Source organism: Odontesthes bonariensis, chromosome 14 (genome assembly GCF_027942865.1).
Source record: "Odontesthes bonariensis isolate fOdoBon6 chromosome 14, fOdoBon6.hap1, whole genome shotgun sequence".
In the NCBI taxonomy this organism is placed as follows: domain Eukaryota; kingdom Metazoa; phylum Chordata; class Actinopteri; order Atheriniformes; family Atherinopsidae; genus Odontesthes; species Odontesthes bonariensis.
In genome coordinates this window covers 18,377,439-18,445,747 of record NC_134519.1, presented here as the reverse complement: position 1 = coordinate 18,445,747, position 68,309 = coordinate 18,377,439, and the positions used below count along the sequence as shown (strand labels likewise).

Genomic DNA, 68,309 nt, shown 5'->3' with positions numbered 1-68,309 from the left:
CACAGCTGTCAAGAGGTGTGGAAAGAACTCTTTGCTGGTCTCAGCTGCGAAAACAGTTAACAAGAAGCCCCTCACACGAACACACCCACTCAAACAATCACAGACATAGAAAGATTTGTTGTTACACCATGTGACTTTTTCCTGCTGAAAAATCAGTCCTGATCATGTCAAATATTACTATATCAGTGTTCTTCGTAACTGTTATTGACACTGAGAGAAATTATTGCTGATTATGAGTCTGTTGCTGAACAAAGGTTTATAATTGTTGGCCATAACACCATAATGTAAGAGCTGAAACAGCATCACAGTACCTGATGTAACACAATGTAAAGTATAATAAAAGCTGCAGTTTATTATACTGACAGACACATAAAGTATTGATTTTAAAACCTCTAAGCCTTTGTTTAAAAAGACAATACTGTATGACTTATTTTTCCTTTGCATACATACACAATGCCAAAAATCAAACTTGTCTTGAGATACTCAAGTGTCTCTGAATCACAAAACCGGCACAACAAACCTGGTCGCTAACAGCTGTTTCACGCATTCAGCAGCAGATAAAAGCAACACTACCATTCATTTGGTGTCATGTTTCTGGCCCCATGACAAATGTATTTTCAATATTTACTTCTTTATATGTTGCATGCTTTGAGGAAATATCTATTTTTCATTGGTAAAATCTCTATTATCTTTACCAGCTAATCAGTAGGGCATGTACGACCATTTTACCCCTAAAACTATTGAATATAAGATTTTTTTTTTTTAAAGTTGTGTACAGCGGCTAAAATAAAGAAACTGAATATTGGTCCCTTGCTAGTAGCTGCATACAAAAAAAACAAGTGGGATGTGATGGTCCAAAATGCTATAATGCTATAATGAGTTTCTGGAAGAAGAAAAAAACAACAGCATAGTTTTATTGTTTTTGACTGTGTCAGAAGAGTCAGCCTACAGCAACCAGCCACTGTGCACACAGTTAAAATGGACCAGTCTTTGTATCTGCCCCCCTGTCATTTTCACTGCTCTCATGTGAAATACTGTAGTGAACATGCGTCTTCCATCAACTGACCCTGCAGCAGTCATGGGTATTACCTGCTCCAACTTAGCTTGGCATTGATGTGAACACAATATCTAGGTGCACATGCTAATTTTCAGTGAGGGTGCAGCGGTTTGGGTTGCACGAGTGGGCACAGCTCACTTTTTATTTGCTAAAACACATGTTTATTGAGCATAACTTTTCACAGGGAGGCTGTGAAACTGACAGCAACAACTTGCAGACAAAAATGGAAGAGATGGATAAATTTCACCTGTCATCAAGACAGCTGGGAGTTTATGCTTTGTGGGAAGACTTTCATAGTCCAGATTAAGTTAAATAATTAGACTAAATACCTCAGAAAGTCATGATTATCTACGAGTAAACATGCTATTGACACTGAGGAAGGATTTAAGCAGCCTGTTTTTAGTGGGCATACCTGTATTTAAAAACCTACTGCTTTTGGTGTCAGAATGGTAAAGAAGAAAGCCCTTTAAAAATGCAAGTAAGAATGCATGTATCTATTATTTATATAAAATGTGTTTTTACATAAGGTGCGAATAGAAACAAAACCCATAGTGCACAGAGGGTTTGATTTGAGATTAGAAACATAGATTCCTTGTAGACAGCATTGAATTACCAGAGACAATCAAATTTAGCCAAATTGGAGTTAAAAGCTTTACATATCCCTCAATGATTCAGTGTCTATCTGAAAGTGGCGGGACATTCCTGTATGAGGAAGTTAGGGCATGTGAGCCTTGGGCGGAGTCAGACACAGGTTTGTTTATGTCCTTAATCCCACATCGCGTGTCAGACAGCAGTCACCCATGTCAACACCAATCCCAAGGAATAGAATTCCCTTACAGAGAGACATTAGTCTTTACTGTTTACTATGTGCACAGTTTGTGTCATTACTTTGTGTCTTACTCATCAGTTAGCTTATTAAGTAAGCTTTGAAATCCCCAGAAGAATAACACTGAGGAATTTTAGGGCTGTCTATAAGGGTGCCTCATCGCTTCTCATCAGATTGTTTAGATTTCCACCTCACCCCAACTGACAGCCTTCATTCAAGCAATGCTGCTTTTGTTGAGGAACTGTTTCTCTGTCACCACAGAAAACACGTTTGTTTTCAGATGCTAGATGTGTTTAATTTTCCTAAATAGCGTGCAAAGTTCATTCGTCTAAAATGTCCATCGAATCTTTTTAGACTTGATATCACTTTACCTCTCTTTGTCCATAAAAATAGAACAAGTTACCACGACACACCAAATATAGTCTGTAAAAAAACTGGTGTTTAGTACAGTCACCCTTTGACAAAAACATAATGAGAAGGTGTTTGCAGGTACAGCTGACTTAATGACTTTTTAGTGCTACAGAGAGAAGCTGCTTAGCAGCATGTGTTTAACTGTGTCTGAGCTTAAAAACAGTGATACAACATCATCCAGTGCTCATGCACAGCAGTTATTAAAGTTTCCAAAGAGCTGTGATGACACTTACACTGACACTGTATGATTACAAGCATCATGTTTATGGTTGGCAAAAAAACAATCTGAATTGCTGTGTCCTGTGAATGTTTAGAATATCATTAAACATAAAAGGCATCACCTTGGATTAATGTCTCTGGAGGGAAAAAATGAAAAGTTTATCACATAGTTGTTTATAATGTGGCACTGAGCCATCAGGATATTCCAGTGTATTTCAACTTAGGTGTTGTTTGACTTTTTTTGGACATCATATCAATATGTCTTCCAGTAAATATTGAATTCTTCTGATTAGAAAACCCTGCCCCTTCCCAAAGTGCCAGAGCAGCCATATACAGCAAAAAGATTAAAAAGAAAGAAGAAAAATCACAGATAGCTACATTGTGATTTCAGTCATTGGTATGTGAACTACTGTTTATGAGTTTGTATGTTTTTGGCAGGCTGGTATTTTTTAAGCCAGAGGCGAACATATGTGGATATCAAGAATGAGCTGGAGACTGGTACTTGAAAGCTAGTTGAGCAAAAGTACATACCTTCGAGGATGAATATCTTTTGAATGTTGGAATTTTTTCAGAAGGACCATGAGCACATTTATCAGAAGAAATAAATCAAACAAATGGCACCATGAAATCTTCTGGAAAAATTCTGAATGATAAATTCATGATGCCTGATCGCAGCTGGGATAGGCTCCAACCCCAAGCTTGCCTGGGTAGGATTAAGTGGGCATGGAGAAAACATGCATGAAGTCATTGCCTACTGGCCATCAGTGGCAATGATGACTGCAATTTTGAAAGCAGATGAGTACAGACTCTTTTACTGACCATGCAGTAGCCCCACAGAAATTGACAATTAAAACAAGAGAGCTCAGAGAGAACAGCCTCCAATAAACCAATGCTATATTTTGCAGTTTTTGATTAAACCTATCTCAGTTTGAACCAGTATCTAAATGGGTTGCCCCTTGGCTCATTCTGTAGCATTCTACCAAGTTAAACTGAATTTTACTTCAAAGTTTTTTCATAATCTTGCAAACAAACTGCAGTGATTACATACCTCCACCTCGATTCACACCTTGAAGTAGGGATAGAGAATATTAACTGATTGTGTACTTCAAACAAATTGGGCTTTTCCATTACACAATTAAGCAAAGCTTGATTCAGCTCAACATGTTTTTCAAATGTTTTTGAAACGCTACATAACAGATTGTTTTCTTCAGCACTTTCTAAGCCACTATTCCGAGCAGGTGAGCTGAAACTGTCTGTGGGCCAGTGACACAGTAACAGCGCCAAAGTCCTGCACAAATCGGCACACTTCCTTGTTCTCTGAAGTATTATGAAAATCCATGGACGCAATGTACAATGCTATGGGCTCTGAATGCAACACAGAAATCTTACATTTGTACATAGATTGCATATCATCTACATATGTTATGGAGCCATAAACATATTATTTTGGATTAGTATGGATTTTAAGATGACTTTTTTCTCTCCACTGATCAGAACTGTGTTATGCGGCAAACAGCTGTTATAATCACTGCAAATGATGACTAAATACGGGCCTGCTTTATAGACATAAATTCCTGGATGACCTGTAACCATCTACTATTAATTTGAGACAAAACAGAAATCATTTGGGGCTTAAATACCTCGATAATGTACCATCTGATCTCACAGTTACTCTGCCGAGAGTTGATTTGCATTGTCTATATGTTAAGCTGGCCAGTCATGTTTGCATCCTCTCAGCCTTGACTATTCTCAGAATTCACCCTAATTGTTTCTCCTTAGATTTTGCCCTAGCCGAAACATCCTCACCTTCTACAGTTGTGTGAACAGTGCAGATCACATGTTGGCATATGATATAAATAACTGTGCAGCCTATAATATAAACTCTGCCTTTCAGAAAGATTTAAAGAAAGGAAAAAAGAAATTAGAGAAAATGTTCTACCTCTTATAAAAGAAAAACAGCTGAACACTTTTGGAAATAACATATAAAAATGCATGCAGCTTCAATAAAATGATGGCATTGACGTTCAACAAAGATAATTGGAATGTATATATTTAAGCTGCGGTTGGTCGAAAAAAAGTGGCCCCGCCCAACTTTTTTGTGTGTGCGTTTGTTTGTAGGAAAATATACTCAGTTAAGATGTTTAATACATATATTCCTTCGAATGCTGTCATTATGTTAAAATGCCACAACAAAAAGATAACAACGTGCAGGCAGTCAATACTACTTGTGGTCATGTGACGGCCACAATTAACTGCTTCTGTTCAACAACATACATTTTCACTGCTATCATTGTTCGGTTCTTCTTCTATGTCTCAAAACAACACCCTTCTCTGCTCTATCTGACTGGTATGTTTACGAAAGAAAGCCAATGAAAAATGTTTTTGTAAGGTTGACCTAATGTGGCATTATGACTCAGCCTGTGTTTATGGGTTTCTAAAAGGACATCGTCAACTCCTACAATCAGGCAGTGAGCGCTGGTTTTCCAACTGTAATCATTCACCAGGATAAAAATCCTTGTGTCTCTATTCTAGCCCTGTAGCTAATGCTACGTTAAGTTTATGAAACATGTTCATAGTAAATAGGCAAGGTTCATTAGAGATCATTCAAGTAACATATTTGGCTTGAAACGTATTTCTTCAGTAGACTTATTTTTTCTCTATTTAGTATATTAATGTAAAGAAAAATAATAATGATAATGTAAAATAGGGATTTTTAGCACTCACTACAGCTTTTGCTAAGATAGTTTATGTCTGTATTGAGAGGAATTCCAGCCATTCCAAATCCATCTTTTATCTCTCTTGTGACTTTTGTGACTGTGTTGATTGTGCAAGAATTCAACCTTTCTATGTCGTTGAGGACATCTGATCATTTGGTTTCTTGCCAAAATCAAAGCCTCTCTTCACTGATAAAAGCTCTGCGCTGAAAAATGGAATAAAAACAGAGAAAGGTGTGACCAAATTCAAAAGAAAACGAAATGCCAGTCTCCAGTTTCTCCTTCTACACTCACAATGGCATTGTGTTGTGGCCATTTCCCCCCAACTATATTTTTGCCTTTTTACTCCAGCGTTTGTTGTTTTGTTGGTTGTGGCTGTTTGATGCTGAATAAGAATCAGATTACAAAGGCTTTGTTTTGATCTCCCTCAACACTACAGGCTGGGATTGACAAGCGGTCAATGGTTGGGAAACGCTTTCATTGTGCCCGACTCTTTGACTCTGGCCCTGCATTGTGTTTAAACATTTTGCTCTTTCAGAGTTCCCAGATTGTCAAATGAAGTACCGAATATTGTGTTATACTGACAGACGTATTTACTTGTTGCAATTTTAGTTGACATGATTCTAGGCTAGAAGCAAGGACAAAAAATGTTGGCATCACAATTGCTTGTTTTTCTTTCGGCATGTTTGGATCCTGCTCTTCCATAATGTCAAAGTCTGGGCCAAAATGTAAGAGAGAGACCACAAACCTAGAGGTTAGATATCAGTGTTGCTCTGTGACTAAAATAGAAATTTCGATTCACCCAAGTTGTCTTTTGACCTCATCATAATCCGCCCTCAGACCAGACAAACACTGGATGTGGTAAAGAAAACATCCTTTCGAGTTGCTCTCCTATGAATTTCCTGAGAAAGGTATACTTATTCCCTTGCAGAATGTCTCAAAACATGAACCCTGTTTTAGAAAAAAAGAATGCAAACAACTCGATGAACTATAAGTTTGTTTCACAAAATCTCTAAGTATTTGTTTTCATCTCATTATGTGCTAATCAGAAACCTGTGGTGTCAGAATAACCCACTGGGTACCCATTTAATCGTGTTTCCAGTTTGTTTAGTAATCTCTTAGTCTTTAAAATAATTTCTTCAACTTTTGATAAAGACAACGTGTGACTGTAGCCATATATTCTTTGCTGGAAGGCCACGCATACAGTACTTGTTAGCATGGTAACTTCTAAACTGCTGAGGAGAGAAGGGTCAGTCACTGCATTGGACCAGCTCTGCCGTCTTATGCAATTTAAAATAGTCTCTACAAGCAATCCCCAAACAAACCCTAATCATGTACACCATTGTCAAAAGGTGTATCTTAATCCATATTTTCCTTAACCTAACCAAACAGAAAATGTAACTTGTAAAAGTACAACAAAAGTACAACAAAAACCCACAGAGGTGAAGTGTAAAGCAAGCTACAGGGTGTAATGGGGGTGAATTAGTATTTGTGTGTCATGACAAATGATAAAGGCTCTCCATATAGTACCTCAATGTCCCAATATAATTAGGGACCGAGCAGTGAAACTGCAACGTCCCTATTGTAACTGAAGGAGTTATTATTATTATTTGCAAAAGGAGCTCGAAAACTCTCTTGCCGCCATGATCATACATCCACAGGAAGGTGGCCATTTTGGATGCCATTTTTGCCCGATTCCACGCCTTGCATTTGATCGAACTCGTCCTACAGATTTAATGCTATAGGCTTCAAGCTTGGCCAGGTTACTCTTAAGACTCTGAACGGTGTGGGCGTGGCCAGGCGGTGTGATGGCGTTTGTAGTTTGAAAGCCTTATCATCATCGCAAGGTCATGAAACTTGGCACACACGTCCACCCTGACGACCTCGTACGTATGTAAAGGGTATCGTGTGTGGGCGGAGCAAAAAGGCTCAGTGCCGCCCTCTAGAAATTTTCAAAAATCCCTCCGCATTGGGGTTATTTTGTCGTAGCCAAACGAAATTTGATACACATTGTCGTCATGTCAAGCTGTCCCGGCAGCCTTGTCGTCATTCCAAGCTCATGAAACCTGGCACACATGTCCACCCTGACGACCTCGTACGTATGTAAAGGGTACTGTGTGTGTGGGCAGAGCTGCACGACTACGGCACCCAGCCCCTGCCCCGACGTGCACACAGGCTCAGTCCCGCCCAAGGCTGCTTGCAGCTTTAATGTGTTTTGAAAATTAATTACTACTTTGAAATTGATGTGGCCTCAAATTTGGAGCATTCAAGAGGCTGGATTCCTAAATACCTTGATATTTACAAAAACAACAATGATTCTTACAAGGTCAAATGAGATATGTTATTTCTATTTTGGTTGGATTCCAGCTCTCCTATTCCCACTTGCAGACCTGCTCATTCAGTCTTCTGGTCTGAGGCTTGCCCACATGAATCATGAGCAGACTTGGCTCGTTTAAACCACTCATATCCACCCACTACTTATAATCAGGAATGTTTATATAAAAGACTGATTTATGTTGCTTTATCTGATGTAACTGATCAGTTAGACAAGGAATGAATCATGAAAAGGGGTGGAACAGACTGTCACGCAATTCAACAGACTGGCATTGGCAGATTAGATGATTGTGCCATGATGGCCAGATGGACTGGCAGGTTCACCTAAGTTAGCCTTTGAATGCCTTGTTAATATACTATAGGACCCCCCAAATAATGAAAAGAAAAAACACAAGCACTCTCTATGTCCTCAGGTGTTACCGAATCAATAATAATTGTGATAATACTTCACGTGAAATTTGTTTTCACATGATGACTTCAAACATGAGGAGTGTTTGAAGTCATCTTCAACCTTTTAAAACTTTAGGAGAGTGAGAATCCTGTCTAAGCAAGGTTTACATTCTCCTCATTGTAGACATACCACTCACAGAGTGACATACCTGCACTGCTCACGAATGTCTTCTGCTATAAAAGGATTGTTCTTTAAGTAAGACAGGAATGTAGTTTAAAATTTCTTTCAGAGACTTATTTGAAAAAGTTCTTCCAAAATATGTGAATATTCATTTTCTGCAAATATGGCATCATTGGATCAACAAATATGGGTAACCTATCATAGATTGGATCATTTTCACAACAACAACTGGAACCACTACTACTCATTACTATTCTTGACTTTTTGTCAGATCCTGCCACACAAATCCATGCATGAAATGGGTAGGAAATCTGGACCTGTGGCATTCTTTTAGGCAACATCTACAATGGCATCAGTCACCTGACATTCAACCATGATTTTCCACAGATTATGAGGACAATAAAAAAGGTGTGGAAATGTTCTTTCCCTGATTGATAACTGACAGTTGTTTTAGAAGGAGGTTTATAATGTAATAAACCTTGGAGCAAAAATACTTTTCAGGTGGGTTGAAAGGTAAACTATTGTAAACTGGTCACTCCTTTCCTTTCCCCACCTTTTCTCCTAAAAGCTCACACTAATTTGTGAACAATAAACTCTTCACAAACATTTTCTGCATGACCAAACTTGTGCTGATTCTTCTGCAAACAAGTCAAGGTGACATGTTTGTAACAAACTAATCCATGTCGAGTTACGTGCATTATATAGTATATTAATGGCAGTTTTTATTTAGCATATTTTAAGTTATCGCTTGACATGTCAGTGTTTTGCTCATATTGTGAAGAGAAAACCCGAAATTACCAACACAATTTAACAAGCAAACAGGTCAGTGATTCTGATCATAGTCCAGTCTAGTTGGCTCTTAAATCAATGAGTAAATGAATATGTAAAACAAGCTTTTATGACTAGACACATCTAGACACCAACAAAAATAACACTCATATCACACAACTATTTTAATTGTTTGCTGTACGACTTGGCTCTAGTTGATATCTTTTCATTATCTTAGGAATCACAACTCCACCTTTATTGCAGTTCCATCCAGTAAAACAATATAAGGTGAGTCCAAAATTTCCATTCATCAAACGTAATTGAGTCATATAGAGCACAATGCGCAATGACTTTAGGAAATTTAAAGCCTCGACAGTGATATGATAGTTTTATTTATTTAAAACTAGCATATCGCATCATTTGTTATCAATGTGACAAGTGATTGCAGAGTTCACTATCAAATGTTAGACAATACTAACCCTAAAATGAGATTTAAACAAACACCACACTGGTTTAAGACATCAACACACCCATAGATTTTATATTATATTATTTCATGCCTGACGCAAACTGTGATTGCCTTGGTTTTAAAGTTTGTTAGAGTACTGCTTTTGAACCAAGATCATAAAATGATGTTGAACCATGAGATAATAAACTTTGGACCAAGCCAACAGATGTGGGTCATCTTTGAAATTGTTTTTGGTGATCCTTTGTCTTTTTCAAATCTCAGTAAAAGTGCAAAGTTAAGGTGGCGAACATGTTTCCTCTTTTTGGTGTTCTGGTCTAATTACTACATTAGGTATAATGCAGTTCTGTTTCAGTCATGAATTCTGGTGAATATCATTGAAGTTACTTAAAATACAGTTTATCTCAAACATTAATTAACTTTGAATACATATTTATGTTACGACCAGTGTTGTTCCTTCAAGGCTCTAAGGCTGAATTTGATCATGAGCTAATTTTGAACTGAGTGCTGACCTGCTGCAGCTCTGCGGTGGGGCCAAAAGAACAGCAATGTGTGAACTGCAGCCGAGGTGTTTAATCTTCATGGGATGGCAGGTAGGAGCAGGGTAATTCACCTTCAGGATAGTTTGTATATCCAAACTGTCATAAAAGATCCATTACTGCTATCAGCGTGTGTGCAATAACACAAGGAGTCAGTACACATACTGACTGCAATGCGTGCCCGCACACATGCCATTTCTACACACACTCATCAAACAAGTTGTAAACATCCCACATTCACAGACATTCCGAGTAAACTCTCACCAGGTTTTAAGCATTGTGCTGAACTGAGTCCAGTCGAAAGAATGAATCCAGAACAGGTCTGGAAGTGTATTGCTTGGAAATAAATATCATTAAACTTAGCTGTCAGATCGTATTTGGTTCTGCTAAGCGTGCCGCCATCCATAAGATCTTGGCTGTCCTCCACAAAAGTGCTAGTTTTCTCTCTTTCCTCCCTCTTAAATACATACATGCTCTCTAACATGCTTTAACCACAATTCACAGAAACAGACACGGCCACGCACGTAGACAAATTCACACATACAAACACACACACACACACGCACACACACACACACACACACACACACACACACACACACACACACACACACACACACACACACACACACACATCTGTACACCCTCAGACCACCTGGGAGATCTGTTTATGGAACTTGACAGAAACCATGCGAGAAGCAGATGTCACTCTTATTTCACTTTATCCACAAAAGTTCCACTTAACCTTCGTCAACTCTACCCAAAACGTAGACTTGTTCTTTAGGAAAACGGATTACAAAACACTGCTGTCACCAATAAAGATGCTGCTATGGATATGGAACAACTTAATAAGTAAAGGCAACCCTGGCAACAAGAGCAACAAATACAGAATATAGAAAACAAACACTAAAAATAAATGTGATGATTAAGATTATGATCGCCTTTGGATCCATGACATTAAATCAAGTTGACATTTGTCCTCTGATTGACTCCAGTCTGAGTAGGTGTAAATAAGGCGTGTGTTCGTGGATCCGTGCTGGTTTCGTGCAAAGCCAACAATTTACAGGTACTCACCTTGAGGGAGTTCCTCCTCCCATTTGCACGCAGGGCCCTTTGTTGTCTGCAATGAACTTGTTTTTTTTCCGCCTGTCATCTTTTCTCTTTTTGAAAGTAACCCAAATAAGTCCTGTTGACGTAGTAACTTTGATATTATCTGAGCACACTTCATTTGAAGGGGATCCCAAAACACTTTTTTTCTTTCTTCCTTCCTTCAAAAGTAAGACTTGAATACCTGAAGGCATCCAAAGCAGGTTGAGCACAGCTGGGGCACAATAAGTCTTTTCTGTTTTTAAATTGTATTTTTCTTTTTTTCTTTTTAACATGTTGTTGTGATTTCACCTGTTAGAGACATGCAAGTTGTCAGTAGCTTATATTCAGTGCACATTAAGCTAGTGGCATTTAAGGTCAATGAACACACATAAACTTCAACAATTCTATCCTGTAATCATCATTTCAAAAGATCAAAATCCAAGTTTTGTGTCAATCTAGGCTACAAATGATGTTGTTCTGCTTGTCATTGTTGTGTTCAACTTGAAAAGCAAAGAATTAAAAAACGGTATGACTGAAATGTTGATAGTATCAGCACTCCTATCATGATCCCACATGTTGAATTACGACAAGCAGTCTTAAATGTTTAGGTACAGGGCAGCAGAGCATGGCCTCACGCAACTGTTGTCCCTGCAGATAAAGGCAGTCAGTGGTTATACTGGTATACTGATTTGTTTTCTAACAAAAAAAAAAATTGTTAAAAAGATTGATTATGATTGCACAAATATTTACAGTGAAGTTTTATGGAAGTTGATGGGCAAGAGCATAGCGAGCAAGAACATGTTAATTTGGTGTCTCTGCTTTGTGTACGGGAGCTCGGTCAGTGGGTTGAAGACGGAGCTGCCGTTACACATTTAACTTTGCGATGCATTTCCAAAATTGAAAAACAAAATAAACCAAAAAATAGATAAATAATGTTCATGTCACAAATGTTTTTTCAATCTTCCCCAAAATGACAATTAGTCCAGGACAAATGTTACAGTGTATTTCAGCTTTCCAAAAGATTCTAAATCATCTTGCTTAATGAAAATGGTTACAAGTGATGAAACAGTCAGAATCTGGGACGCATGTCAACTTGTCACAAGTAGACTATAGGCCTCAGAGAGGTCTATGCTCTCTGGGTGCTGACCTGGTTCAAATCTGACATCCCCTTCATGGATAGATAATTGAAACATGAAAAACAGATGGTTGTAACAGCTTAGAATAGGTCTGGTAATGATCTACATGGTTGAGTAAGTTTATCTTCGACCTTTCATTTGCAAATTTATTTTGGGCAATCAATACAATTTGCCACAATTTCACCTTTTTGCTTCCCATCCAGGTCATTCTTTGTGTTGAAGTTTGCTAGAGAACCATGCAGAACTTGCATGAAAAAATAGTGCCATTATGCGTCATAAAGTCCAGGCTTAATCCTAAAGAAATACATGAATAAATGTGTGAACATTTGTTCTCCGAGTGTGGCAAAATTGTCTAAGCTAATTGAGGAGAAATGTTTGACCAATGTCCCAGAGAAATTATATGAAACTTTGTAGACCTTAAAATTGAGTCATTTTAAGTTTTGGGTGGTTTTGGGTAGTTGGGGTGTGAGCTTGAATGTAATATGCTTCATATTTTGTTGTAAGTTACATAGTCATAAGTTGTTATGATCAGAAAGGGAAATAAAAGTGAAAGGTATCTCTGTTTTGCATCAACCTTTGAACATGGACATACGAAGAATAAAAGATCAAGAACGTCAGTTCATTTATTCTATAATAAAGAGCAAACTCATATCGAAACAATTCAGTTGTTGTGGTTTCAAAAGGGTTTGGCTTCCTTTCTTAACCTTTGCATGTTGTGTAATTGAATTTGACTGAATTTACTGGTTGCGAAGGCAACATAAGTGCTTGCATAAGAAGAAAATGGAAGAACATGCCAGTGCATGTTTACAGCAGCAAATTGTTTCTATTTCAATGGAGCCATGTTCTCAAGATTAATGACAAAAAAACAGATGGAAACATTAGGCCTGTCTGTCACAGTGAAGACATGCGGTGGATAGCTGCAAGTGATGATATCCCATACAGAAATCATGAAAGACTTTTAAAATAAAACACAATGTATAATTCATCAGTCTGATTACAAATAGTAATTTCAGTATATGCGTCTAACTCGTTTCTTTCTTTCCTTTATGTACGTTTATGCTGTGATTTTGATACAATAACAAATACCATAGCAGAATTCCAATGATTTGGTAGGATAGAATATAGGCAGATAAATGTATGTGTATATAAAGAGAGAACATTTATTAGATTGTTAACCATGTGAATGAGAAGGCTGCATGAATTAGAGTTATATTCTCGCTTGAAATCATATGGAAAGCACCATATCCTTAGTCCAAAAAAAAAGCTGTGAAATTAATTCAGCTGGGAACTTTATGAGTATGTAATCATTAAAACCTGAACTGTGATCATAACATTGTGCATATTTCATTTTATGTTTCACTGTAGGACACTGTGTGTACAAACTGTGAGATCAGGAATGATGATAAGTGTTCAACAGCTGCTCGATTAATCTGCGGTTAAAGGCGGGGTAGGGGATCTTTTTCTGGAACATTTTTTTACATATTGCTTGAAATACTCTTCACACCCCCATTGCAACCAATTAATTAAAAGTTTTGACACAAATATGAAAAGTTTTAGTGGCCTCTAGAACGTACAATCTAGGAAAAACAGTATCCAATCATTGTGAACGGACCGTTCACAATGATTGGATTCTGATGCAGTCTATCAAACTGCAATCTGCTCCTCCCTCCCCCTCCTTCCCCCTGTGCGCGTACCCTGCTCCGTGAACGTCCAGAAGCTTGGCAGGAAGCTAAACTAGAGCCAGCTTGGCTAGCACCTAGCATTATTAAACGCATAGTTAGCATAAACTAAATACTAAATACTAAATACGGCAACGATCGATGCTTGCTGTCAGAACAGCGCTCGTGCACCTTCGTGCTCGTGCGCGTTCATGTACTCTAGAGGCGTGCCTTCGGGGGGGAAAATGAAGAAAAGGGTTGGGACTTTTTACCTGTGTATTTTCAAAATGCAGCTTCGCTGGACTCAAAATCCAGGATCTCTTACCCTACCTTTAACATTTGCAGAGCAATTTGTTGTGCAAGGTGAAAATGGCTAAATTCATCACATAGACTGATCGAAAATTGCACGTTTCAAATATATATATTTGGTCAGTGAATAAAGACATTAAGACAATACTGAAGATGCACAAACAGAAGTGACCAAAGATTTTTGTAGACTTGTTTGTTAGCAACTTTTTGAACTTTCCTAAGTTATATGTTTCTTCAATATTTTTGTTCTTCCCATTTGCACGACTGCTCACTCGCTTTATCTCCAGAGCAATGGGACCAAATTAAAAACCTCTAACAACAGAAACAGGCAAGGGCTTGCCTTCATTCCTTCTTTGATGGCTACTTCTCGTGTCAAGAAACACGAGATAACTTGAATCTTGTTTACCCCAATTAAAATGGTCTTGCAGGTCACTTACTCTTCATTTTTTTTTTTTTATTATATATTTTTGGGCTTTTTTTATGCCTTAAATGATAGGACAGTTGGAGAGAGACAGGAAGCAGATAGAGGGGGTAGACATGCAGCAAAGGACCGCCCCGTACTCTTCATTTTAAAGAGCAAAGACAATAACTAAACTTGTCAAGATAAGTATTAACAATATCTTTTACAGAGACAGAATGTGTGATTCCATTCATGGGATGTAAGAAACATGTAGAGCCAAGTGTACATGAAGAGGGCGTCATTAAAAGCTGTGTAATGATGAGCAACATGCACGTGTTGTTGCAAAACCATAATGTGTCTGTTAAATGCTGAGAAACTGAAACATAGTTTCAAAACATAGCTGTCAAAATACTATCATTAGTGAGTGACAAAGCATTTTGAGGTTGGGCATATTGTACAATAGGCTTCATAAATAGCAAGGGGGAATACCAAGAATCACCATGAAATTCTACTTTATAACTCTGAAATTACTGAACATCTGACATAATTCACAGTTTTACTCGCAAAAGCTTTCTGTTGCATGAACAGCCTTCAGCAGGAGAGACTCACATCTTCAGTGTTATGTTCAGATGTCGTGTGGAATTTGCTGTAACAGTTTACATTGCTGAGATGCAGTTTTCATATAAATAAACCACTTATCTATCCTTAATGTATGATATAATGATACATTTACACTACTGCATTAAGTGAAGGGTATGTTTTACCAAAAGTGAAAAGCACATAAATGTATGAGGATCATATGTAAAAGTTCCCACCTATAAATATTTCTTGTCCAACTTGACATACATGCTCACTGTTCAAAAGTATGAAAAGTATGTTTTAATCTCCACTCGTGTCGAGAGGTGTTACGTGTCATCTTACCATCTTGACAGCAGAACTTTACACAGATTGTTAGCTCAGTTTCACATAAACCTCATAAAGTAAAGGCATTCTAACCCAAGAGATTTCATTGTTTTATTACTTTACCAAAGGTCTATCATAAGGTTATTATATAACACAAGTTCCAAAGCTAACAAGTAGTATTGGTGAAATCTATGCAGCCAAGGCACCATTGAGCTGTTAAATTTACTGTCGTGCACCATTTCTGGTCACCCTGTCAGAGAGCTGTTTTTTGCTACAGCTTTGTTCTTCGCAATTGCAATGAACTGCAACTATTTACTCTCTTCCTCGTACCCTCAAACAGATGACTGGAAAACTACTTTCCTCCACATTTGTAGACAGAAGGAACTTTCTGAAAGTTCTGTGTTTCTTTAAAAAGCTCCAACTGGGTGACTGGGAACAGCTGCAGAGCTACTATATATTATGTGCTAAATACTGTGATCACACACAGGCCTCAGATTCAGGAGTAACAACACAGGTTTCATTCAAACCATGGCACAGTGGACCAAGTTTTTTCTCACTGAGATTATGAATGGAAACAGGGAGTTTTCTTATTCCAGTTTACATGTGTTTTGTAGACTTAACAGGAAGGCCTGTGGATTCCATAAGAGATGATTCTAATCTGACCAGTGTTGGCACCTAGTAGCACCTTGTCCTTTTATGGAGGATAGGCTTTTTGGTGGGCAATGTGCTTTTTGTAGATCATGTTGTTGTCTTGGCACAATAGCAGGAAAAACTCAGATTCTCATCCGAGTGGTTTGGCGTGGCTGAAAATTTGAATCAGCACCTTCAAATCTGGGGTTGTGGCTCTCTTGTGGAAAAGGATGGTATGATACCCTTGATGTGGAAAGTGGGTAAGGTAGAGGAATTTGAGCTAACTCAGAATTATTCATGTGTTGTGGGAAAAGGGACCAACAGATTAACCCTTGGTTGGGTGCAACATCTACAGTGATGCAGTCCCTGTGCTGTCTGTGTTTTAGTGACAGTCCGAACAACACAAATCCGATTTTTTTCAAATCAGACCCAGGTCACTTTCATATGTAGTCCTAAATCGCATACATATCTGATGTCTTTCAAAGCTACCTGAGCCTGAGCGGTCATGTCGCACTTCATCTGACCTTTGCATCATTGAAAGGTTATGTGGCTAGTCAGTGGAAAGAAAGTAAGGTTTTGGACTTAATCAAAATCCTCATATTTTTGTTGCCTCCGATTGCACAACAACTTCAGAATTGATACATACATTCACCTACACGCATCCATATTTACCTCCATAAAAGTAACATGCTGCGTGTGATATCATGTCTTCTTCTGCATGTGCAGGTCACTTCAAGGCCATAGACAATGATGTTTGCCAGACTGTAACATAGTAGTTTTAATGCCTAAACCTAACCAATTACTTTTTGATACCAATACAAATTAAACTGAAAGTGAAAACATAAAGCCACTGGTACAAAAAAAACATAAGTCTCAAAATGAGCAGCAGACAAGCTTAAATAATTTGGCTGTAAATTTTGTGTATAGCTCCACTACTAAATCCCTCTCGCATATAAACCTCTAAACATGGACTTTTTCATCTGCTAGAATAATAATCTCTCATTTTGAGACATGTTTATGAGTCATGTTTATTTATTAACACACTACAACCACTACTTATGAACTGACTGCATATTTAGTTTGAGGATTTTCAAATTAAATGGAATGTTTGTGAAAGAGTCTGTTGTGGTCTCAATATTTTGTCCTAGTTTTCAGTCAGGTCATGTCAGTATAGTGAGTCATGAATTATTTTTTATGCAGTCAGCAGTACATAGATGGGAATAACTGTAGCATGATAAAGTAATAAACCTAGGCATGTGGTTTATTACTTTGGCATCAGTTTGGGATTCTTACATGTTTATGAATAAAAGACAGATCCAGTGTATCACTAAGTTTTATTAGCTGTCATTTGAGTCACTGATGTGTGACTATGTCCGTCTTTGTTTTCCTCATTCCAACATTCCAGCACTGGTGCCACAGCCAAAGCAGCAGTACAAATCTAAAATCTTTCTATCTGAAATCTTAGAATGACTTTGACTGTGATGTGATGGATGATGCTTTCATAGCCAGTGTGTAGGTGTTGCTGAAAGAAAAAAAAAATGTTGTCAGTACAGTACACTTGAGATAAAAACATTCTTCATACTGTGGAGATTTTCCATTTTAGTCCTTGCGTGTGCTTTGAAAATCGAGCTCATGAAAATAAAAAGATGTTATCTGATATAGTGTCTGTATAAAGGCAACGCATTACGTTTCACCCAGGGTGCTCATAAATCTCACAATAATAATCTTAATAGATAAGGAGGAAGTACAAGAGCAGCAGAATCTCTAAGATGAACTCAGAATGGACAGATGATATTTAAAGATATCCATAAGGAGATGCTCATATGAGAATACCAGCCAAAAATCAGAATGTAGACATACAATTCTATACAACATATTTATGGTCTTAGACTATACATGTATGCAAACAGAAAAAAGAAAACATTCCTATAATTACATCAATTAATATTTTCAGTCTTAATGTGCATGGCAAAAACACTCTAAATACAATTGTACACTGTTTAGTAATATTAATTTGCAGTACATTTAGGATTAGTACAGTAACAAACAATTGGGTTAAGTTGCTTAAAAGTACACTGACACCTGTGATGAAATCAGTTTATCTCACATAAGAGACACAGTAACATATGGCATTGGCTTTAATGATAATAAGGAATCTAATAAATTCCTAGATAAGTCACACATAGGTCTCACATAGTACACCTCATTTTCACTGGAGCTTCATGATTACTATTACAAGCCATAACAGACAACTCAGGCTGTTATTAAGCAGATCATAATGAATACCAGAACACACAGGTGATGGCCTCACAAGCTGCTACTTGCACTGAGGTTACTGAGTACATGCTATTTGGGCTCTTGTCATTGTGTGGTTAGCTTACATGAATCTACTCTTACATTCCACCATTAAAGACAGCAACCTCAGCACAGATTTGGTGTGACACTCAATGCAAACAGATTATCACCTGAATATCAAAACATTCACACTAGAGAAATCATGTGAAGGTAAACACATTGAAAACTACATTTGCAGAAACAAAAGTACCGTGGAACCATTTGGTGACAATGCGTCAGTTGTGGGTGGGAATTCCATTTCAGTGTTGCGGGCGACAATAAAAAAGCAAATGCTGAGTGGGACAGTGTTTTTGGCTGTGGGATTATCATTATCTGCGCCTTTGTTGTGAGGTGATTTAAAGTCTGAGATTTCTCCCTCCGACCTTTCCGCCTCTCTCACTGAATCTGAACAGAGTGTCTCTTACAATAGACAAGAATTGTTTGTACATGCTAAGACCTTTATTATAGATTAATCAGCACAATTTCAATGCTATTGTCTTCACATCTCTACCATTCTAAATGGGAAAGGGCACCATATTCCATAACTGATAAACAATCAACAAACTTAACTTTTGTTTTAAGTCCAACTCTGTTCTCTAGTCGCTTTCTTCAATAACACCAGTATGATCAATGTTCAAAAGAACTTTACTCCTTTCAAATGAAGATCTTATCAAACTACATTTAATATTATTAGGGATACTCTCACTAAGCTAAAGTGAATAAAATAGGTTTCGTATTCCTTATGCAGGAGATCTCTAAAGATTTTAAGGTAATGTGAAAAAGTCCAGAAAACTATGAAACAAATCTTACCCAAAAGAGTTTGAAATGATTAAAGTTTCATGGAATTTTCATGCTTGCAATGGAGACCACTGGAGAGTGTTGACCTAACCACTATGAAGAAACTGAGGGGGAATCTTAAACAAATTTCTAGGCCCTTTTTGAAGTGTATTTATTTATTTATTTATTCATTTGCGTCTGTAATTAGCACGGCCCACCCAATATCATGATAAAACATGAAATGGTCACAAAAACTTGTCCCATGTTGCTCAGCAGATGTTAATATATTTATTATCAAAATAACCCCATAGAGTAGCTCACTGTCACTCTATGGTGTGATTTTGACCCTTGCTTCACATGAAATTTGTGAAAACATTCACATTTGAATGTTAGAGGAAGTGGCAACTTGAAATGCCTTCTATTCCATCATATTAGATAAGATAATCAAGTTTAGAATGATATATTATGGGGGCTAATTATGCTCCAATGGAAAGAGGTTTGTTCACGCAGGCAGATATGGCCAATAATTACATAATTAATGACTAATTCTTTGATCAGATGTTGTCATCTGATGTAGCAACTGCAAAAGAAGGGTAAAAACAGCATCCAAGATGTTATGGTTGCATTGTAAAAAGAGTGTATTCTAGTCCAAACCATGATTGTTTATTAACCCCAACCGATGTTTTCCATTTTATCGCACGGTAAAAAGAACAGAAGGTCTGTTTCAGCTCTTAACTTTCCTTAGCATATAAAGCCAGTCAGGAAGTGACAGATTTTTGCCAGAATTTGTTGTGTTTCCGTGTAACCAAGGCAACCAATAAAATGGCATTCATGATTATGGACACCAGGCATAATCATGATCTCATTTTAACCCTGTCCAAATAATATTATTAATTAAATCCGACCAGGAAGTGGGAAAAAAATGTTTTAGCTAAGTTTTGTTGAGTTTATGACAGAACTCATGCTGGTCTCAATCTCACATCTCTCTCACACACACACACGCCTTCCTTCTTATAAGAAGGAGCCGTTGCTCTGCAGACAAAAGACATTTTCTCTAATGTGGGTAGTCATATGACTCATATTTCCCTTCTGCTGCTTTTAGGGACAATACCTCACAAGACACTGTTATGGGTTGTATTGAAAGGTAGGAAAAAATTACCCATGAGACCGTTTCAGTTGTAGGACATGTTGCAATATGATATCCGCATAAGAATTTAGTTTCATTAGTATGAGGTCAGCAGGTTTTTCAGTATTTTGAAAATCTGCATTTACATTTGATCTGTAAGAAATACAGTAAGACGGACAAACAAGACAGGTTGAGCTCAACATAACTCCAAGATGAATGTGAGGAACTAGCTTGGGGAGAATGAAAACACTGACATCATTAGACTTCAGATTTCAAATGTTTACTTCACCTGTTGGGCTCACTGCCATAATAGCGTAACCACTTCCCTGGAAAGTGGTTGAGAAAGAAAATGAATAACAAGAAGTTTAATTTGTTTTAGGTGAAACCACTATCTTGATACAGAGCAACATGAAGGACAGGACACACTATTTGTGAAACCAAGATAAAAAGAATAACACTGGTTTCTTGGTTGGCTGAGAGCTTTTTACCTACACATAGAGTATAGATGTGAAAGATCTTCAGGGCACCTGTATGTCTAAATACTGCTGGCATTACTCCAACCTGGAGAATATATTGTTTCAGAACATAATGAGCATTCAAAAAGATTCACTTCATTCTAAAACAAAGTGTATATCTGGCAGGGATAATGTTTCTTGAAAATAAGAGCTGAAGTTACCCTTTTGGCTTTGCACCTTATTTAAACTGGAGACATACGCCACCTTGTTGTCTCAGGTGAAAGGAACCCAGGGTGTCTGACAGATCACATTTCACAGCTGAGACAGATGAAACACCGAATGTGAAAGTGGGAGACTGTCCTCTTTCATAATCGCTTAATACTATATATTGTTATAATAATGACTCTTTGATTAGGATTATTTCGTTTTATTTAAGACTGTCATTGTTGTATAATAAAGATGCCATCTCACGTTCCATATCTTTCGAAATGATCAAGCCCCGCCTCTTAGGGTTGGTCCTAAGGTGAGCCGGTTATAAACTGCTGCTCACACACAGCATAGGTGAGTCGGTCTTCAGCGCTTTGGCAGGTATGTCAACATAGACACGCCTCTTTGAAAACAAGGTAGTACGCGTCTTGACGCACAAAGGGCTTTACACTGTTTTTCTGTTTTAAAGACTCGACCGGGCTGCTCAGCATCACAGTAGGGATGAAGCTGGAAGTGTTGTGTAGAAGTCAGTATGACATGAAACACTTCGAGATGTCCAGTGATGCAGGGAGGACTGTGAGGTCTCCTCTCTCTGCAGAAGAGGAGCTCGGGTCGGATGGAGACTACGTGGCCCACAGCCCTGCACCTGTTACCCCGTGTGGGAGCAGCAAGTCCAAACCTTACACACGGAGACCCAAGCCCCCGCTCTCATATATCGCTCTCATCGCCATGGCCATTCGGGATTCTTCGTCTGGACGTCTGACTTTGGCGGAAATAAACGACTATCTGATGACGAAATTTCCTTTCTTCAGGGGCAGCTACACCGGCTGGAGGAACTCCGTACGACATAACCTGTCTCTAAATGACTGTTTTCTCAAAGTTCTCCGGGACCCGTCTAGACCTTGGGGAAAAGACAATTACTGGATGCTCAATCCACAGAGCGAGTACACCTTCGCAGGCGGTGTGTTTCGGCGCAGAAGAAAGCGCATTGACAAAAAGTTCAGTCGGGAGAACGAGGTGTCTGAGCACGCAGAGAAGGTACGGAGCAACGATCAGTCCGCTCCGGCCACCAACACTGATCCGTCTCCCAAGTTCACCAGCTCATTTGCTATAGAGAGCATCCTCAGCAAGCCGTTCAAGAAGGACTTAAACAAAGGACATGTCCCTCACTTCCCTGCCTTCCCCTGGCCAGGCTACAGTGAACTTATGATACACCAGTCAAATACACCTGCCTCATTTCCACACCTTAAGGTGTCCTGGCACTTGGACCCTTGTGTGTCAAACGTCTACGGCGCTGGGCTGCTTTCATAGACAGTAATACATTAGCAGGGGAAAAAAACTAACTTTTCTGTGTGATGATGAAAATCATCATTGTGCACTGACTAGATGCAGAGGAGGAAGCAGAACAAACACAAAGGACAAAAGCGACTTTAAGTTTATGTTGGGACTCTAACTTGAGTTTTACATTATTTTGGTGGAAGGGTGTTTATTTTTTGTACCTCTGTTTGTTTCCCTCCAAAGCATCTCCAGAGTTTATTTAATGTTCTAATAACGACTGTGTTGCAAATGTTACTGAATAAATCTATAACTTTATCTGTTCAACAAACAAGTCTAAATGCATTTTTATTGATTTTCCTCCATATATTTTTCAAAAACTTTGCAATAAAATGATAAGTAGCTCTTAGTGATAGGCCAGTGTGTTTGCTTTTGTTGCATCATAACTTGAATTAAAGTCATAATAGGTGTTGTGGAGCCGAATAAGTGACACCAGCAAATTGTTAAGTATTGTGCACGTGACTCCAGCTGGGAGAATTAGAGAGGCCTCAGTCGCCTTCTATGGGCCATGAATTCAAGTTATACTTCACAAGCTTGGAGATAATGAAGCCTAATGATTTTGGTAAACGGAAATCATTTATTGTATCTAATTATATTATGAAACAATTGTAAGAAAAAGAAGAAGAACAATATTTTCTTTCCACTTTCTGAAAAAGAATAAAAAAGCACAGAAATGATATCTGGGTTGCAGCACTGCTGCAGGATAGAAGCATCCAATATTTATGTTTTCTGTCTGGGGCTGCAAACATCTATCTCTGTCACCACTCGTGCGGAGGATAGTGTCCACACAGATATTGCATCCTGAACGAAATTAACTTCATGCCACAATAGTGAGGGATGTCCTCCAAGTTGACTCATTCTCCTCCTGAGACTTGAAAATACGTTCCCACTGCGTTCTGGACGGGTCTACGAGCTAGATCTTGTTGTTTGGTAGATTTTGCTTTTAACTGTCCTGACGATGGGAAACGATTTGGTGTCTTAGGCACGGCCATTAATCTCCCCCTCGTATAGCGATGATTTTATTTATTTATTTATATTTTCCCATCTACATCGCTCCTCAAGACTTTCGCAAAGTTCTCTGATATATTGAGTTCTCCGGGGATGTAATCCAGGCTCTGTGAGGTAAACTGACACTTGCACGCTGTGTGTGGTATGTTGGCACGCTCTGATGGAAAAAGCATGCTTCCTCTCATGTCAGAACACTAACCACGAGCAGATCCCAAACAAATCAAGTCTCGGGACCCTTTCATGGACCCAAAGCAACTAGCTGGCATCGTTGCTGAAGTAGCCTACACATAAATGTGATGTGATTCGGTCTAACTCTTCCATTTTATTCTTCACGGTTTGTCAGATTGGTGCCATGTATCGGCTGTCAAATGTGGACAGGGGTGTTTAGGAAAGGGAGTCGTGGGAGGATATTTGTCTTACTCCACTGCGCTGCGTCCGGCTGCTAGTCTGGATCTTGGCCAGATGGGGAGGGAGCAGTTCCTGGTGATTTCTTGGAGGGATTTGGGGGAGGGGGGTGGAAGGGCAGAAAGAGATTTGAGGACTGATAGGTGGTCGAGTTGTGTTTGGCCGGGTGGTTATGTGCAAGTAAAGTCGAGGAGCTTTATCTTCCCTCTTTTCTGGGATTATTGCCAGCAATGGACGGAGAGAGGGAGGAAGAACAGCGGATGGTGTTTCTGAGCTGTCGCGGTTATATCCTTGCAGAGGCTTGCTGGGTGACAACAAACTTCTAAAATGCTGCAATAGGAAACCCTTAATGATACATGCAAAGTGAACTTTTGAGACCCTGCGGTGCTGAAATCCGAAAAGAAGCGCAAACATGACGACCGAGAGTCCCCGGCAACATTTGGATCCATCTCAGTCCATGCGCTCCTGTCCAGCTGCCGGTGCTTTGAGTACAGCTGCGCTTAGCGCACAGGCAGTGATGGAGAGCGCTCGCGATGCAGCTAAAGGGAAAAAGGGAAATTCAGGCTTGAGGCGCCCTGAGAAGCCCCCTTACTCATACATTGCCCTGATCGTGATGGCGATACAAAGCTCACCGACTAAAAGACTGACTCTAAGTGAGATATATCAGTTCCTGCAGGCCCGATTCCCCTTCTTCAGGGGAACATACCAGGGATGGAAAAATTCCGTCAGACACAACCTATCTCTGAACGAGTGCTTTATAAAACTGCCCAAAGGTCTGGGTAGGCCTGGCAAAGGACACTACTGGACCATCGACCCAGGTAGTGAGTTTATGTTCGAGGAGGGCTCCTTTCGTCGCAGACCCCGAGGTTTCCGCAGGAAATGCCAAGCTTTGAAACCAATGTACAGGATGATGAACAGTATCGGGTTTGGCGCGTCCATGCTGCCGCAGAGCTTTGATTTCCAATCAACTTCAAGCTCTTTATCATGTCATAACAGCTACAACTTGGACTTGATGGGTAATACAATTCCAGGTGGGTTCGAGGGACTCGGAGGAGGACATCACGTTCCACATATGTCATCAAGCCCCGGTTCATCCTACATGGCCGCATGTCAGGCGGCCTCTAACGCAGACTTTTGTCCGGACAACAGCAGCAGCCCACTGCAGTCCTCTCCAGCGATGGCAGCAACCCTGGACTGTCAGTCTCCGTATGCAAATGCAGCCCCGCACTGGAGTGCACCTGGGGTATCGTCATACATCAAACAGCAGTCTCTGGCATCAGGCAGTCCTAGCTCCTCAACTGTGCACACGGGAGTGTCATCTTACTCTCTGGATCAGGGCTATCTGCACCATAATGCACGAGATTCGTCTGACATTTCAGGTAGAACATCAATATAGTACAACTTAGAGCTCTCTATGTTTGTCGATTTGCATCACGGTTTTTCCCTATTTTCCCTATTTGTCTTGGTAATGCTCCACTGATCTGCGAAAAACGGAAGTCACTTCCCTTCGGGTAAAATAGGCCCACGTATTTCTTAGACGATCAGAGGTTATATATCAAAACATAGACAATAAAAATGTTACTCGTGATTAAATTTCATTGATTAATTTGAACTGGATGAGCCGAAAAATGGGCGATCTAAAATGAGTGGTTCAATAGAATATTAACAATGTCTACTCTGTGCAAGCCAAGTTAAATTAAAATGAATCTGAGATCAAAAAATAATTTGAATTATTAATAGCTATATTAATATTCAGTTAATAATATTCAGTAAGTAAGTGAACTATAGAAAACAAAACACGTTTCCAAAATGTTGCTTGAAATGTTATATGGAGGATGCACATTTGTTGTGCCATAAGAAACCTGCTGCTGAATTTAAATTTTCTGCAATTTATTGCATCTGCTCAAAGATCTCCTTTGTCTGTTTGCTGTGAAATATACACATGAATTATAACACAAGAAAATACCAGTGAAAGTGGTATTAAACACACAAACAAGCTCTTAAGAACGGAAATTAAACGTTTATTTTTCTAACGCAGGTTCTTTTGGGCATCTGTGCTGGGGCAAAGTACATCTTACTGTTATTACATTGTTGCTTAGATATTGTTCTTAAATTTCACTGTTCATATTTTTAAAATATGCAATTAAACAAATCAGTACCATTGTATAACAAAATTGATTTAAAAAGGTCACATCATAACCTTATAATGGTTAACAGCCAGTGTTTTTAGTATTCTGTTGATTCTCTTCCACCAACACATTTTCTTTGCCTCCAATTAACCGGATTGGAGTGGATTAACTGTAATTGGACTTCATCTAAATGTAAATGTGCTGACCTTGTTTAATGTCTCTACATTAATCAAAAGATTTGCCAAATTTTCACAAATGTTACAAAAAAGCTTGCTAAAAAATGCTACAAAAGCATCTTCAAATATTATTTTCTATGTATAAAAAGATTTGTTGTAATTCTTACATTCTTTATGAAGGATATGGGGGGGGGGGGGGGGGGGGGGGCGCAGCAATTATTTTATCTAATGTAAACGTGTACCGTTTAGGTTAGAAAAAAAAAAGAGGATTAATATTGAAAAACAATGCAGCTACAGATCAACTGATGAGATGATGACCCTTTGTGTCCTGTTTGTTTACAGTGGGATTGTCTCGATATACCAGCCACTCAGCTGCTCCTGTGCGTGACAGGAAGGAGTTCGTTTTAAACCTAAATGGAATCTCTTCTCTCCATCCCAGCACCGGAGGATCTTATTATCATCAGCTTCACCCGCACCACCAAAGCGTCTATCAGGACGTAAAGCCATGCGTAATGTGACGTGAGGGAGCTAACGCAACACTTTCCATTTAATTCCAACTGTCCGGAGCATTTACTATCTTTATAAAACTCTTTCCTCGTGAGGCAGTGACGAACTTATTCATTGTAAAGAATCAATCCCCGAATAAAGTTGCTGATGTAGGGACTTGTGGCCCTTCATATTCTCATTTTGACTGATCTAACGCACACTGATGAACAGCATTTGGAAATATAGGTTAATCTGGATACTCATGCACTTCAAATTAGTTTTCTTGAGTTCCTTGCTGACTTTCTGCAACAACTGTCAATCACAAGGGATTTTTTTTTTTCTAAAGGATGTGTTTGATGTCTTAAATAATAAATGTTTCTGTTTCTTATTCATACTTAAACAAATATCACTTTAAACTTGCTCTGCATCTCTCTTCGTTTCTCGCGTTTTATTTCCTTTTCGTTGTCACACACACAAAATAATAGGGGAGTCGTAGACACAAAATGACACGAAATCCGATTTATGGGATTTTTTTTTGTCTAACTGCAGTTTGTGGACGAATTGACACACTAGCATGTCGGGTTGACTGGTAATTTCTCTGAATTGTGACAGCTCAGTAGTATGATAAATAAAATAAAAATACATTGTATCTTTTAGATGTAAAATCGACTTTGGCATTTTCGCGAGCATCATCAGGTAATTCCAGCGGTGTTCAACTGGATCAACTCCAATGTTCTCCCTGGAAAACTGTCGTACGATGTTCCAGTTTAAAAAATTAATGACTACATTATGTGGTTTTGTTTTAACTCTAATCACACGTTTTGAATTACGAACAAAAATGACGGCAAATGCTTTAGTCCTCTTTGAATCTCTTCATTCTGCTCAGTCCACATGGAAGCTGTCACTGAGATTCAAACCCTTCATCCCACCTCTGTGTTGGTTTGGCTTGCACTGCCATCTGGTGGTGAATAAAAGTTTAAACGGGTCAAACAGAACTCGGATTTGATTATCTACAGTCTTGCCTGATGGTAATTTAGTCACGTCAGAATATGGTATACACACAAATTGGTGTATTCTGTCAAAGTGGATGTCCACGTCTGTAGATTACAGACATAAACACGCAAACCTGTAGGTTTGAATTGAACTCCTCTAAGTTGGGCTCCCTCCTCTGAACTAAACTTAAACCAGACTTTCACTCACAAGCTGTTCGATTAACAATGTAAATCTGAGGCCATTCTTGCATTAAAGCTACCAAATACAAGAAGTAATATGCTGTATAAGTTCACTTCTGATAGATATGAAAACTTTACAGTTATATACCCCGTTAATAGATACGTATAACTATCTCTATTCACGTGATTGTTATTGCAGTCTTGTCATCCAAACGTTCTATTTTCCAGAAAGCGAAGTCATGTGAGTCTGTTCCACTGATCGATACACTATCAATGCATTTGCTGTCCATGGTGCTGAAAAGCACATTGAAGAGGATTTTGATTAAATAGCAAAATTATTCAAATAATTAGCAAATCTAAGTTTATGACACCGCACAGTAAGTGTCACATTGACTCGAAATATATGAATATGGTACAAATAGCACATTTCATGTGTTACACTGTATCAAGAGAGCAAATATCTCAAATGTTACGCAAACCAGAGTTCAGTAGAACTGCTGATGAACTGTCATTAAATCCCTTCACACTGATTTCTGTAAATTAAATGTGTCAAGACAGTTCATCCCTCATCCAACAACTACTCCTGCTAATTTGAACCTTCCTAGCCGCCGTCAATTTTTTTTACATGAGAAATTTTGTGCTCGGCCCAAAATGTGCTCTTTTGCAGCTGATGTTGAGCATTAACACCAGCTGCACACTGACGTTAAAGAGTAACTAACTTTAATACAGCTCTGACATGGAAAATCTGCAGAATTTCAAGATGCTGCTCAGTGAACTGTGTCTAATTTGCAACTCTATACATTGCTGGTGTAAATGTTGTACTTTTTTTTGTTTTTAGTTATGTGTACGATATGTGTGACTTTTTTTCAGGCTGAAAAAAATTAAATGACGATTTAGAAATTCGAAGATTGATTTCATGTTGGAATCGTTGCCAAAAGGTCTGCACACCCAGCGAAGCACACCGGCAGATAAATACATCGAGGCATGCTAATTCTGTCAGTCAGCAACATATTTGTCCGTCAGAGTGCTGTCATTCATTGACTGTTAGTTTCCCGTGTGATTATTTTTTTTACCGTCATCATTACAGATTTTGCTCCTGATGAACTAAAATAAATTGTAGATTGCAGAATAGCTGTCCTTAAGGTCTATTTGTTCTTTTTTTTTTTTTTTTTGCTTTGTTTTCTGTTTTGTATTCCAAAACTCTTCCAGTGGCCCTAAAGTCAGTTAAACATGAAGTGTTTATACATGTAATCTGCGTATAGAATTATTCATCTGTTCATTTTAATGTAATTAAAAGTAATATAATAGTAGAGTAATTAAAATAGTCACCAGCCGCCTGAAAAAAGACCCTGATTTAACAAACAACAATTGAAGAAAACAAAAATGCAGCAAACTTTATCGTGAGTATTCCTTTTGATGGCAATTCTATTAAGTATTATTAAGGACTGAGAATTTAAATTAGTTTACAGTTAACTATATAAATTCTCTATAAATCATGGGAATGTGAAACCATGTCACCTCAAAAAAGAGAAATTAGCTTCAGTGTTAAATAAACCAGATTTTAACCAGATTTATTTTCCAATCTTGACAACTGTAGCCGGAGGATTTGGACTGTTCTGCTGTATTCAGGAGGAGGATGACTGGAGATAAGTGAAAAGAGACCAAGGACCACACAATAGACAGATGAAATGAGGGTCCTCCCATGCCAGACACCCAAAACACTCTTACCACATCATGTAATATTGAAATACTGAAAACAAAAACAAAAAAGAAAGAAAAAAGGTATAGATTTGCACCTTATAATTTGATGTATAGTGCCTGTTTTCATTTAGGATGCAAAGTTTACCCAACTAAATCCCCCACATTCTGTTTGTTCACACATACGGATGATTTCTACACATGAAACATTTTGTCTCACTGAAGGCCAGTCAAATATTTTTGTCATACTGATGCACCTATGTGGATTATTTGAGTGCAAATTTTACAGTGATACCACAGAGAAAGCGTTTGTATTGACTGGCTGTGATAACTTGGCATCACGAATTATTTGATAGGACAGCCTCTTATTTCATATGTGCTTGGGCCTAATTCATCATATTCCGCATTCCGAACAGTGCTTTTGAAAAGCAGATTGTTTTGCAGTCTGAAAGTGCCTGCTTCTCTCCTCTCATCAGTTCAGGGCTGTAATACTGAGGTAAGCCACGAGGTGGTAGCAACCACTAATAAATGCTCTGCAAGCTTCTCATCGATTCCAGTGTAGCTCATGTAGTTATAACTCTTGATGTGGGATTTACACTGCTGCAGTATGTGACATAGGTTTTGGGCCCCTTCACAAACAAAATAATTAAAGTCACGATTTATTCTGTTTCGGGGACTATATGTAGCTATTTCTCTGAAAACGTGCAACCAAAGCAACCAAACGCAGATAACTTCATTGGGGTCAAGACATTAAATCCAATTGAGTTCCACATATGAACACTTTGAAAAGAAGGTGCCTTTTCTGAGAAAATTCACAACTATGCTCTTCCTGACCACTAGAGAGAGCCAAGTTCATGATTATGATGGTAAACCTTAAATGGGCTCTAATCTCCTTTCTCCTCTTTTCTTTCAAAACTACGTGAACAATGTCAGGAATGTGAATCTATTTTTTTTATTTTGGGTCACAATATTTGCTTTTTGCGTTGAAATACCATCATACAAGTTTAATATTTTATTTGATAAATGGTTAATTTTGTCAAACTTCTGTCAGACTTGATATCAGGCTCATAGAGCGGCATTACGATTAAAACAATAACGAGTTGAATCTATTTTGTGTGGTTATATGTTGCGGTCTCGGTCGTTGGTTTTGAGAGAAAAGTCAGCAAAAAAGAAAAAAAAGGACTTAAATAAGTATAAAATATAAAAATAAGATGGGTTTGATTGTTGTCAAATTTCATACCAAATCACTTTCAATATTTGGGGTGATGCCTGACAGCAGGAGATTTATTTCATTGATAAAGCTGATTATTTAGAATTTCAGTGTTAAAAGAAAAGCCAACATCCATGAATATTGCGCCTGTTGCTTTGTGCATTAATTTCACACCAAGTCGTGCTTTTCACTGCGCCTCGGTGGCGAATACTTGAAAAAATGGAGAGTTAAAGAGGACTGGGTGGGCAGACCTTGGTATTAAGAAAAAGGCCCGTCGTGAATTGTGTAAACAGCCCAGGGCGGTGGAAAAAGTTCATGCCCCGGTCCATGTAAGGAGAAACCGGCGGAGCACTGCAGGCCACTGCACGGACATTTAATTAAGACGATCTGTAGAGGATTACAGCGATATAGGGACTGTCTCACAATGATCATTAACAATTTCATGCGCCATCGCTCTTGACAGCAGGACGACATAAAGACCTTCAGGATAGGTTTATGAAAGAAAGAAAAAACTCCTGATTTACCCTCCTCATCCTCCTTTCACTCTCTTTTCATACAATTTGGTAAAGTGATTCAATAAAAAAAGCAACTCAGAAACTCTTCGGCGGATTATTAAATGTCAAAACCAATGAAAGGCTTATGTGTAACTAACAAACATGCATAAAATAAATCAGTTGGTTTCGTCTGGATGGGCATCAGACAAACTTTTTTGTTTTGTTTGTTTAAGTCCGCAAACTGGGTGTTATGCTGACCCCATTTGGTTCCCTGCATGTCTTTAAGATGCTCCTCTTGAATAAACTCTCACACCTCTGCTCACATTTAGCGCAAATAAGCTTTAATTCCCACTGTAATGAGATCGCACTTCACCGCTAACTGCAAATGATGCGAGGTCCTTCTCTGCTCTGATCTCTCACTGACCCGCCGCTGGTGTTGAGTTTTTCAGCTCCACTTTGAAGAGGTTTAAGCGCACGTTTGGTTTGGTTTGGTTTACCGGTGTTTGTGTATTTTTGTGAAACACAATAAATGACAAATAATGTTCTTATTCTCAAGACAAATGTCCACTGAAGAAAATACAAAATGGGTTGTTTATATGCATGAATTATTCTTTTTTTTCTAATGAAATGATTTGATGTTTACTACTTAAGTGTTTTTTTATTTGTTTTTTTATTTTGAAAGTCTCTTTATGCTGTTTTCCAAAAAAAAAAATAAAAAGCAAAAAACAAAAAAACTAATACATATCAAACAGGGGATGCAGAGTGCTTCCCTGCAGGGATACGCATCCATCTCTGCCGACATGTGAGTTGATCTGTCACGTCTGAAGGTTTTGGCAGGAGTGGGTTGGGAGTTACAGACACCTCCTCTACTTTTTTTTTTTTTTTTGAAAGCCCTGAGTGTGGTCAGCAGCTCTCAGCTCTCTATGCACGGCCTGACTTCCCATTGGACGACCCGTGCGCTTTTAGGGGCGGAGCTTCTCTGGCAGCCAAAAGGACGAAAGAATTTAACTGCGCAAAAGTCCTATATGGTGACGGATGTCCAAAGTTCAGAACTTTTTCACTGTGCGTTTCATATGGGCTCAAGGATGGGGACAGCTTAAACACAGCAAACTGCATCGTGGTGAATACTTTTCTCTCTTTTTTTCTGTTTAAGTCAGCATCGAGGAACTGTGATTTGCGCACCTCAGTCTTCAGAGGAGGGAGAAGTGGAGCTCACTCTCTGCGTATTTTGGATTTCTACTTACGCCGGATCAAAGTCAAGACATGCAGGCTCGCTACTCCGTCTCGAGCCCGAACTCATTGGGCGTCGTGCCGTACATCAGCAGCGACCCGAGCTACTACCGGGCCGCAGCCGGCGGGGGATACACGGGGATGCCAGCACCTATGAACATGTACTCTCACGCGGCTCATGACCAGTACCCTGCCAGCATGGCCCGGGCGTATGGACCTTACACCCCCCAACCTCAGCCCAAGGATATGGTGAAACCTCCCTATAGTTACATTGCGCTCATCACTATGGCTATCCAGAACTCGCCTGACAAGAAGGTGACCCTAAATGGGATTTACCAGTTTATCATGGAGAGGTTTCCATTTTACCGAGACAACAAGCAGGGCTGGCAGAACAGCATCAGACACAATCTGTCTCTGAATGAGTGTTTTGTCAAGGTGCCCCGAGATGACAAGAAACCCGGTAAGGGCAGCTACTGGACCTTGGACCCGGACTCTTACAACATGTTTGAAAACGGGAGCTTCCTGAGAAGGAGACGGCGCTTCAAAAAGAAGGACGCGCTGAAAGAGAAAGAAGAGCGGCTCCAGAAGGACGTGCCGCCGAGACAGCAGGGCCGGGAGCAGGAGCAGACAGCGCAGGGCCCCCAGCCTGTGAGGATCCAGGATATTAAGACTGAGAACGGAACAGTCACGCCGCCGCAGGCCGACTCTCCCTCCCTAAGCACCGTTCCCAAAATCGAGAGCCCAGACAGCAGCAGCATGTCCAGCGGGAGCCCTCACAGCATCCCTTCCAGCAGGTCCATCGGCATGGACAACTCCGATCACCACCAGCACCATGGCCAGGCCTCGACGCAGGGCTTCAGCGTAGACAACATCATGACCTCCCTTCGGGGATCTCCACAGGGAGGCACCGAGCTCAGCTCCAGCCTCACCGCCTCCAGCAGGACAGGTATAGCACCTTCTTTGTCCTTAAACTATTCCCCAAGTCAGACATCTGTCTATAGTTCACCCTGTAACCAAAACTCCATCTCCACTACCTCCAATGCAACCTATCATTGTAACATGCAAGCCATGAGCCTTTACGCTGGGGACAGATCTAGCCACTTGGCACCGAGCACCACCGTGGACGAAACTTTGCCAGATTACTCAGTCACAACCACCTCATCCTCCTTGACCCACGCTAATCTAAACTCTGGGCAGGAGGGCCACCATCCCCACCAAGGGAGGCTGGCCTCATGGTACCTCAACCAGGCCGGAGACCTTGGGCACCTGGGCGCAACTTACCCAGCACAGCAGCAGAACTTCCATTCAGTCCGAGAGATGTTTGAATCCCAAAGAATTGGCTTGAATAACTCACCGGTGAATGGGAATAACAGCTGTCAAATGTCATTCCCACCAAGCCAATCCATCTATCGCACTTCGGGAGCTTTCGTATATGACTGCAGCAAGTTCTGACCAAATGAGAGAAAAAAAAAACAGCTCAATCTTTCCCCCACGATGTTTGAACTCTGTCATTAAAATACCCCCCACCTCTCCCCCCTTTACTTGTCCACACCACATGGACTAATATCAGACGAAAAACAGAAAAGACTTGATCTTGGTTTTTCTAAAGAACAGTGTTAGGCCTACTGCAAATAGCACGTAAGTCTCCTTTTGCTTTTGTTGCTTTCTGTGATATGCTAAAGATGTGTCACTTTTTCTTGGACGTGTAAACTGCATATAGTAATTTATTTCTCAACTGTAGCCGGATATTATGGACCAAACACCCAAAATTGTTTCTAAATCGAATTGCCTTAATTGTCCAAATAATTGTTCCATTATGAAAGTTAAGAAAAAAAAGGAACGTGTATATCAACGTACTATTCTAAAGATTCTTCATTTGTTGAAAAGTATTCTGAAGGATTTGTTTGTTTGTTTAATAAATTGTCATTTTATGTGAGTTAAAGTTACGCCTCATTTCTTCAGACTTCAGATCTGGCTAGTAATATTTTACACTCGTTGCACCCTCAGTGCAGTCCATGTCAGTTATGTGTGTTAGCTGTATGCCTCATCATTAATCAGACCCTTCTACCTTAGATTTATTTATTTAATAATGTGAGTTTGTCAAATTATTATTCTCATTATTATTATTATTTTTGGGAGGGGGGTCTATTTTGACAACAGTCTGCTGTAGAAATATACAAATGCATAAAAGTCAAACCGCCTTGGAATTTCTCTTTTTACATTCTAATGGAAGACAAATTCACAATAGCACCTCTGGATATGCGCAGAGGATATCCATAATAAACATGTCTATCCCAAGGTTTTAATGTTCTTGTTAATACTTGACATGAAATCTTTATATAAATCTATATTTTCAGTGTGAAATCAGACTTTATGACAGATCAGCCTGACCCTGAGCCAGTGAGCTGGGAAACACACTCAGCACAACTTTGTTTTGGACTGCAATGTGTGTTTACTGGCGCATACCTGCGCTCACTTGATATCATACCGCACATGCCTGAGATATTCCCCTTGTCACTTCAGTTTTGATATTTGAATTCACGCCGTCTGACACGATGCTGACCTGAATGGAGACAATATGGCCGTCACGTTGTATTATGCCCAAGTCAGATTGGTTTTTCTTTCTTGTTTTTCCTTTTTTCTTTTGTTTTGTAAAGTTTGTGGACATCTAATTGAAATGGTGAATATTTATATTTTCAATTTGCGTCATGCGTCATGCACTCGAGAAATCAAATCGAGCTTTTGCAGGAATTCTAGTGGGCAGTTCAGATTGCATTCTATTTTTGGCACAGAAACAGATTTCTAAACGTTTCATTTGTATCTCTCAGCACGATTAGACCCCGTGTTAATGAGCCAGAATATTCAAATCACTTAAAGGAAACTCACAAACAACCTCGACCTTTTCTTTAGCATTGTCAGCTGCGATGATTGACTTTTCAGCTATGTGAATACATGTCCGTTGTTTTCCCTAACAATGAAAGCAGGGTTTCATTTAATTCAATATCAGTTTGTTTTATTGAGGGTTTCAAGAATTTATTTAACAAAGAAAGACATAATTTTATTTTAAATTTTCACTTTTTACTTACCTTATTGAAAAAAAAACATGAGGAGTTTTACTTGGATAGACTTTGAAGAACTGTGTGCATAAAGTAAAAAAGTTAAAACTTGGATTAGTGAAGTCTGTATGCAGAACAAAAACAACAACAATAATAATATAGTAGTAATATTAATATTAATGATATTAATGTACCCATTGATAGACTTCATCACAACTAACCGTGACACAGAAAAATGAAACATAAATGTTTGAATATTGGAGCATTAATTGTTCATTAAGGGTAAGCAGCCCCCAAAAAACAATACAATTTATTAATTTGGACACATATTAATACTAGCATTTCCTATTTTATTATTTGAACATAAATAATGGAAATCTTGCAGTCTGCAACAGCAACTCTTCTACGCACCGGTTGATCAGGGATATTTTTGCGAAAAGTTTCCTTTTAAACGGAAAGTGGCAGCGTGTCCCACAGAGTGCAGCAGACAGACGGACACAAGTCAAAGTCTATTCCTGAATAAATAGACTTTGATATCACAACACGTCAGATTATGGTTCTAAAAATCGTCTTCCACATTAGAAAACATGGGGATAAAAAAAAGAAAAAAAAAAGACAACACTTCATGATCTGCATTTTTTATGGGGGAAAAAAATCTGTTTCGTTTGCATTGTTCAAAACAGCACTAAATCCTTCGTGCACGTGTCTTCCAACTCTCCGATTGCACCACAGTCCGGCTTATAAAAGTCATTAGATACTTTCCCAAGTGTAGGCCTAATAAACAAACGTCGTGTTAGTCAAAAGATTGATGGCGCTCTCACAGAATGGGCCAGGTCAGGAAGGAATAAAATTCAATCAGAGAGCTGGAATCGTTTTTCATGAGACGGAAAAGGCAGAGAGGGAGACGGGGGTCAATGAGGAGGATGTCGGCCGCCAGAGCACCATCAACAATACAACAGGACGAGGCACACAAAGAAAGGGAGAGGAGGGCCATGAGCATAGAGCTCATGTGGTAGGATTTTAATTTCTCAATGCTGTAATTATTGGTAGGAGCAAGTTTCTCAGACAAAACACGTGCACAGAGCTGAGAAATGAAAGCTGGTACTTCTTGTACTAAAATAATATTGTAGATATTTTAGCGGGTCACTTTTCCTCTGTGGGGTTCAATCCGTCCAGAGGATTGCCAATACGAAATAAAGTAGCTACAAATTTAATTTCAATTTCATTTCCCCTTTCAGAAGAGTGGGTAAGAGTGAATTATGTTCAGTTTCTTGTTTACACTTACAGCTATGTCTCCACCTACAGCGAAGATGGTTCAGAAAATTCCTTCTCACAACAAAACACACTAATCAGATGAAGCTCGGGGCCACCTCTCACAAAACAGGGGCACAAGTCCTTTGGGGGCTTCTCGACGCGCAGACTTTTGGGGATCACCGTTTGAAAACCTGTGTCGAGGCTTCACCCTGCGCCTTCCTGAAACGTTCCGCTACATTCCTGAAAATGCACAACTTCCCTCGCTGCTTTGGGTCAAATAGCAAAGACAAAAGGCTTTGTGTTTAACCCCATCTTTCTTATTTAATGAATCAGGACTTAATGTGATTCAATTTGTTCCAAGGGTTTCAAAACATTATTATATAACCATTATTTATCGTGTCTCTAATACATTCTAAAGCACGATTTTAGTGAGGGAAGTGATGAGCGACTCGTGAAGTTTCTTATCGCATTTAGGAAAAATAGTGCCGATCTGATTTATTGAAAGATGAGAGCCAACAAGACAGATGCTCTGTGTCGAGCTGTGCTTGAAGGTCAGGTCAAAGTTCAACAAACGCACCTAAGATAAATAAGCGTTACCTTGCGAGAACATTATCAATTCATCCTAGCAAGGATGAAATATCAAACTTGCCCCACTATTACTGAAAGGGCCGACTAAACTCGTGATGTATGTGATGTCTAGTTTTACGTCACTCACAATTATCCACTAATGGCCCACAAATAAGAGGTTTAAGGTGAAACTTCCTTTTGCAAGCTTTCGTTTTTCTGTTTTCATGTTTTTTTGACTTTCCGAAACGCAAATGAGCGTCCTTCGAATAAGTTTGCTCACTTAAAGATGAGAGTCTGACGATATATTCCATATTAAATCTGACAGGCTGCCGGCTAAATGCTTTTCTATACGCTGACGTTAGCAGATGGAACTGATCGATTTGTTTTGATTAGATAATCTAACTTATTCTCACATCCATCTGGCGGTATTAAGATTGGTAAACGAGCAAGGAGGCCTTATAATGTTTTTGAAATCTTGGATCCAACTCGGTTTTTCTTTTATGATATTGGCTACAATGGTCATCAGCTAGGCTATGTCTGAAATTGGAAGCTTTTCCACCGTAAAACTCCATGCAAACAGAGTTGTACTAATGCATAACTCTGGCTACGAGTATTTAAGCCAGTCCTTGTTCCTCTGGGTTTACAAAGGGAGGGCAGAGAAAGAGAGAGCATGAGTTTATAAATGAAATAAAGGCTCGGTGAGCCCCCGCAGACCGTGTGCACCTGTATGGCTGAGTGACCGCAGCTCAGTATGGAAAATGCTGTGTTTTAGTACTCGGTTGCTCCAAGCGCCATCTGTTTCTAATTAGGAGCTCGTAGACGCAAATTCTGTCTGCTCTGCTGTGGCCAAACGTTTGAAAGGTTGGAGGTCCAACACTTGTCTCTCAGAGCGAAAAGCAACCACCGCGTGCAGTTTCTTACCCTGCACGTCTCATTGTAAAGACAAATGATGATTACACAAAAAGAAAAAGACAATATGTTTGTTCGCCTTTGTCAGAACACGCAGAGCGATGAGGCGTAAACAAAGCGCATCGAATTAAATGATTAAGCTGAAGTCGTGCAGCATCTCTGATTCTAAAGAAACAAACACACGAAGTCAGACACCATAACCGCTGGGACGGAGGGATAATGGGGCAGTGTGAATTCATACCAGGGGGAACCGGTCGCCCTGCGAATAACCCGACAGCCTTGGAGAGATACCTCAAAAGGGAACAGAGTTTCCTTCAAGTCACACAAAACCAGCTTTTCTGCAGCTTGGGCCCGCGGTTTCTAATTATAGTACATTTCAAGCCCACACCGCGCACATGAATGTTCCAATTATACAGCGTAAAATACAGTAATTTATGGTCGAATGTAGTTAAAATGTATTAATATAAAATGAAGGACTCACAGCCAACGCCAAGCAACCATCGTATAATCTGAAAGCAGAGCTCAGTTCTGTCGCGTGTGTAGGTGATAAAATCCGCTTCCTGTATTTTATGTTTGCTAATTTATTCAGAACTTTATTATACTTCTTTCCTAAAATTAAGAAACCATGAGAGCAGAGACACGTAAGAAAATATGTTTTGCTGAAAGTATTAGGCCTAGAGAAAAACATTTTCTTTGATGGTCTGATACTGGCGTCTAAAATATTTCTATTTTGAAGATGCAATGTGACAGTAACATTTTATTATTTTGGTTTAGTTAAAAAAAAAGCAACATATAGCCTACATTATACATGAACATATATGGGTAAGTAGGTACATAGGCTGCGTGACTGTGAACACGATGCACATATTTATACCTGAGTGCATTATCAGTAAGGAGCAGACGTGGAGCCCAAACGTTCTGGGAGGAGCAAATTCAGTAAGAGTGCAGTGCTGCTGGAGCGGAGTAAGCTGAACAAACTTGAACTCTGTGTCACTTCAAAGCTGTCCAGCTACTGCTATCTGAGCCGCAGTAGCAGTTGTCTGTGTTTTTCGCGGGTCTCATCTCATTTATAGTGCAAGGCGACCAGTGGGCCATGAAGACATCAACAGCATGACGACTTAGAATGTTTTCAGACCGCGAAATAAATGTCTCCTTTAATACCTGAAAAAAAAAAAAAAAAAAATCACAACAGCTTTAGAGTTACTTTAGAGTCCTCTTCTGAGCCATAAATATATGCGATCACTGTGTTTAAAAAAACTGCTGTGTCACTGAACACAAATTAACCTGAAATATTGATGAACTGTATAAATATAAAGGTCTTTAAGATGGGAAAAAAAATCAGAAATAAGATAAGCAACATCGGGAAAAAATGCAATATACATTTTGAAAAGGCACAATAAATAGAATCCGATTTTTGATATTTCATCAGCAGTCTGATGAGCTCTTGTGATTAGATTTGATTTAGAATGAATACTGCCTCTAAACATTCATTCTGACATTAAATCATACCACTTTTCTGAGGAAAATACGTTTAAAATGAAACAAAATTTATCATGTTAATTAAGACATACAAAGGGAAATGATTAGCTACACACACACACACCCACAGAAATATATATATATATGTGTGTGTGTACGTGTGTGTGTGTGTGTGTGCGTGCATGCATATACACATATATATATATGTATATATATATATAAATGATGTCTATGAAAATGCATATACATACATACAGAAGAAAGGGATACAGTGCTGGAAGTGACAGCTCTCATCTGAGTCCATCAACAGAGTAGAAAAGAGTGTCACACCAACCAGATGAAGACACCATAATGAATTGGGTTAAATGGCACCTCCCCATGAAAAGAAAGAAAAAGTGGAGGTGAATCACCAAGGAAGACAAACAAACACAATTTGATTTTAACATGCGTCGTGTGTGCATGTGTGAGGAGGCCACATCAAGTCTCAAAGATCCCACATGCAATTAATTCTTGGCAGAGACTTCGTGCTTTGCTCCCTCATGCAGTATTTAGATATTACGAAGGAAAAGTTTTAGGGTTGTTGATTTTTACTGGTGTGTGTCACCACCGCAATGGGTGCTACACGAGTGGTTCTGGGGTTATTTAACATGGGTTACACCTTCAGACAAAATGCTAATCTCAATGATGGCAATACTGACAACAGCTTTGTGTTCCCTGGTATATTGAGATCACATTAATCCAGTGTACTGCAGATGATTTATTAAAACAGATACACCTAAAGACAGAGATGGAAATATCTGATTACACATTAGCTCTGCGATTCATATGTGGCGGTCTGCGGGTCATGAAATTATCTGATAAAAAACAAAGTTGACAATTCAGAGCCACTACAGCTAATCACAGTGTCAACAATAACACATGCAATTGGGGAAAATGCAATTCAGTTCTTTCCGCATCCTTCTCCTCAGTCTTTCCTGCCTTTACAGTATTGCTGACAGATTGGGTAAGTGATGTTCTGTTAAATGAGGTTCAAGGGGATCGTCAGGGGATCGACGATACTTTTTAAAAAAAAAATAATTGAAACACAATCAAATATTCAATATTTACTGCTTTTACTCAGCTGTTATTTACTCAGTTGTTTTCTAACACCCTGCAGGAAGTCCGACAGCAAGAGTCTGCCTGTGTGTGGTAGCTGTGTTCAAGTGCACTCATGCATGCAGCTCCCTATATCACCCAGATTGTCATCAGATGTGATCAGTCCCTCCAGTCAAAAGAGCAGGAAGCAGAAATTTACCTGCAGCTCCCCCGACCAAAAATACCCCCCCCCCCCCCCCCCCCCCCCCGGTACACCACCCCTTTCCACATACGTAATATGCTGTGATGGAGAATTACTATGCAGAACAAGGTGTGAGGTGAAACCCAGGCAAGGAAAAACAAACTGGTTCAAAGAATAACACTGACCTCAGTCTCAACTGTTGCACATTTTCACAGTTTCTGTGGACTTTCAGTTTATTTAAAAGAGAATGAAGGAGCACACGATCTCCACATAGATCCTTTTGGCCGCATTAATCTTGACTGGGCATGCAAACCGCAACAGCATTAACGTGCAATATAAGCCTAGAAAATTTGTGAAATATGAAACCTCCTGCATATGCAAAGCACAGCACAGCTTTTTGCAGTGATTCCGAGTGTATCGCAAATGTCAGCTGTGTGAGTTTGTGTCAACGGATGATCTGCTCTCTGACCTCTAAGAGGAAAACCCTTCCCCCAGACAGCCTATTTCAGCAGCCAGTTGTTTACTCTTCAGCCAGTAAACTAATTTTTTCATGTCATCCTTTCCCTGTTTCCATGCTTGGCTACAATGTAGAAAGAATTCAAAACACAAACACAGAGGTGAAGAAAGATAGGAATGAGTTTCTGTAAAGAACACAAAAAGGAAAAATTCGAATGAGGAGAATGTCAGAGAGCTTGTTGCAACATTCGAAACTTCTAACAAGTCCTTCAAAACAACTTTAAAGACTTACAGCGTATCTACTGCTGGGATAAATTCATACTTTATCTGCAGTTCTTCCTGAATGTCTGTGAGGTGTGCAGGTGTGAGGTTGTGTCTATGTGTTGCGAAGCAGCCAGATGGTGTTTGTGTGTGATGGCGAGCGGCAGCGATACAGCAGTGGTTCCTTTCACAGATCAGCACTCATATCTCTGTTTCATCTCCAGGCTCGCTGCTCATATAAACATCCCTAGTCCACGGGCCTCTGATGTTTCTGCCTTTGTATTTACAGTGAGAAGTCAAGCAAATACATGAACTTTAGGACAAAGAGAACAAGGATGAACAATGGACTGAGAGGCTAAAGGCTTGAATTATTTCCAGAGAAACATTACACTCATGCTAGTACTTTAACTATTTTACATGACATAGCTTTTAATGATTTTATCAAAGCAAATAATGCTGTAATGAAATGTTCCTGTCTTTACCAAACATCAGAAGATATTAACAGTCATTCTGCTTCCTCTGCACTTTTATCATCTTATGTATTATTTCTTTACCAGTGGCAATGAGTCCTTCCAACATTCAATTCAGTGGAAGTTTTATACACACACACAATACACCCTCTGGTCTGCACATTTTACTCTACAAGCAGTAGGAAACACTTTCAATTACACTGATTCAGCAAAGACATAGTCTGACCCAGAAAAAAAGAAGTCACGTTTCATTGCTTGAGGCCTGCAGCTACCCAAATGAAGAGTTCAGGAAAAGTGGACTGAAACTCTCCCTCTCTTTCTCTCTCTCTCTCTCTCTCTCTCTCACATACGCACACACATATGTTTACGCACGAGTCTGCCAGAAAGGTAAATTGTCTGTGCAATGAGGCAAATGAGATGTAGCATTCACTTTTGAAAATGGAGCTTTGTCTGAAAATAACCTTGGTAAAAAAGAATCATGCACGTTTCCAATCAAACCCAAACTGTGTGCAAAGCTGCAACTTCGACATCAAAGCACATTCGGAGCAATTGTCTCCCCCTGCTCCCTTTAAACTGCCCGTTTTTCCACTTTGAAAAGAAGAAAAATCCCCCGTACATCAAAGAGGGAGACAGAGAAAGTAATTTAGCCTTATCTTAATTGAGCTGCAATTTTAATAATGATCTTACACATTGGGACTGAGGAGGAGAGGAGGAGCTGTAGGAGGAGAGACCGGTTTGCCCGTGCTCCACTGCTCTATTCTGCTTGTCTAATCTCAGTTCCAGACATGTCATTGGGCCATGATTTATGATGACCTAATGTTTTGTTTACTTCATGCTCATAACAGGCGGGTGGATTGCATCGGGCATGCAGCATGGGGAAACATGAAAGCGCTGGGGCTGCTTGCAGGACTGCAATCCGCAGCAGTTCATAGAAATAAACAGCTATGTGCTTCAGCCACCTGGCATAGTACCTCCTTCAAATTGAGGGCCAGGACTTCTGGCCACTCAGAAGTTTACAAAAGTCCCAGGCTGTGTCTCATTGGTTGTCATGATGCAGCCATCAATCTGCGTTGTAGAGGTTACCCATTTGATTTAACCCCTGGAAAAATACACCAACCCCCTCTGTTCATGCACTTTTTCAATAATTGCTTTGCTTCTTCCATACGAGAGGGCAAACATATGGGGTCTGACAACTACTTGACAGTAAGGTCAAGAGTCCAGTAAGTCAGTCCACTTGGATTCAGCTTCTGTTGATGGTTTTCTGGTATTTAGCGAAGCAGTTGAGAGGGATTCAAACAGTAAATGCTGTAGAGGAAGTGCTGTTACTGCTAAGGAAAACTAACACAATGGAAGCTCTGTGCCAGCGATTTACATGATATGATAATGTGAGTGCGTCATAATAGTTTCCTTTATTAGTAAGAAGTGTTGCCATTACAAAATTTGCTTGTGCTCATCAACACTTTCTTTCATAAGCCTCATCCTGCATATCTGACCGAGACAAAGCAACACAAGTGACTTTTCTGTGGAAGCTCGTCAGAGAAACATTTTTGGCCTGGTGGAAGTTAGTGGACAGCAGGGCCAGAGAAACAAGCATCATGTCTCCACCTGCAAGAGGGTGTACGCAGGTTTCATCTTCCTGATGCGGGCAGTAAAAAGCTGACAGCTCTGTGTGTTTTTCTTCCAACCACAGAATAGTAAATAACTCGTCGTAAATCTTTTGAAAGGAGTCTCTTCTGCTCATTCATATCAGCTGATAAACAAGTTGATGTTTTTTTATGAGTCTTCACACAATTAAAATGAGTGTTTCTTATGCAATAACATTGAAATAAAACATTTTGTGATCTGTATCCTTTACTGAAAGCATTATTTCTTGGAAAATAAAAACTAAAATGACCTTTTCCTCAGTTCATCTATCTAGGCCCACTTATACTTAATAATGTCTTTGTCCTCATGCTTCAGCTGACCCAAATGGATGTGCAGTGGATCGTTTTGTGACACATATATGTTACCACAAGGACTTGTCAGAAAAAGAAGTTAGAGTGGCACGGAAAATGCAAAAAAAAAAAAAAAAGAACTGCAGTGAATAATTTATTGACTTTATTTGTCTGCACAGTAAGAGCCAGAGATATTTTTTATTTCTGTATTTTCTGTATTTCTTTATTTACACACATACATCCATGTGGTCATTTCATGAGAAATATATAATGTAGGGCTGGTAATGTGTTTGCTGAGCATATACACAGTGCCCCAAGCATTGTCAATGTGTTACAGTCAGCATGTTTAGGTTTAGGTATGAAAACCTTAAGTTTAGCAAATCATCGTGACATTGTCGGCCCTCTCACCATGTCTTACCTTGTGTTATGGTGTTTTTACATTATAAGGTATGATATGGCACATAATGGTTTGATTTGCCACAGCTCCTTTTCCATATTGTATCCCCTTACTGTGGGCTGGATCAGCTGTTTATTAACACAGCTTATGGGAAGTTGACACAGACACACAACTTTTAATGTATTGATTACCTTTTTTTGGGCCTACTGCTAAGTATTTACAACAATATTACACGGGATACCCATTCAACTTTTGAGTTATTTGGCTCTCTGACAAGTTGAAAATCTATCTGGGTGATCACAACAAATAAGCACTTTGGAGCTCAACAAAGAACAAAGACCAGTCTCTAAATTCATACTCATGGCTGATAAACAAGCTCATATATCTACACAATAATAAGTCCATGCAAAATAAATTAGATAGCCATGATTTGTTTTATGCCATGATAACTGACCCCATATAACAAGGAAGAGTCATGACATATGTGTGCTGCTGTAGAGTTGTTTACACCCACAGCTGAGGATTTCTTGTGACCGATCAACACTCTGCATTCTTCCCACCTAACCATATAGTAACTATGGCTTGTTTGAAGCCTTGGCTAAAGTAGCACCAAAAAAAACATAATTTAGTATCATTACTGTACCATGAAATGGAACAGCATCAGAAAGTGGGATTTTCCAGGTTGTCAGAAATATATCTCTTGCCCCATATAGAAACCCCCCCCCCCACAAAATGTGTTATAGGAATAATAAAAAACCTCCAATTAGAATTGATTACTTAAATAAAATTGTGCTGGATGTCTAAAAAGAATAGATGTCTAAATAAATGAATAAACAATACATTTGTGACAATTTCACAAGCCCAGGCTTATCTCACACAGCACCATATGATGTCACACCAAACGTTATTTGTATCTTTAATCTTGTAAACTTCAACTGTTTGAGTTTTTGAGTTGCAGTTGTTTATAATACAGCCTCGAGGCCATGCCAACAACCCAGTGTGATGGAGATGTCACTTGTGTAAATATTTTTCTCCTTCCAGTCTGGCCATTCAAAATTCAATTTGAAAATCCCATCAGATAGGAATTTCCTCCTTCTGCACCAGCAACCAGAGCAGGCGACTGCTACATTCTTATCTTATCAGCACCTACAATCTTGCATCGCGTCGTGCCCAAACAGGGAGAAACTGAATCTTAATGAAAGTGGTATTTTCGCTCACAATTCCTCCACAAATGTTGCAAATGCTGAAACTAATATGAAGATGGATTAGTCATCAATTCATACTCAATAATGGCTTTTTGTCAAAAGTAGAACAATGATAAAATCATCTCTTGCTCTTAATATCCCTTTCGACTTCCCCTCCTTTTCTCCTCTCTCCTGGCAAGGTGACATGCATGATAAGGCCAGTGAAGAAAACTGAGCCATGACTAGGTCTGCACAGGAAGCACAGGCGAATCAGTAGTGTTGTCCATTAACGACAGCCCTGCTGCCGTCAGAGCCTAGAACAATGGACACAGACTCCCCCTTGCACTGGGAAAACACATAGTCAGCCTACAATCTGGCATGCACTGACAGAGGAGATAAAGTTAAGAGGAAAATAAAAGAAAGTAATCTAGAAGTTTAATTTACACACACGAATGTAGACATGATGCTCAGATTTTTAGAATAAGCTTGATCTATCTGTATCTGCATTATAAGCCATGATGTTACATGACACCACAGGTGACATCACAGGTGGGTTCACTTCAACAGTCAAGTTAGAAATTCATACCTTGATACCTTTTTACAATCACTTAGGTAAAAAAGAGGACAAAACGATTCCAGTATATGCATTAACATCACATATTTCACTTGTCACTTTAATAACACTTTAAAAATTTGAATACACAAATTACTCAAAGAGATTTATTTCCCCGGCTGTAACGCACTTATGTGTGGCTGTCCTCCACAGTGCATCAGTAAAACATACACATTCCTGCCATGGCTTTCTTTACACACCAGGAAACTTAACCCGGGTCTCCCGAATGCAAAGTAAAGGCAAGATACACTTTGAAAACAAACAAAGCACAGAGTCTTGTTAATGTAATGCCACTGCATACATTATTGTGGTGGAAGCATTTTTCATTGCCAACATAAATACATTCCACTTTCACGTTGCACATTCAGGATATAAAAAGCAATCAATAATGTTGTAACATGTGTAAATACTGTCCCCTGGAGAAGCTGTAATGATAATGGATCCAATTGCTTCTGTACAGAAATGTGCATTAGACTTGCAGTGATGGAATATATGGAACCGCAAAGTCATTCATGCCATATTGGGACATACATACACACGCATTACTCACTGAAGGGGAAGCTGGTCCTAGAGGTTGTTGAATGACATCAGCACAGCAAAAGTGACACCATTTATCACTGACCACCGTGCATGGAGACATTCATAACATCCCGACAGGAAAGTCTTGTGGAAAATAATCACTTGGTCTTTGATAAGAACTTGGCTCTTTCTTTTGGTTGTTGTTTGGAAAGTGTGCTGCTCGGATGTGTCATTTGTTTTATTACTTTTATTCAATTTTCATATATTGAATTAGCTTTTGTATTGAATGTGCTTTGTTTGATCAGTTGATTTTTTTTTAGATCAGTCTTAACATTTATTAGGGAAAGCTATTTATTGTTAGTCAAGACAAAAAATGCTAACACACTTTCTTAGACTGTGATCATCTCCCATGGAAAGATAGCCGTGACCGTGACCTATAGATTGGCATCAAAAAGAGGAGTTGAGAAAATCTTTCCAGGACTCACTCATTTGGGACCAAAGGTAGGTCAGCCTTTTCCCAGTTAAAGCACAGCATCTCCAGCAGCTATTTGTAAGCGACCTGCTCTCACTTCTGGTCTCCCTTTTGTATTGAGGTGAGAGTGGAGCTTTTGTCATATATCAGAAGAGCATGGACAGCAGCCAAGCCTGTCCGTGGGTCTTCCTATTTTGACACCCCAAAGCACCTGCCCTCACTGAAGCATGGCAGGGAGCATAGCCAGAACAATAGAAAAAGGGCCTCTTTCCAGACACTCCTCTCCGGCTGATCCGGCGCTGACTGCTTGTCACTCAAACACATTAGAGGTCAGTGTAGCTTACTACCCTCGAACCCTCAAGAGGATGCGTCCTAATGGACTCTGCAAGTTCTACACTCATTTTTTCCTCTCCACCATCTCTCCTTTTACTATCGAAGGTCATAATAGGGGGATATCCCAAAAGGAAATGCCTGAGGTCTGAAGGAGTTGCCTGTGCTCTCTGTCTTCTCTCATTACTTCTGGCATTGTCCTGGGTGTTATCAGTCTTATGTAATGGAGTGCTGGGCACTGATAACAGGATTTCAGAAGAAATCACATTACCCTCTGATTCTAAACAATTACCTAAATTCTTTTGGTGACAAACAGAGAGTAACTGCTTTTCTAGTGCTCAAAGTGTTTTGAATATGTGGTTAAACTCTATATGCGATAACATTGGAGTTGTTGATAGAATTAAAAAAAAAAAAAGGCCAAAGCCAAAAACAAGTCACAACAAGTCTAATAATTAATGATACTTTGTTTGAGTTGAACAGTAAGGTTGTCCTTAGAAGGCTTCTGTGCTTTGAATCTGTTTACATGATACAGGTGTTTCCCTGGGTGTGTCTGTGTCACCCCAAAGAGCAAACGTGAACTTCCAGTCAGACAGTAGTTCATAATATAAAACTGCATATATAGTGAAGCGGTATCAAATGACATTTGGCTACAACTTTTCGTCTCAGTAATTCACTTGAACTCATTTATTAGACAGTTAGACAGTTTTTACTTTCAGTCAAACTGTCATTTGGACAAGGTTGCAGAAATAACCCTACTACATGTTGACATAATGACACATAGAATATCTAATCTAAAAAATGCAGGTGAGAAAGTTTTTGAATATTAAATGGGAATACAAATGCATGTCTTTTTCTCCTTTGTTTGGAAAAAAAATAAAAAGAATGAACTTAAACAGTGAAAGAAAAAAACTGTGTGCGTACGTGTTCATCCATATCAGCCATGGCATTCCAACCCCTAGCTTTGGTGCAAGAAATGATTTAAGTCTCTCCCTCTTGATAAATGCATACCTTCAATGAAGTAAAATGAGGGGGTTCAGGGAAGGAATTATGGGCAACCTGAAGCATTGAAACTAGGTAGACAGATCGTCATGGTGATATTTACACAGCACCTCGTTTGTCTCTGATGCTGTGAGGACAGATACATCTCTTTTTTTATGGCAATTCCATCATCAAGTGCTGGAGATAGAGCGCTGGCTGCCATGGTGATGATGACTTACCCCTATCATTGGACCTCACAGTTCTCAAGTATGGGGAGATACGTCTGACTGCCTGCCTACTTTATCAATCAAGACCTGATATGAAAGGCCTTTATTTCTATCATCCTTTTGGTTGAAATGAGGTGTTACCCTGTGGGTTGCTGCTGACACATGTAAAACACATCCAACAAATATTTGATTAAAGTGTGAGATTGCTCAACAGTAAAGAGCTATAGGCTCCAATGCATTTTAAAATATTGTCTTAAACCTAAGAAAATATAAAGATAATACATGATTTTGAAATTGAAAAGATTAATTTATTTTAGAAAAATGAATGCCCATTTTCAAATTGAAGCCGGAAAAGTGATCAACCCCCCTCCATTTAAACAACACTCTGAAAGATGGAACTGAGGAGACTTCTTGACATAGTTTTGAAAATGAAATTTCATTGGCCAACAAAGTTTAGGCCCTCGTTTGACAAATTTTCATTATCAAATTATCATTTTCACAATTTTTTTTAGTAGGCAACAGGATTCCACTGCAGGAGGGCCAGCTGGGCATCTTGACTTTCTGTGCTGTTGCAATACATGCAGAGTGTGACATTGTCTTTTTGAATAAGCAAGAGAGTTTGGGATCTTTTTCAATGTTTTTTCGTTGTATGGTGGAGTTTTGACATTTATTTGTAAAAGAAAACTATAAACTATGTTTACTGACAATTTTCTTCAGAAGTGTTCCTGGGTCAACACCATGATTTCCAACATAGACCCACAGAGGACAACCGTTGAATAGTAGTTTTCACTTTGTTGTCTCCTGATACTCAGTCTCTTAATTATGTAATGTGCAGCAGATGATGAATGTTTTGCATTTTTACAAATGTCACTCTTGAATAGAAAGCTACAATCATTTACAGGGGGGATTCAGAAGTACTTATCACTGTTCAGTAAATGTATATATATACATATATATATATTCATATTTGTGTGTGTGTGAGACTTCATAAGCACATATGATCATTATGTAAAGATAATAAAAAATGTTCTTGTTTTTGGAAGAAAACACAATCATAGTATCTTAGTATGAAGTAAATAATAATAACATAGGAATATGAATAATTCTAATAATGTTATTTATATCAAAAAGAAAAAGTAGCCCAGTTTAACTGGGTTTATTCTAAACTTTTAAGCAGAGTCGTAAACCATGTGAATAAAGGAGATGATAGCAGGTCGCCTGCTTTGTCCATGGCAGCTGTCAACCTTGGCTCGTGGTTCCCTTCTTTGGGTCAGAGGTCATCCAGCTGCGACTCCCCCTCCGCCCCCTCCTCCCGAAACAGCAGATGTGGTCGGACCACCGTGGCGAGGGCCTGACCACATCTGGTTCTGATTACAGCCAGACAATCCAGCTTTATCAGCTCCATCCACTTTGCTTAGCTCTGCTACGCTCATTCTCCCAGAGGTGATGTGTGACACATTCTCAACTCACCAATATCGACTTTACGGGGTGATTTATTTGAATTTAAACAACCAAAACTGGGTTAAATCCTGCTGAAGTTACATAATGCTCATAATATCTGACTTTAAAGGTATAATGAGTGTAGTGAACAACACATTTCCAATCAATGTTTTAGTAAATCTTTATGTTTTCATGACCCTTATATACACAAACCTTTTTCACAGCGAAAAGTGATGAATTTCTGTTTTTTTCTTTTCTTTTTTTTTAAAAAACAAAACAAATGACTAATGACTTAATGATATAGGCTACCACTGTCTCTGAGGACCACTGCTAAACTGGCATTGTTTAGCAACTGCAAGTTTGCCTGCACTTGAACCTAGCTGTTCAATAGACAAATCATTATCCTCAATAATCTTTTCATTCAAAAGAGCAGTCATATGTTTGGGGTTAGAAATATGTCACACTTGCAGAAAGAAATCCCAACAACCATAAACAGCGGAGTTTGAGAAAGGATTGTATTGCATACAGGGATCAATGGCTGCAGTTTATTTTCCTAGTGTGCCTTTTCCATTATCCCCACCCATTTGCCAATGAAATCTCCACAGCTCTTAGTTCCTGTGGTTACATTGGGATATCTTAAATCACTTCAAACAAACAGTTGACAGATGAGATGGATCTCCACAAATATGAAAATATGAACCTGAACCTGAGTCTTTAATGGAAAACTTGTGATTGCCAGGTGAGGCGGAGAAGCTTAATGCCTTTAGAGTGGTTCATAATGTTGCAGACAACTAACTCAGTTATTAACACATGTATACATTTCATGCAGCGTCACATTCATGCCATGTCCCCTGTGGCCCGCTGTCTTCATCCCATCTAAGGCTAACATGAGAAGTTGTTAGGGTGGTTATCACAAAGCTTTAAACCTTTTGCAACCCCTTTATCCTTCCAGCTATCATCACCTACTTTCACCCCACTCAACCCAAACAGCAGTCCAGAGCTGAGTCACTCTCTGCAGGCCAGCACGTGTCAGGGGTCCCTATGTAGTCTCCTCTCAGAGACGCAGTCATGAGCATTAAAGCTGTCACCGCCTTCCTCTGCTGTCAGTGCTGGAGGTTATCTTCCCCAGAGAAGTCCCTTCTGTTCCACTGAAACTTTTATGTCCTCTTTTTTTAGATGTCTTTAAATCAAGAGGGCTGGCCAGCTATCTAAATTTGCGATCCCAAGATTTTCAACAGCTTTCACAGAAGGCTTAATAATTTATGCACTTGCCAACCATGCCGCATGTACAAAATAGCTAACAACATTGCATGTTTTACACATAGAGAGTATGATTTTAGACTGCAAAAAAACTCTCGCCTCTGCAAAAACACCATTGCACTTTCATACTAACCAAACATAGGTGGGGTTGCAACGTTTCAGTGAGTGCCTCCAAACAGCATTCCAGTGTTGTGGAATCAGAGCAGTGACAAGAGCGTCAATGTTTAGAGTGCCTTGGTCCCCCATGTTGACCCCCCAATCTGCCTCTGTACTTTGCAAACAGAACATCAAAGTGCAACAAAGGAGCAATAGTTTTGCCTCAATTAGATAGTTAGATAGATAAATGGGCAAATATTTGACAAGAATTTGGCTGCAATTGAAACTGCAGGTTCATTTGCAGGTCAGACTACTGACAAGACTCTGGATTTATAGATCACACCAGAAACAGGAGGAAACGGTTGAGGTTTGTTGCTCTTGAACTGTGAGAACAAATAAACAGAATGCTAATTAGAGAAGTTCAGTTGTAAATGGACCCCCGACTGATGGTGAAAACTGCCAATCAATGATGATGGTGCCTTTCCTTTTTATTACTGTTAAGTGATAAGAGGCCAAAAGGTCATTCAAATTTGGTTAAGCAACTTGGATGTCCATTTCCTTTTTATTGCTTCATCTAAACAGGAATGTACATTGAAATCACAGAGTAGTGATGGTAATGGGACAAATGAGTTTGATGTGGTTTAATTGAAATTACAGGATTTTTTTTTACTTATAGATCCCCATCTTAGATAGTACCCATGTCTGTTTTCAGGTTGAAAGCTAGAGGATAAAATGGGCAGTAACTAATTAGCTTAGAGGATTGGCCCAGTTTTAATGATTTGACTTTTGTATAGACTAAAGAAATTAGATAAATCAAGTTAGAAATTAGAGATTTCTCTGTTTCCACACTTTATATTAAGCTAAGCTAACTTGTTGCTGCTGTTGCTTCGTATTTTCCATTAAGCTGTCAACTGTCTTTGCAACAAAAATCCAATAAGTACATTTCACAATCGTACTTAAAACTCCAAAAACCTTGCTAAAGTACAGCGTCGACCTGAATATTCACTGACCTGACTGTGTGAAAGTTAACATGCACCAAACTAACACTGAACCTTACACCCTTTTAAAGTGGAAAATCAAATGAGATATCCTGCCAACTGGCTGAAGGTTTCTCAACTTTTTAGGTGTCATCAAAGTCACCCAGTTGGTTAAACCTCCAACATGTGTGAGGGTGTTTTCTTTTGGGGGAGGAGTGAAGTTCTAGGGGACTGCAGGGAGCTAATTAGTGCCTATTCTCTAACTCAGGGCCAAATGGAGCAATTATCTGGCCGAGTGAGTAGATAATTCCCTTCCATTTATCTCCCACTGTCAGGGTCCCACTACCCACCAACCTGGGCTGAAGAATTGGATTCTAGGGCTTATTGACACCTAACTTTTTTTTCTCCTTTTGTCCCCACATCCCTCCATGGTAGGTAACTTCATTCACTGTGGATGACCCAGCTGATCATTTCTCCCATGGTTGTCACATACCATTGCCTGCCCTCAAAAGGATTTATGACTGAAACAGTTCAGGTTCAGCTAATGAGCCTATACTGGAGAGAGAGCAGGCAAAAAGTGGATGATTAATGTGGCAGCCTCACAGGCCTCATTTGAAAAAAAGAAAAAGAAAAATGCTACATATGGACTTGCTGATTGAATTTGAATTAAACATAGGGTTGGCAAAGGGACAAAAAGAAAACTTGATTACTTGGGAAAACAAAGCCTTAGCCGCATTACATGTTAAGAGCCCTCTTGTTGAGAACATGACTTTAAACGGGTGATGAGTTTGTTGTCAGTGAATTTCACTATTTTGGAACACTGCATTGTACTTTGTTAGAATTGTAAGTTAATATTTTCGAGGCCTCTATCCGAAGTTTGACTTTTCAAAGCACATCCAAGGTTAGCAGTAAAGTTCATGCTGTTGACAGAAGATGCTATTTCTTAAAATGAACATCACACTTATAACCAATACAAAGAGGGCATCTTTTCAACACATTTCCAGCACTGAAAAGAGGTGTTGAGAAAACAGGGCCAAAAGACTTCCCTCATGTAGAACAAAGTATGTGAGTAGTAGGCAACATGCACACTTACAGTACCTTAGACGAGTCTCAAATGCAAGTACTTATACTTCGCTTTGATCTTCTCATAAAGATAGTATCTCACTACTGGTCAAAATCTGGTCAGCCAGCATTTCCACAAAACTTGGCATATTTTTTTGTAGGTAATCTAGTTTATTCTATTTTATTTTTTTCCATGTTAGTTGATGTAAACTAGTAAAATGTACTTCAGCTAGGAAAGACGACTGAAAGCTATAAGTATGCACACATGCAAAGTGAAAAACATGTAAACAATACATAGAAATGTAGATTCCTTCTCTGTGCCTGAGCTAATTTGGAAGTGGAATAAGACAACATAGAAAACTGCCCTGTAGTCATCACTTCTTTTTGTGACTTTGAAGCATGTGCGGAGCACTTTCCACCATTTGAGAGGCTCAGTTTTTGTTTTATTTTGGTTGTACCAACATGCTTATATGCATTATAAGTCAAGTTATGGTCAGAGTAACACATTAACTGATTTTTTTTTCGAGTATCATGCAGACTTAATAACCAGGAAATCTTTATCTTAAAAACAGTAGTTGGTCTCTTCCCAACTTCTTGTTAAATGAAATGCTTAAGAAGCACAGTATTAAATGTGTCCCCCATTCCACAATTTCGAAACATTTAACAGGTAAATTCCAAATTAAAACAAAAGCATTTTTAAGTTTCAACATGTGACGTGTTGACTGTGGTTTATTTTCCATTGAATATAGACCTTGAATAAGTATAATCCTATAAAAAAATGTTTTCACCACTATATTAATAGTTTACTGAAAATGTATTGTTATTGTACTATGTGTGCACATATTGCATACTTGTCCAATTAATACGTGCATCATGTATCAGAAAATTGTAATTGCAGCGACAAAGCACAGCTGATACTTAATCAATATCAAGATTTTCTAATGTGCAAAAGAAAGCATTTGGTGAAGCCTTTGTTCTTCCACAAACAAGGAAGAAGAGTAGGAGGGAGATATAAGGAATGTTTGGTACCAGTCTGGCCATCACTAATGAAATATTCAATCACTGAAGATGGAGAGAGCTCAGAAGACAGCACCAGGGTTCCCCTGTCCTCCCACCTCCTGAAATACATGCCCCACCACACTTCAGTAGTTTTTGCTCTGCGAACACTTCACAGTCAAATGTCTGTGTGACAGAGTTACTTCTGAAAGCCTTGCATTCTCTGTCCCCTTCTACCATTTTCTCCCTCACTTCCTCTTCTTCCCTTGTGGCTGAGGTAAGCAGACAGGGTGAGAGGAAAGGGGTGGAGGCATACACATGACCTTGGAATTAGTAGAACTCCTGGGACACAGCTTGCTGGGTGGGACTGCATTGGCAGCTGCTGGATTTTTCCCTCTCGAGTGTACAAGATTAATGCATGCGCTGGGGGTTTAGGGGTTCTGGAGAGTTTTTGGGGCATGTGCAGTTAGACCAAGAATGATTCAAGATAGGTCTGCACACTGTGAATGATTTGTGGAAGACTCTGCGGAAATTGCTGACCTTGTAAGATGACTAGAGTAAAATAGGACATCATGAATAAAAGGTGAATGCATTTATACAATGCCTAGTCTTGTTTACAAAGTCAGCTATGTATAGACATCACATTTTGGACAGCCCGATCCTTACATCATACTCATACCTTGGCTCTGTGTGATATTTCCTGTGAGGCTACACACATATGCACACACCAAACAACTTGGGGACTCTTACAGTAAACTTGTATTTATCAGTTCTTCTTGTTTATATTTCAATGGATAAGGGGGGATACAAATTCTACAAATCAGTTTATGAATATAGCTGAATGTTGCAAATTTCGCTCATTGTTTCTATCCTCCCCAAAGCCATTGTTTTCAATTCACATCTCTGCCAAAATATGCAGTGATTATTGTTTGTCTGTCGGAAAAATTACACAAAAACAACTGAGCTGAATATCATAAAACTTAACAGAAAAGTTGAGCACAGGCAAAGGAACCCACAAAATTTTTGTTAAGTCTTTTTTCTAAACTATCCAAATAAGGCATTGGCTTTGGTGTAAGATTTCACTCAAAAAAATGTCTTTCTGGTTTTCCAATAAATCAGTCAGAAGACTTGAAACTTTGTCTTATCATCAGGAAAACATACACTTGTTATATAAGGAACTGTAGTACATTTAAGAAAATATGTTGTCCTGTTTTTTAAAAAGGAAATTAAACTCTGAAATTCAAGGGCACGAATAAGAAAATGACCAACACAACACAATTTGACATCATAACTAAGATAAAGACAAACATGATCCTATTGTTTTGCCCCCCTTCATCCCTTTTAGCCTTGAATTAGCAGAGCAAAGGTCTCTGGTGAGGTTGCGCAGTGGTTGTGTTGTATTGGCAGAAAAAAGATTGTACTTGTTTGAGGGCCACTCTTCACTTTTTTTGTAATTCATGCAGACCAGAAAGAGGTGAATCAGGCCCACTTCTGTGTGTGTTTACACACAGCAAGCTCGACTTACGCTATCAACAGAATGACAAGAGTGCTATTTGTACGAGCAGTGTGTTCCACTGCTCACTCTTATACTTACACACAAATTTGGCTCTGTGACTACATCTGTTGTTGGCTTAGAAGCGAATCAGCAGGGCATCAACTTTGAATCAACCATAACCCCCCATTCCACCTCTGTATCCATACAGAGGACACCAACATGCAGCAAAAGAGTATTAGTCCTACTTTGAACAGGCAGTATGAAAAGGGCTAATGTCTTAGGTCCTGCTTAGAAGCGGAATCAACATGTGTCCTTTATTTGATCTCAAGTGAACAGCTTTATTCCTTGTATGTGACATCAAATAAATCCCCTTTTTCTGAGAAATTGTTTTTTTTATTTATTTATTTTTCTCATGAATCAACAACATGGGTATTTATTTACTCTATCGCAACTCTCTCTTTGGTGGAGGAATATGATCTCTCCCCTTTAACTGTTTGTTATTAATATTTTGTTAGAATTATGGACTCTATAAGTTTTATTTTTATTCCCATTCCCGTTTGTTTTGGTTATTTTTCTATTTTTTTGAAAAAGGTTGACAGATTAGGAGAATGATAAAGTCTGCTTTTCACAAAACTACATTCCTCAGTATTTGAAGCAAAAATTTGCACCTGCCAAGGAGTTGCAATGTCTTGTGTTACATGATTTCCACAGTAACAAAAAAAATTTGTGGCCCTTTTCTCAGAGCTCCACACCCCAGGAGGTACCACAGTAGCACTTTTAGTGAAACCTCCAGCCCTCAGCTGCTCGGGCGATCAGTTGTCTTTTTTTTAATTGGTGTAACCATAGCTGTGCACACACGTGTGTTTGTTTGCACTCAAAGAGTTTATGTGGCTTGTGGTGTGTGAACACGTAGCATGATGCATTTATCATATTTGTGTGACATAAATCCAATGGCCTCAGGGTCTGAGTGTCACCATCATGGAAAAAATAAATAAAGAAAAGTGAATAAAGAGCTACTTACTTGTCATCAGCTGGTTGACTTCTGTATGTGTACTCATGCCACATATATCTATTTAACCAAATGCATTTTGATTAGGCGAACAAATGTAGAAAGAAAAAAGCTAAAACGGTTGGGTCCCTTGCACATGATGTATATTTATCTTGGCACTGTGAAGTACTTTATAATACTAATCTTGAGAAGCTTTCATGTGTAAACAGTATCTTGGATTATGTAAAAACATTTTCGGATTATGTAAAGGAGTAATTAGTTAGCAAAGTTGCCAGCTGTGTGGCCTGTATGGACACAGCTCAGATTGGCTGTACTCAGCAAGCTCTTTCATCTGGTATTAATTGAGGTATTTCATTTAAGTTTCTCTCTTCTCAAGGCATATGCTTTTCTGTCTTTCTGTCAGGTGTTGAAAATAGAAAGATACTACATGTTCTGATCCTGTTTGCACTTTTTATTCCAAACTTTTTCTCATTATTTAACTATCTCATGACCCGGCATTAATGAGGACTTTGGCATGGTCTGTTCCAGCCTCTCATGTTGGGAGTGCCTACAAAGGTGCCCAAGCAGACCAAATCCTGGCTTAATTTCTCTATATGAACTCATTTCCTTGTGGTAGTTCTTGGGTTCATGGTAATGTAACCTGAGGAGAGCATGGACAGAGGGCCTCCAGGGGATGAAAGCATCCAAAATCCTGAGAATTAACCCCTTGGGTCAACTGCATTATCCACCTCTATTTATAGTTAAACTTTAATTTTTACAGGGTGAAAAAAGGCAAAAAAACAGGATTACAGGGGTCACAGCAAGAGATTTGCAGTTAATTAAATCAGTTGCAGAGACTGACAAAATCTGTGGCTTTTTCCCCTCAATATTCTGTCCAATCATTGACATCCTAATTAGATTACAGACTAAATTTTGCCAGCATGGTTGCTGAGATGCAAAACACAGCATTAGAATAAATACTTCATCAAAACCAAAAGTGCAAGATGACAACAAAACATATCAAAATCTGTGTTTTGTGAGATGTTTTCTGGTTCTTGTTGAGTTATGACCTTGTCAGTAATTCTGAAATGATAACCACATCTTAGAATTTACTATATTAGAATATTTCCATTGCACTGGTCTGAGTTGATATTATTATACTAGAAGTCGCTTTCACACTATAGAATTAGTGAGATGATACTCATGAGAGAATTCAGCCTTCCATACTCCAGGCTATACAAAAGTGTCCATTATATAAAATTGGACCAATCAGTATTCTATAATGGCAGCTATAGGTGGGCTGTGAGTGTAATGACAAAAAGGCAAATAAGGCAATTACAGAACTCTTGAGAAGCATTTCTGGAAATCTGATTGGTGAGACTATCCTCTCAAATACAACACAATGGGTAATTTAATCATGAAGACCACGATGACTTACAGTTTCACTTGAAAAATATGCAACCTCTTGTGGCTATGAGACAACTGCAAGTGAATTGTGAAAATACTGTCCATTTGTATTATAACCATTTTACTGGAACGACATTGTGCAATGCAACCATGAAAGCTCAGTCTCACTCCCTGATGCTGGGTCAGGACTCCTTGGCACCATATTTAAACATGCTGGGTACACTTAAGCATATATTTTTTTCAATATGCATTGTTCATATTTTGTAATTGTATAGTTGAAGGCAATAGTTTTTTTTTTGTATAGTTATTTTTTTTCTCACCCAAAGTCTACTGTACCCAAATACAGTAGATTTGGTGTCTGAACAACCAGTTATAGTGCCTAAACCTTTGAGCAAAGCAAGTTAGAATGAAATTGAAAAAAGTGGACTCACACTGGATTGAAACTCAAGACAAAATGACTGCAGTTGTTGTGTTTCATTTACAAAAAGGTTTCAAACCAAAAAAAAAAATGGATACAGTCAACACAGATATGGTCTAAATGTGAATATTAAACAGAAAATATACACTTGCAATGTTTAGGGGAGAGGACTTGGTCCTGTAAGAGACAACTCACATTGTAGTTATATGTTCTTTTACGAGTTAGTTATGCTTTATCTTATCAGGAAACCACGTTGAGCTCTCTATCTCAATGTGATTAGATCTGCAAAAAAATTACAAAAATACACAGATACCTTTATCACCTATCTAGGGGTGCAAAAGAGTATGAATTAGATCAGGTATGATTTGAACAAGTTGAGACAGGCAACATCTAAATCAACAGAAAGCAGAAGTTTGGTCTAGTTTATTTCCGTATCAGAAGAGGTGGGTTTAACTCACTGCACAGATCTCTTATCTTGTCTGATCAGGAGCGGTGGCACATTTATTTTAATGAGCAATCCAATCAAGCATGTTAATGACACACAGTATGGTCATCTCCTTGTATTGCTCCATTTTTCTCTGCCCATGCGTTTAACTGCATGTTGCAGCTGCCCCCCACAGTAATGGTAACCTCTACCCATAGCACAAAGGGAGCCTGTGTGAGGTGTTCACCTACCCCCACCACCCAGCACCTCCACTCCCACCTCAGCCAGGCTCGCTCCCCCAGTGTGGCTGATGTGCTCCATTTGCTGGATGATGGACTGAGGGGGACGAGGCAAAAAGTTCACACACCTTTCCTGTTCACAGGGTGGGGAGGCTGGTTTGACCCCGCTGTGCTTGCTCAGGGGCCACCTCCCATGTGCCTCTGCTGACTGCCAGCCCTGCTTCTTGCACTACAATTTGTCCCCTCATTTGAGGCCAGCCACGCCTCTGTTGTCCTAATGCCATAACTGCCCTCAACTGTGCTTGTGCTGCTATTTCCTTGCAAGGGATGGGGAAATGAGGGGATGCAAAGGTAAGTAGAGAAAGAGGAGTTTCTTTGTACAGAGTCAATAGTTACTTCTATACGAGCACATAATGGTTTAGTTAATGTACCGTTTTTGCCAAGATGAAAATACCAAGTTTCTACTAAATATGTGAGCTTGTTCTTTCTTTATGTATCTGCACCACAATACCCTGCGGATTGCAGTCTGCTGTAACCACACTATGAGCATCAGTTGTAAAATGTGTCAAAACTACAGTATGTGTCTATATATTAAATAAATATGTACTCAGCACGTCTGTGTAAAAGGCTGCAGCAAGTAAAAACAAATGGCAGAGCCACCATGCTACCTTTTCTTCCCCACAATTCAGCTGTCTGTGCAAATAATCCTCCAGTGACGGAGCACAATTTGGCAACCCCTCTCTCCCCCCACCTCTCCCAGCAACAGCAGCAGCACCCACCCCCTGACCACCACACGTGAGCACCGCCCTCTCTTACCCCCTTGTGAACACACTCCACTTCAGCCTGGAGGAATTCATTTTCTAATTTTCCTTGACTGAGAAAACAATACACATGCCTTAACAATGTTGACATCTCTAATGCCTTAAAACACAGTAGTAATGGAGCTTTGATTGGTAGTAAGTGGATACATGCACATTACAAACACTCATAGGGTTTAGCTCCTCCACTGTACGAGAATCTTTCTGACCTCGAAAGCACAACAATATCAAAAGTTAAAATACAATTAAAAAAAACAAAAAAACAAGATCAGTAATCAGTTTATGAACAGCAACTTTAGCAAAAATGTACACAAAATAAGCAAAGATGGAAGAACGTGAAATGATAGATAGAACAGTTTGTTCATAAAAGTAAATCAATTTTCCTAAACACTGAAATCATAAATAAGAATGTTTTCATGTTGGAATTGTGGCACTTGAGCCTATGTCCTGTGAATTCACCGTGGTTATACACTAACTGAGGAGTAACACATTTAGACTTTATATGTGATATATTTCTATTGGAATAAAGGTCAGGTAAGACTGACGCACATGACTGAGGCCAATCATTGTTTATCATTGTAAAATCGATTAAATGCTTCATCCCTGCTCATAACTTGAGTTTTTTCTTTGTTAGCTGTGGTTTGACCTACAAATAGCATTGTGGGAAAGGTACAGAAGAGAGCTGACACACATGAACTGATGAAAGTTTAAAAAAAATCCTTTATTAAATTTATGAGTAATTTGTATTTTTTGGGTATTTTAATGCTTACATTATTTTTTATACAATTCTTATTTTGGGTTCCCCTTACTAATACGACGATGACTATGATATAATAGGTTGTATTCATAGTAGTCGGTACACATAAAACTGTTTCATTTTGGCTCTAAAATGGTAACAATGCAACAGAGAAATACTCACTCAACCTGTCAGTTGTAAATCTTACCCAGTTGTATATTAAACAGTCTAATTTTGTCCTGCTGCTGGAAGTAGTATGTGTGGTTTTGTTTGCATGGGTCAATAGCTCTTCAAGGACCTGACTTCTTGTGTGTGATATTGACTGTAAGTGTCTTTGTTTAATCTTCATCTCATAAATGAGGACAAAACTGAAAGCGATCAAGTATATAATATACTATATATACTTGATCGCTTTCAGTTTCTCATTTATGAGATGTCCTCTGTCACTGCATCCTCAAATTTGATATTTTTGTGAGGGCACAATCCAAAAAGAAGTCAAGTGCCTCATTCACAGTTTGTCACTCGCTTAATGTGGTGCTACCACAGAATGAGGGAGCAAAAACAGAAAACCCAGAGTTATGAGTACAGGTCACAGCTTATTAGTGAAGTAACAAGTCATGTATATCATAATTGGAAACTTTTGTGCAAACTCTGATTCAAGTAAGAGTAGATGGTTATTTTGCTATGAAGTAAATTAGAACCCTGGCAAAGGGTTTACTTTTATATCAGTTAAAACATCTTGGCAGATTTTTACTGTACTAAAATTTTTGTATTATAAAGCTACATGTGCAGAACATAGATTATATATAGAATAAGTAATGTTTGTGCATGATGCAAGTGCTTTCCAGATTTTTCTCATTGTGTTTTTCTGGCCAAATGTTCGATTGTACACAAAAAAAACAAAAGTTTGTTTACATCACAGTGGAAGAATGTATGTCCAATCATAATCAGACTTTTAAGATTCATATAAACACACAGATAATCACGACTGCGTGTTTGTACTCAGCTAGACTCAAGCGTGCCTGATTGCTCCACACATGCTTCAGAGTTCCATCTTTTTTCATCTTTTAAGTTATAATGCATCTTTTTGGAAAAAACATAAATTTGTACAGCCGGGACGGTGCTCCAACTAAATAGTCAGTTTGAACTCGAACCGCAGTTTAACTTAACTGTGCATGTAACTGCTGATTTTTGTATGTTATCTGGCTTCAAAAGTCAAAATCTGACTAATTGTATCATGAAATATTAAGTCAACACAAAGATCTTCACATTTGGCTCCATAAAAAGACCAAGATTGCTATCACCAAATGCTGAACTCAAGGCACCAAAAGACAGCACTCAAACCATTAAGAAAAGTTTTGTGTCCACTTCTCATAAACAGCCAACTGATAGAACAAAGTGTTTTTGGCAAGCGTGACTTCAATTACTTTAAAAAATATAACAACACAGATTGGCTTTCATGCAGAAGTCCAAAGTCATAGATTCTCTGTAAATGTGTTTCACCTCTTTAAGGTGACATTCTACTGGCCTGAAGAGTCACTGTCTGGCTGCACTCATTAACCAGTTTGTCTCCCTTGAACACCTCTCTCTGTTATAAAGGCTAATTGTTAGCCAAGTTAACGGCAGCAGCAACTGCTTCTTCAGATGGGTGACTTTTTGCTTGAGACAATTCACACCTGTGCACCTGCTGTCTTCCAATAAATAGAAATATTTTTGCAGTTGCATTTTGCTTCAAAGGGGAAGATACCGCACACTCTTGTCCATCATGCTGAATTTATTGTACAAACAACGTTTCGGCCAGTGTGGCCTTTCTCAAGTTTTTACAAAAAGTTTTTGTAAAAACTTGAGAAAGGCCAGAGAAAGGTGTACGTTGGTTTCTTCCTCCTAAAGCAGTTGCATTTTGACCATTCCAGGTGATACTTAATATAAAACAAATAAATTTAAACAAAGATTGCACCATACTTTACGTCTGGCAGAGCTGGCTGCAGTGCTGAGTTTATGTATAGTTATGCTATTGTACATGTATGTATCAAATAAAGAGGCCAAAATGTTCAGTTTAAAGACTGGAAAGAGGGGAAACAACTAGCCTGTCTCTGATGTAGCTAAATCAACCTCTCAGTATTCTTAAAGGGCAGTACTTGATAACTCCTTCAGTGCAGTTTGATCCAAAAAGCTTTTCACGGCAGTTTATCAAGAAGTTGCGATATGAGGATGTCAATGTGGTACTGATTTTCTCAATCAACTCTTGGCAAGGAAACATACACATGCAATTTCAGGAATGTTAAACTGATGGCACAAACAAACAGATGGTGTTGGTCATCCTACACGCTGTCCACCATGTTGTATTGTGATGTTTCTAGAGAAGCCCAAACTAAAAAAAAAAGTTGGTTGCAGTCTGTATTTTTGCCACTAGATATCACTAAATCCCACACATTGTCCCTTTAATCATTAAGTAATATTAAGATATGTACACAACCATCTCACAATCCATTCAAACACTCTTGGCTTATGATATAAGATTATGGTTAAGCAAGTTGTGATATCTCTCTCTTCCATGATTCCCTGACCTCATTCTGTCCCTGGTCATTTATGTGTTACCATAAAATCATCTGTGTCCGGAAAACCAGCCGCTGAGTGAGTTATGCTTTGCTCGGTAGCCACGAGGCGGAAAGGAAGGCAGTCTAATCCTGGAGTCAGGCTAGCTCTAGTTCAGTGGCCCACACACATAAAAAAATACCCTTTCAATCATTCCCATGGTTCTTATTCTGGGTAGCAAGCATGGTGTCTACAGTTTCCCAGGCTCCTCCTAAAAAATGACACATTCTCAGACCATATGCTTCAGACAGACAGTAAAGAGCTGTGATTATTAGCAGGGCCCTCTTTTTTCGTCTGTGCCTTGGGACAGCCTATTTTAAGCAACGATGAAAGGTTATATATCCCTTCACCCATTGAACACACTAACAACCACTGCCAGATATTGGAGGATTTCAGCCCAGACTCGAAGTTGCTGGAGGGCAAAGCTGCCAGAGAGAGATGTGTCATTACAGGCAATGCTACATTTATTTGATCTCGAGGCACATAAGCCAAAACTGAAAGCATGAAAGGACTATCGATGAGTGAGAATGCTGTAAGGTCGGTACGGGGCTTTGTGAAGACTTGTGATTTCTTTCTTGTTCCTTTGTTGGCTGGTAGCAATTTCCAGTGACATTCCAAGAAGCTACATTTCCCATACATTCCTACATGTTTGAAGAGTGTTCTGCAGTGGGGGCTGTCAAATACGAGATTCGGATGAGAAACTGGGATTGAGAGCAGAATGAGGGCTGTCAAAGCTGTATTAGATCTGATGAAAAAGATGAATGCTTAAAGAGAGTACAAAATAATGTCTGCGCCACAGAACAGCTAATAGTCACAGTAAATGGCTCTTTTTCACTTTTGGTAGGAAATCATTTTGAAACCAAAACAATATTTTAAAGTGATTCTTCTCTGCTTCCCTGATCTGCTTATCATGTTGCAGCTGGTTGTTGTCATGAAAACAAATTATAATACACATATGTTAACTGGAAATGTGTGTTTGCAAATGACTGTTGTAAATGTGTTCTTCCCAAGTATTTTTCATTCAACAACACTAATCAACCCCCTCATGAGCCTACAATTTCTATTCCTACGAGAATTGTGTTTTCTGTACAGTAGGGGGAGTGATGGGGATTTTGCAGGGAGATCAGACTGGGTGACATTACTTGTGTCGATTGTGCAGCAGACAGCAGATAATAGCAAAAGCTCTACAGACGAAAAAAAAAAGAAAAAAGAAAAGAAAATGATTTTCATAAAAAAAAAATATTTATAAAAACACAATATAAAAGCACAACGTTTAAGGATACAAGCCAGGAAAATGCAATGATAAAAAAAGTTTTAATAAAACAAAACAGCAGAATAGAAAAAAAGAACAGAACAGAGAAGATTGCGTTCCACAAAACAACAAAATAAAAAACACAATTTGTAAAATATTATTTCAACATTGTATTTTCATTTTGTCGCTGTGTTTTGCACCTCAGGTACACTATATAGTTCCCTGCTTCTATTGAACAGTTTTTAGTTTATAGAAAAGATAGACAATTTCTACAAAGCTATAGTAATCCATCAGATGGTTCTCCAAATTTGTTTTTGGACACGCCGAAGCTTATGTGCTCACAATCTCCCAGGCAGCAACAGTCCAAGGGTCCTCAAGTATCAGCTGAGTGAACGTTTAAGTCAAGGTTGATAAATAATGTGATCATCGGTGTCCTGCATCCACAGTATTTCTAAGAATTCCAACCAGCTGCCAAATGCGTCAGCTGTGTGCACATGTTGTCTTTAAACGGTTTAATACAGGTTCAGATTATGCAAAATTGTTTCTGCATGTGTATTTAAGTGATAAAACTGACATGCCATATCATTATAACAAGGGCTCTCTGCCAAACAGCTTGTAAGAATTCCTCATGCTCCTCAGACTTCTGTAGGCGCCAGCCACCATTGCACTGGAAATGACTTAGCCATGGGGAGGAAAGAAAGGGGAGAAAGGAGGAGAGAAAGACTATTTTTGGAGTTTGCCTAAAAATATTTCATAAATAATGACAGCAATGAGTGTACAAAGGTCAATGAAGGTTTATAAGTCACTTGCAATGTCTCAATTTGTAAAGGGGCAGGAAAACATTTGTAATACGCACATAAATATGTGTTATAGTCTCTTTGCACCTTCTGTGAGGAAGGTCAATGGAAAGAACATGCAACATTCTCCCATTCTTTTTCTCTCTTAGGCTTGCTCTGTCTCTTCATTCAATCAGCTTTTCCCTCAACTCTCCATTTCTCAAGGGGAGGGAGGTCTCAGAGTTTCTCAGGAATGTTGACTTTTCTGTGCCTTGGTCCCTTGAGGGATGTTGGTAGGGGTCTTGACCCTTTTCCTCCTGTATCCCTGGAGCCTATCAGCTAACTAAGTTAGCATGAGATAACTCTCTCCTCCATACTGCACCCTCTTACTCTTCCCTCCCTTTTTTGTTTCCTTCACCCTGGGCTAATATGAGGCAGAAGCTTCATTAGAAGCAGAGAGACATCCATCACAAAACTGTCTTATCTTGGCCTGTGGCAAGATTTGTCTTTCAACCCCTGTCCTCCTCACTCACACTCAGTGCCCAGACACTGATGAAACCTTCAATGCTAATCAGTTATTCTGCAGTAGTGCCATCCACAGTAAATGAAAGTTGTGTGTTTGTTGTAACAATTTTTCATTTCAAATACATAATACATGTAAGAACAAACTAATAGAATTAGAATATAGTAATAAAATACAGTTTTGTTATTGTCCAGGTACCCAGAGCATAGCCAACCCCCCTGCTGCTTACAGCAAGGCTGCTGTTTTTTTTAAGGTTTTGTAAATATAATCAAAGCTAAACTGATGCTGATAAAAACTGATACATAATCCTGTTTCTACAAAGTGTCCTCTTAATTCGAAGATGGTAAGTCACTATAAGATGACTTTGTGCATTAGGAATTCCCGATTTAATATTTTAGAATTTTTAAGATTGGGAGCCAGATTTACAATCAAACTAGTAACTAATAACTCTATAATGTCATCATACATGTAATACTGACTGAGGCAGTGTGTTTGCCTGCCACAAGTGTTGCATTGGAAAAGAAACCCAAAAAACTTGATCATCTTGCCAAAAACGGATAAACAAATATGTGAGGGCATGATCAGTGGACATTAAAGCACAGTATAACACAGAGCGTTTAGTGGTCAGTCTTTGTTCATCCACAAACTCTTTGTCCCCTACTCCCTGTAATTGATTTAGTTCCAGCTGATATGTATTGATGGCAGATGTCAGGCCCCAGTTTTGGTTCATGACTCCCTTCATGAGTATGTTGAGTGTAATTTATTTGTTAACAAAAGGGGCAGAAATCATGCAATTAACAATGTTAAAGATGTTATCTTGGGACTCCCACACTTACTATGCACTCCACTGATAATGATAAGCCCATTACTATCTGCAATTGTGTGCTCTTTAAAACTAAATCAGAAAGCTTAAACAGAAAACAGCCACTGGCCTCTGAAGCTGAAAGACTGACCAATGCTGTGACCTTTCTATGTCATGCAGACAATTTTTATCAGGACCATGAGATGATTGTGATCTGCCTCCTGTTTGTTGTGTATTTTCTCAAGCCTTACTGATTTCCATGTGAGGTCAGTAACCCTGCGATTTTCTCCCACACACTGGTTAGTATTGCCTGGCGCTAACACTGGTCCACCTCATGTTCTCCTCACCCGTTTACATTGCCTGGGGTGCAGCTTGAACTTAGGGACACACTTTGTCCCTCAGTGGGAGAACTTGGAACCAGAAGGAAATAGGCTTTTTCCCAAGGTTGGGACTGAGCATGCTGGAGAAAACATGAGGAACGGCTTAAAAGAGGAAACATGGAGATTATGAGGGCTAAGAAAAAAAATGGACTAATGCTGTTTAAAAGTGTGTCACTGCAGAAGAGATGCTGAAGAAAGTGTTTGATACCACCATGGTGACTTTTAGATTGCTTGAGGGTACAGTTGCTCAATTATAAGGTCAAAGTTGGAATGTAGAGTTCAAAATCAGAGAGGCATCTATGAACTTTTAACCCAAATCTGGATTTGATTAAAACAGTTACATGTTTTTTATTATTAGTTTTATTATTATTTTTATTTTTTTTGTGTTGCCATTTGTTACAACACTCTTGTAATGCCATGACAATTTTGAAACCACAAAATACTGGCTATTATTCATTATTTACGATTTTCACTGGGGAACTCAAAAACAAAGAAAAATGGCCAAATCCATACTTTGCTTAAAATGAACTGCATAATTTTCCTCTCCCTCGCTTGAGCCATTTATTGCTCGTCTCTTAAATGAACTAGCTGCCTGCAGACGATATTACTCATAACTCCAGTCACTGCCAAGTCTTGGTATGAGGGCCATTAGGGTGCTTAAAGTCAGCCGTTCATATTTGTGCTGGATCGCCTTTCTCTATTTTAAATATCCCCCTGAAATTTTTAATGAAATATAGCCACGGTGATATTCTGAGAGTGCTCTGCATCGTGCCTCACAGTCCAACACTACCAGGCATCATTCAGCACCTTACATATTATTCAGCTGCCTTTGCATTTTCCTGCTGGTATAACCTGCTTTTTTTTTAACAAGTTGAAATGGAGATTTATGCAAGCTTGAACTGTAGCCAACATACAGCATTAAATCTATGAAATTTACCCACTCAAATCAATCATAAAACGTCAGTTGTTTT

General features: G+C 39.0%; 3 protein-coding genes across 3 annotated transcripts; all 3 read left to right on the top strand.

Moving 5' to 3' along the window:
* The first annotated feature begins 21,293 nt into the window (after positions 1-21,293).
* Positions 21,294-22,614, top strand: foxq1a (forkhead box Q1a). Its single transcript, XM_075482273.1, has 2 exons — positions 21,294-21,310; positions 21,399-22,614. The coding sequence occupies exon 2, from the start codon at positions 21,431-21,433 to the stop codon at positions 22,238-22,240; it is 810 nt and encodes a 269-aa protein (XP_075338388.1). The 5' UTR covers positions 21,294-21,310; positions 21,399-21,430; the 3' UTR covers positions 22,241-22,614.
* Positions 22,615-23,829: 1,215 nt separating this feature from the next.
* foxf2a (forkhead box F2a) lies at positions 23,830-28,760 on the top strand. The gene is made up of 2 exons (XM_075482272.1): positions 23,830-25,056; positions 26,325-28,760. Exons 1-2 carry the CDS (start codon positions 24,090-24,092, stop codon positions 26,498-26,500), a joined length of 1,143 nt encoding a protein of 380 aa, XP_075338387.1. The 5' UTR covers positions 23,830-24,089; the 3' UTR covers positions 26,501-28,760.
* Positions 28,761-32,041: 3,281 nt separating this feature from the next.
* Positions 32,042-34,208, top strand: foxc1a (forkhead box C1a). The gene has a single exon (XM_075482271.1). The coding sequence runs from the start codon at positions 32,306-32,308 to the stop codon at positions 33,722-33,724; it is 1,419 nt and encodes a 472-aa protein (XP_075338386.1). The 5' UTR covers positions 32,042-32,305; the 3' UTR covers positions 33,725-34,208.
* Positions 34,209-68,309: the final 34,101 nt, after the last annotated feature.

Bases quoted from the DNA above. Each gene is read 5' to 3' on its own strand.
- foxq1a (XM_075482273.1), top strand. From the start codon at position 21,431: ATGAAGCTGGAAGTGTTGTGTAGAAGTCAGTATGACATGAAACACTTC.
- foxf2a (XM_075482272.1), top strand. From the start codon at position 24,090: ATGACGACCGAGAGTCCCCGGCAACATTTGGATCCATCTCAGTCCATG. The intron at 25,057-26,324 runs GTAGAACATCAA...GTTTGTTTACAG, and splicing joins AGATTCGTCTGACATTTCAG to TGGGATTGTCTCGATATACC.
- foxc1a (XM_075482271.1), top strand. From the start codon at position 32,306: ATGCAGGCTCGCTACTCCGTCTCGAGCCCGAACTCATTGGGCGTCGTG.